This window comes from Spinacia oleracea, chromosome 5, assembly GCF_020520425.1.
Source record: "Spinacia oleracea cultivar Varoflay chromosome 5, BTI_SOV_V1, whole genome shotgun sequence".
Classification (NCBI taxonomy): Eukaryota; Viridiplantae; Streptophyta; class Magnoliopsida; order Caryophyllales; family Amaranthaceae; genus Spinacia; species Spinacia oleracea.
In genome coordinates, this window is record NC_079491.1 from 5,516,867 (window position 1) to 5,585,033 (window position 68,167).

At 34.6% G+C, this 68,167-nt stretch overlaps 5 protein-coding genes and 1 pseudogene across 5 annotated transcripts; 4 read left to right on the forward strand and 2 right to left on the reverse strand.

The window, feature by feature from the left end:
• Positions 1-22,216: 22,216 nt before the first annotated feature.
• On the forward strand, positions 22,217-22,519 carry LOC110797294 (putative lipid-transfer protein DIR1). The gene has a single exon (XM_022002390.1). It carries the CDS (start codon positions 22,217-22,219, stop codon positions 22,517-22,519), a length of 303 nt encoding a protein of 100 aa, XP_021858082.1.
• A 3,150-nt stretch (positions 22,520-25,669) lies between these two features.
• LOC110797295 (putative lipid-transfer protein DIR1) lies at positions 25,670-25,969 on the forward strand. The gene has a single exon (XM_022002392.1). The coding sequence runs from the start codon at positions 25,670-25,672 to the stop codon at positions 25,967-25,969; it is 300 nt and encodes a 99-aa protein (XP_021858084.1).
• A 1,372-nt stretch (positions 25,970-27,341) lies between these two features.
• Positions 27,342-30,535, reverse strand: LOC110797311 (uncharacterized). Its single transcript, XM_022002417.2, has 5 exons — positions 30,185-30,535; positions 29,007-29,167; positions 28,875-28,905; positions 28,366-28,468; positions 27,342-27,830 (listed from the first exon to the last, which is right to left on the reverse strand). The coding sequence occupies exons 1-5, from the start codon at positions 30,494-30,496 to the stop codon at positions 27,724-27,726; spliced, it is 714 nt and encodes a 237-aa protein (XP_021858109.1). The 5' UTR covers positions 30,497-30,535; the 3' UTR covers positions 27,342-27,723.
• A 4,045-nt stretch (positions 30,536-34,580) lies between these two features.
• On the forward strand, positions 34,581-39,441 carry LOC110796838 (DEAD-box ATP-dependent RNA helicase 8-like; annotated as a pseudogene).
• Positions 39,442-46,154: 6,713 nt separating this feature from the next.
• LOC110797312 (uncharacterized) lies at positions 46,155-51,417 on the forward strand. The gene is made up of 8 exons (XM_022002418.2): positions 46,155-46,751; positions 47,581-47,740; positions 47,836-47,921; positions 48,941-49,050; positions 49,335-49,400; positions 49,964-50,073; positions 50,169-50,234; positions 50,641-51,417. Exons 1-8 carry the CDS (start codon positions 46,657-46,659, stop codon positions 51,043-51,045), a joined length of 1,098 nt encoding a protein of 365 aa, XP_021858110.2. The 5' UTR covers positions 46,155-46,656; the 3' UTR covers positions 51,046-51,417.
• A 6,714-nt stretch (positions 51,418-58,131) lies between these two features.
• On the reverse strand, positions 58,132-61,452 carry LOC110797298 (F-box protein SKIP23). The gene is made up of 3 exons (XM_022002396.2): positions 59,855-61,452; positions 59,067-59,400; positions 58,132-58,960 (listed from the first exon to the last, which is right to left on the reverse strand). The coding sequence occupies exons 1-3, from the start codon at positions 61,129-61,131 to the stop codon at positions 58,475-58,477; spliced, it is 2,097 nt and encodes a 698-aa protein (XP_021858088.2). The 5' UTR covers positions 61,132-61,452; the 3' UTR covers positions 58,132-58,474.
• Between the last annotated feature and the right edge of the window lie 6,715 nt (positions 61,453-68,167).

The following is a 68,167-nucleotide window of genomic DNA, read 5'->3' on the forward strand; positions in this document are numbered from 1 at the left end:
GGCTGCCGTGCGTGTGTGTGTGCAAGTGTTTGTGTTCGTGCACGTTTCCTAAAACATGCAGAGTTCGGTTAATGATTAAATTCCTAATTCTATTTGATAAATTAATTAAATTAGAGTTCTTGTAGGATTCTAGGTTTAATTAATTTGTATCTGAATAGGATTTCGATTCCCTTTCCATACCCCTATAAATATGAGGCTAGGGCTCACAATTTATAACAAGTTTCAAAGTATTCAAAGTGAGTTTTTGAGAGAAAATTCAGTCACACATTTGCCTATAAAGTGCCGAAAATAATAGTACCTTAAGGGCGATTCTAGTTGGTCAATCTTAAGGCGGATCCGGACGTGCTGTGGACTATCTACGGAGGGACGACACTTGGAGTCCTAAAGACTTGTTCTTGTTCGGTTCGGGCGCAGCTAGGGAAGGCACGCAACAAAGAGTATGCATCTAAACTATGCTAAATGATTATGTGTAAATAATATGTTTTCCTGGCTTTATGGTTTTTCCGCATGATTTATGAATTGTCATATGTATCATAACCTAACAGTGGTATCACGAGCCCCTTATTATTTTCATAATCTAAATTGCATAAACATGGTTAAATATTACAAATTTGCAAGAATTAAAAGGGGTGATTAATTTTCGTAATTGTTAATTAATTGCAAATTGCGTTTATTTAATTATACGTACGCAGTTTTTCGGCAGTTTCTTCGTTACTCATCCAAATCGAGTGATTTTTGTGTCAATTCCGCATGTAAAAGGCATTCTAAAATTTTGACAAAAATAGTATTTTTCTGCCGAACCCAGAATTCTCAAATTCGAAGCCTAACTATGACTTTTCGAAGGTTTTAGTTTTTCGAATGCAAAATTTCGTAAATTTAAGATGTTAAATTAAATATTTGCGATTCTTGTTGATAAATCTTGAATTTTTGATTGACCTACTGCATATGTTTAACAAGTTTGAATGCCTAGTCTTGTTAATTATGCAATCTAATTTGTAATTATGATTAATTTGTTGAAAATTAGAATAATTTAGAATTAATTTGATTTTCATAATTAATTGTAATTTAATTAGAAACCTATGATTAAAAACCACCATAAAAATTGTAAATTTATGATAAATTTTAAATTTTTATGACCTAGACTTGAATCCATAACAATCGGAAATCAATTGGATAATAAATTTTCGATTTTTTCGCCCTAAAATTATGAAATTAATATTATTTATTAATTTGTCATTAATTTTAAATATAAATTTTAAATTTTTATGCGATTCGTTCATAAAACTTGCACGCACGAAGCAATGGACGCTTCGTGTTACCCTTAAGGGGTGTTGTATAATGCGGGCATGCGACGACGAGCAAGGGAGCTCGTCGCCCGTGCGGCACGAATGCAATGAGCAAGGGCGTAGTGCACGAGCACAAGGCAGCAGCCCTGCCTTGTGTCGTGTGCCACGAGCAATGGACGAATGGGCATGGGCGAAGGGCGAGCCAAGGCAGTCGCGTGTGGGCAGCAAGCGAGCTGCGCCACAACGCGCGCTGCCTCGCACAAGAGCGCGCAGCCTCGCGCGCAAGCTCGCGTGCCACGAGCGCTGCGCCAAGCATTGCTCGCGCGCACAGCGAGCGATGTCGCCCGCCCAGCGAGCGATGTCGCGCGCCCAGCGAGCGATGTCGCGCGCCCAGCGAGCGATGGCTCGCGCCCCCAGCGAGCGATGTCGCGCGCCCAGCGAGCGATGTCGCGCGCGCACTGCGAGCGATAGCTCGCGTGCGATGAGCGCTGGCGCGCGCAGCGAGCACCAATGCGTGCGGAGGCTTGCGATGGGGATGCAGCAGCTATGCGACGAGCGCATGGGCTGCGCGCACATGGCCAGCAATGGCTGTGTGCATGCGTCCCATGGGCGTGCAACGCGTAGGGTGTTTGCGTTACGATTAAAGATCGTTTTGAATGTTTAATTTGAAAATTTCAAGTTCACGTAATTTTAATTAATTTTAAAATTAATAATTTAAATTATTTTCTTGGATTTTAATTTTGAATATTGTAATTATAATAAATTTTATTTATTCTAATTATTTTACTAAAATTAAAATCATGAATTAATTTAAATACGACTGAAATTAAATTAAATTTTTGGATTCAATTATAAATTTATATGAGCTTTAGATTTTAATTAAATTTGTATGTTTCCGGTTAGACTAGAAATACATTTTTATGTTTAAAATTAGTAAAGCATATAAATTTATTGGTTTAAGTGGGAGCGTTTTTTAGTCATAAACTCTTGATTAGGTCTACAAATCCTTAAGGTTAAAACAACTTGATTAGAATTAATAAGGACTGAATAATTGGTAGATTATTGGTGCCCTTGATTAATTGCTGCAAATGTTTACGTGATGCATAATGTGTTTTACTAACCAGCTATGTGGGCCATTCATGATAATGAATGGGTGAATGGTATATATTGTATATGTACTGTTTTGCAGGTTATGAAGTGACTAGTATGGCCCAAATAGGATAGAAAATATGGTCTGCGTACCATTAATTTGAATGTAATTGGTCTAAAGTACCAAAGTTATTTTTCAATTCAAATATGGTCTGCGAACCATCAAATAGTTGTAATTAGTTATAGCTTATCCTATTTGAAGAAAATGGTGCCTCCCACGGAGATTTTCAAGACGGACTTTGAAGTCAAAGCTTCAAGATGAAGTCGGGCCATACTAGATCACAAATATCTTATGCATGTTTTAAGTTATTTATTGCTTTTAAATATGTCTTAAAATGCATGAGATCAAAAGCTTGATTATGTTGCATGATTAAGGATTTTAGTTCACTTAAAATCTAACCAACATAGTAAGAGCCTTAAGTTCCAAACTTAAAAATTGAGTTAAAAGGTGCCATGCCAAAATATACACTTGCTTGGATATCCTTTACATCAATCTAGTAATAGTTTTCGCTCAGCGAGGTGTTACTTATTGGTCCTAAAGGGGCAAGGTACACAAATAATTGTGAGTACATGTTAGTTTTGGTAAAACTCAACGATATAAGTAAGGAGTCCTTTTATGTCGTGGCAAAATCGATAGGTTTACCTAATAAGTTCTTAGACGTACCTATCAACCAAGAATAGTTTCTAGACTATTAGCAAAAGGCTTTTGCTTACCTAAGATGTTTTAGGATTAAGTCGACAAACTGTGCTTAGTTCTTCAATGATTTTAGGATCTTGGAATCATTTTATTCACACCTGCCGGAACACATAATTTGAATAAAATGCTTAATAAACATTGAATTATGCATGTATGCTAGAATTTAAGTTTATTAAGAGAAACTGTGAATGGTTATTTATTTGTTTATTCTTTTCAATTGTAGTTTTAATATGGCAAACAACAATCAAAACATCATCATGGGTTCTGAGCTTATGGTCAAGCTGAACCTGACAAATTTTCTTGAATGGGAAGCTAAGCTAGTTGAAATAGTCAAACTCAATGGACTTGAGTATGTACTGTCACATCCCATGCCAAGCTACTATGCCAGAGACATGACCCCTGAGAGATTTTACGCCTGGGATGCGGATCTCAAAAAGGTTATGAGTCTCATGCTGAACAATATCCCTGATGATTGGGCTAAAAGGTTTGTAGCCTATGAACCTTTTACGCTCATCAAGAATCTGAGGGATATCTGTCGTGGAAGTACGGAGGACAGGGACCTGAACGTCCATGAGTTGATTGAATCAATGTCTGGTCTAAAGGTTAGTTCTCCCAACAGGTGTTATAGGATGGAGGTCCAAGAAACACATGTTCAGCTCCTTCGCACTAAACAGAGGGCAGGCGTCCCACTGAGGTTCCATGTGGATCTTATGTGTTCATATTTTGATCGCCTAAGTCTACTAGGAACACCAATAAGCGAAAGGATGGCAGTCTCTGTCCTGCTCAATTCACTACACAGTGGGTTTGGTCGCTTCAAGCAACTATACCTAAGTGAACCAAGAGAAGAAACAGTTGCAGAATTTATTCACCTTGTCAGAAAGGCTGAAATAGTACTGGACTGTGAAGCCAAAGATTTACTCAAGGCTAGAAAGAGACCGTTCAAGAAAGGTGGAAAGTCCAAGGGCAATGCTAAATCAAAGCAGGACAAGTCCACATCAAGCTGTCTTTATTGTGATGGAATAGGCCATTACAAAAGAGAATGTCCAAAGCTAAAGGAAGATCAGAAGAACGGAACAGTCGTTCCATCTTCAGGTATTTTCGTTATAGACTGTATACTTGCTAATTCAACTTCTTGGGTATTAGATACAGGTTGTGGCTCACACTTATGTTCCAATCCACAGGGACTAAGAAGAAGTAGAAAGTTAAGCAAGGGTGAAGTCGACCTACGAGTGGGAAATGGAGCACGGATTGCTGCATTAGCCGTAGGAACTTACTATTTGTCGTTGCCCTCCGGGCTAGTTTTGGAACTGGAAGAATGTTTCCATGTTCCAAGTCTTACTAAAAACATCATTTCAGTTTCTTGCTTAGATGCTAAGGGATTTTCCTTTTTAATAAAAGACAATAGTTGTTCGTTTTATTTTAAAGAGATGTTTTATGGATCTTCTAGATTAGTCAATGGACTTTATTTATTAGATCACGACAAACAAGTATATAACATAAATACCAAAAAGGCCAAAAAGGATGATTCATATCTCACCTATCTGTGGCATTGTCGATTAGGCCATATAAACTTGAAACGCTTAGAAAGACTTCAAAGGGAAGGAATTCTAGAACCATTTGACTTAGAGGATTATGGTAAATGCGAATCATGTTTACTTGGCAAAATGACAAAGCAACCTTTCTCTAAAGTTGGAGAAAGAGCAAATGAACTATTGGGTTTAATCCATACAGATGTATGTGGACCAATGAGTACAAATGCTAGAGGTGGTTTCAGCTACTTTATCACTTTCACTGATGACTTCAGTAGGTATGGTTATGTCTACCTAATGAAGCATAAGTCTGAATCCTTTGACAAATTCAAGGAATTTCAGAGTGAAGTAGAGAATCAATTAGGCAAGAAGATTAAGGCACTGCGGTCTGATAGAGGCGGTGAATATCTGAGCTATGAATTTGATGACCATCTGAAAGAATGTGGAATTCTATCAGAATTGACTCCTCCTGGAACACCACAATGGAACGGTGTGTCGGAACGGAGGAACAGAACCTTGCTAGACATGGTCAGGTCAATGATGGGTCAGGCCGAACTTCCATTAGAATTTTGGGGACATGCACTAAATACAGCTGCACTCACTATAAATAGAGCTCCGTCTAAAGCTGTCGAAAAGACTCCATACGAATTATGGTTTGGAAAGCCTCCAAATGTGTCTTTTCTTAAGATTTGGGGATGTGAAGTATACGTCAAACGATTAATTTCAGACAAACTTCATCCAAAATCTGACAAATGTATCCTTGTGGGCTATCCAAAGGAAACAAAGGGGTATTACTTCTACAATACATCTGAGAACAAAGTGTTTGTTGCTCGAGATGGTGTCTTTTTGGAGAAGGATCACATTTCCAAAATGACAAGTGGGAGAAAAGTAGACCTCGAAGAAATTCGAGTCGAACAACAAACTCTAGAGAATGCTCAAGATGACATTCAGGATGAAACTCAGAGATCTTTAGAAGAATCTGGTGAGAATCATGGTCAATCTAGAAATGTTACCCCGCGTAGATCGCAAAGATATAGATCTCAACCGGAAAGGTACTTAGGTATTTTGACGAACGAGAGCTATGACGTTCTATTACTTGAAAGTGATGAACCTGCGACTTACAAACAAGCTATGACGAGCCCTAGCTCCAAGCAGTGGCAAGAAGCCATGCAATCTGAATTAGACTCCATGTCTGAAAACCAAGTATGGGATTTGGTCGATTTGCCAGATGGCTACCAAGCCATTGGAAGCAAATGGGTTTTCAAACTGAAAAAGGACAAGGATGGGAAACTTGAAGTTTTCAAAGCTAGATTGGTCGCAAAAGGTTACAGGCAAGTCCACGGTGTGGATTACGATGAAACCTTTTCACCAGTTGCAATGCTAAAGTCTATTCGAATAATGTTAGCAATCGCTGCATATTACGATTACGAAATATGGCAGATGGATGTCAAAACTGCTTTCTTAAACGGCGTTTTAACAGAAACTGTGTTTATGACACAGCCTGAAGGTTTTGAGGATCCAAAGAATGCTAAAAAGGTATGCAAGCTAAAGAAGTCAATCTACGGATTGAAGCAGGCATCCAGGAGCTGGAATATACGTTTTGATGAAGCAGTCAGTGACTTTGGTTTCATCAAGAACGCGGACGAATCTTGTGTATACAAGAAGGTCAGGGGAGCAAAATTGCTTTCCTAGTATTATATGTCGACGACATATTGCTTATCGGAAATGACATTCCTATGTTGAACTCTGTCAAGATTTGGCTTGGGAAATGTTTTTCGATGAAGGATCTAGGAGAAGCACAGTACATATTGGGCATCAAGATTTACAGAGATAGATCTAAAAGGATGATTGGACTTAGTCAAAGCACTTATATCAATAAGGTGCTTGATAGGTTCAAGATGGCGGACTCCAAGCGAGGCTACCTACCCATGTCTCATGGAATGACTCTAAGCAAGACTCAGTGCCCAAAAACACTTGATGAGCGTAGACGAATGAATGGGATTCCATATGCATCATTGATTGGTTCAATAATGTATGCTATGATATGTACACGCCCGGATGTTGCGTACGCACTCAGTGCTACGAGCAGATACCAGTCAGACCCAGGAGAGGCGCATTGGACTGCTGCCAAGAACATTCTGAAGTACCTGAAAAGGCACAAAGATGACTTCCTGGTCTATGGTGGAGATGATGAATTAATTGTTAAAGGCTATACGGACGCAAGTTTCCAAACCGACAAAGATGATTTTAGATCACAGTCTGGGTTTGTCTTCTGCCTCAACGGAGGAGCAGTAAGCTGGAAAAGTGCTAAGCAAAGCACCATTGCGGATTCTACAACTGAAGCGGAGTACATTGCTGCACATGAAGCAGCAAAGGAAGCTATATGGCTAAGGAAGTTCATAGGAGAACTTGGTGTAGTCCCCTCCATTAAAGGACCAATAGCCCTGTATTGTGATAATAACGGAGCTATTGCACAGGCAAAAGAGCCTAGACACCACCAGAGAGTCAAGCATGTACTTCGTAGATTTCACCTTCTACGAGAGTTCGTTGAAAGAAAAGAAGTCGAGATAAGCAAAATTGGAACTGATGACAACATATCAGATCCATTAACTAAACCTCTGCCGCAGGCGAAGCACAACTCGCACACTGCAGCTATGGGAATCAAGCATATTGGAGAATGGCTTTGATGTCTCTGTTTAATGTTTTAAAGTTTTAGAGTTTAAATCTTTGTAAAACATTATTGGTTAATCATTCACAATAAATGAAAAGAATTCATTTTTCCATTTAATTTGTGGTTTATTAAATGATGAGTCCCTTCAATTTGACAATATATATTCAAGATAGACTGTCAGGACCAGTCCTGTGACTAAGAAATGTCTATCAAGTGAACTTGAATGTCAAAGGTTGAAAATGGTCCCTAATCGGAGTTTTCTATAAAATTGGACGCATAGAAAACGTTAGACGATTAGAATGCAAGATGACTAGTAGTTCTGTTTCTTGAACTATGTGGACATGGCAATGTCATAATCATTTGCATAGATACTTACTTTGGGAAGACTAGTATCGGACGAGACCTATGAAACTTTACTGTAAGAGATGAAAGTCTGTCATAAGTAAATTTCATTAAATTATTAGACACTAAATCCTCAATACCTGAGTGATTTGAGATTACTTGTTTGAGAACTGGTTGCTTTGACGTTGACCAACCGTCGCACCGTAAAAGGAGGCTATAAAGGCAACGCTCAGGTAATCACCTATCAAACGAAGTCTAATCTCAAGATCGCAAGATTGGGATTGTCCTCCCATAAATCGGGATGAGATGCTTAAAAGTTGTACAAGGCCACTCGGAGAGCTAGAAACTGTGAAATGCATGGCCGTGCTCGGATGAATCATAGGCTATGATTATCTGTTTATTTGATCAGTTGAACTCTGAAACCGAGGAACACCTCTGGACATAATAAGGATGACAACTCTTACCTTATGTTCAAGAGCAAGCATCGAGCGACAAAGGAATTAGGAAATGCACACTTGTCCCTAAGGACAAGTGGGAGACTGAAGGAAATAATGCCCTTGGTCCAAGTATGCATTCTATGTTAAGTCTAATAAATGCGGTTCAGTATTAATTAACAAGTTAATAATCCAGTGAGATCAAGTGAGCTGAATGCCTAGCTAGAGGCCGCTTCAGTTCAAGTGGTATTAATGATATTAATCCACAGCTTACTCTTGACTGAACCCGTAGGGTCACACAAATAGTACGTAAACGGATCAAGTATTTAATGGCATTAAATACTCCATCTATGAATATTCGGAACCGACGGATCTTGGTTTCAGTGGGAGCTAAGATCGTCACAGGCAAGAAATGAATACTCCGGAAACGATGATATTGCCGGAAACGGAAATATGGATCGTATCGGAAATATAAATATTATCCAAGTCGTAGATGTTGCCGGAAACGGAAACATGGTACGTATCGGAAAATATTATCGGAAATGGAAATATTGCCAGAATCGGAAATATTGCCGGAAACGGAAATATTGTCAGAATCGGAAATATTACCGGAATCGGAAAATAATTCCGGAAACGGAAATATTAAATATTTGTTCGAAACGGAAATTAATTCCGGAATCGGAAATATTAAATATTGTTCGTATCGGAAATGAATTCCGGAATCGGAAAATTTAATCGGAAGCGCATCGTACGAATAAGCATCGGACGAGGCCTGCCGGACGAGGCCCAGCACGAAGCCAGGCCATCGCCCAGCAAGCCAAGCGCGCCGCACAAACAGCCACGCCAGGCCCAGCGCAAGGCCAGGCCCAGCAGGCTGCGCAGCGCGCACAGCGCGCACAGCACGCGCAGCGCGCAGCGCGCGCGGGCGCTGCGTGGGCTGCTGCTCGCGCGCACGCATGGGGGCCCATCGTGGCTGCCGTGCGTGTGTGTGTGCAAGTGTTTGTGTTCGTGCACGTTTCCTAAAACATGCAGAGTTCGGTTAATGATTAAATTCCTAATTCTATTTGATAAATTAATTAAATTAGAGTTCTTGTAGGATTCTAGGTTTAATTAATTTGTATCTGAATAGGATTTCGATTCCCTTTCCATACCCCTATAAATATGAGGCTAGGGCTCACAATTTATAACAAGTTTCAAAGTATTCAAAGTGAGTTTTTGAGAGAAAATTCAGTCACACATTTGCCTATAAAGTGCCGAAAATAATAGTACCTTAAGGGCGATTCTAGTTGGTCAATCTTAAGGCGGATCCGGACGTGCTGTGGACTATCTACGGAGGGACGACACTTGGAGTCCTAAAGACTTGTTCTTGTTCGGTTCGGGCGCAGCTAGGGAAGGCACGCAACAAAGAGTATGCATCTAAACTATGCTAAATGATTATGTGTAAATAATATGTTTTCCTGGCTTTATGGTTTTTCCGCATGATTTATGAATTGTCATATGTATCATAACCTAACAGCTTATACCATTAATAATTGAATTTGAAGAACAATACATCTGAAAATTGAAGAACAAAACCCATAATATTGAGGAAGAGAATATTAAATTTTGAGAGTTTAATTCCTAAAATCGAAAATCTAAACTACAAATTCGAATTCCAGTGTCTATAATCTCTCTCTAATCTACCTAAATTCTGTTGTTTTTCGCCCCTTGCTGTTGCCGCTGCTATTCTATGCTCACGAAGAACTCAGCTCCAAAATCTAAAATAGGAAAACCAACGAAAATCAAAATCTGAAAAACACAAACAAATGTTGCTCCAAAATCTCCTCTAATTTCATATGCTCCCTCGAACCAAAGAGAAGAACATAAATGTTGAAGAACGAATTCGAGAACGAAAATCTGCAAAAAAAAAAAAAAAAAAACGAAAATCTAGTTCTGTATTCTCTCTTAATTGTTGCGCTACCCTCTATGCTCTCTACACTATCAATTTTTGTTCTCCGTCCTTCGAATCCAACCCCCGAATTCCAAAAAAATTCAGCCCAGAAAATAGGGGCAACATGAAATCTGAATTCAGCATCTTCAATTTCAACAGAAATATGAATTCATGTCCTGCTGTCTTCATCATCACCTTACCCTAACTGAATTCATGTTCATGGGCACATGCCTAACCCACATATCCACAATTTCATCTTCAATTTCATCTTTGTTCATAATATTCATCATCACCATACCTAACAGAAACCTCCCTTGTTCATCAAACTTCAATTCACGATTTCAATTCACTAGAAAATTTGGGTTCGATTATTTGGGATTTGAGTTAGCAATTGATTTTTGATGAAGATGGTTTGAGAAGGAAAAATTGTGGTTGGGTTCACCATTTTGATACCCAGAAAAAAGAGATGTGAGATTGAGAGGAGAGAGGAGGGTGAGAGGGGATTTAGAGTTAATTAGGGTTCATTAAGTGTTAATTAGGATTGGCATTAATTCACCTCAAATTACTCAGAAATACAAGCTCGGTAGTTCTGCGAATCTACCATTTTCGCCATTTCCGCCGACGAAGGTTGAAGGTTGGCGGCGAAAGGAGAGGACTAAGCGCGACAGCAGCAAAGGAAGGAGAAGACGGTGGCGAGAGAAGAGAAACGATGAAGAAGAAGAAGAAGAAGAGGGGCGAGTAATTAAGAAGAACAGAGGAGATGAGATGAGAGAGAAGACATTAGATTTTTTTTTAAAGTTAAAATGTAGAATATTGGGTGAATAAGGGCATAAACGTAAATTAACGCTAACGGAGTACTAACGGCCGTTAAATCCAAGGGTATTTGGTGCACTTTAAGTTTAAATAGGGGTATTCTATGAATTTTGAAACGCGCAGGGGTATTTGGTGCATTATTGCAAACCTCAGGGGCATTTCATGAAAAAACCGAATATTTTATTATACGTTAATAAACGTGCAAAAATTCAGACGTAAAAAAACAAAAAGAACTAAAGGAGTATTTAAGTTTAAATTATGTTTTCAGATTGGTTTTCATTATTTGAAAGTTCTAACAAAACCGAAATTAGTTACAAATGGATTGTAAATACCAGTAATTCAATAAATGGATGTCATACTTTTGAGAGCAAAGAAAGTTGACTCAACGACTATCTGAGAATTTCACATTCATTCATTCATACACGAAACACGACTAATTACTAAAAGCTGCCATCAACATTTACTACTCCTCCTCAATATTGGTCCTAACTGTCATTCTGGATCTCTGCCTCTTATTTACTGCTCTCTTTTTACCCCCCTATTTCTGCCCATTATTTATATCTAAACTTAATGCTCTCCTAAATTTCCTCTCTGCTTGGAGAAAAAGTTTTAGGCCAATTTAAAGGGGTATTCTCTTCACCGGAAAAAAAATGAAATAAAATAAAATAAAATATTTTGTACTTCGATATGATAAATTTAGATAAGTTTTGATACTTGTCAATTGAGTTAATAAATTTCAATCAAATCCAATTAATTTACATTTTAAAGTTTTTTCTCTTGCAATCAAATTTGATCAAGTCCATTCAGTTTCAACCAATTCGATCAAGTTTAATCAAGTTCAGTATATAGGTCCAGTTCCAATATAAGTTCATGCCTCGTCCGTTAAAGAGAACGCGCCCTTTGAGAAAATTGAACTAATGAAGTCTTGACCCAGTGATAAAAGTTTAAGAGCAGAATAACATATGTAGGTTAGGTCATAGATTCAGATCCATTTTATCCCACTTGCAACTTATAATGCCCGTGAACACAAACAAAAAGGACACACTTAAGAAGATTTTAAAAGAGAGTCTTTTTTTGTAGAACAATATTTCATTCGATTTTTAAATTGCATTACTTGAACTTTTGCACTATTCACACACTCGTCTTTTACCCATTTAATGATGTTTAGACATTCAAGTGGTATATTGTTAGGTTTGTCTCGTTATATTACTAGACTTGGTATTGGTCGGATCAGGCTTTGACAAAAAATGACCCGCTTTGACCAAAGCATCGGTTCGCCTTTTGGGCCCTTTTTATGTCTACCCAAATCTATTACTATATACTAAATGAGACACCAGGAATGACACGTGTCATTTCCTGGTGAAAAATTTTCCCGCCAAAAACTCTTTCCTAAAAAAACATATTTATTTTATTCTTTTTTTATTTTCTCTCCTTTTGTATAAATGTTTGTATATGGAAAAAAATATAGGATTATGGAATATGCCATTATTAAAAGTTTGATAAAATTTTAGTCAAATTGTCATGTCAATAATAGAAAATATTCTTACTCGATATTTTGGTCAAATTAGCATATTAAATATATCAAATATTTTAGTCAGATCATCATATTAAACATATAAAATATATAATACATAATATGTTAAAATATGATAAAATGAGTACATTCGAGATTATTAATTACGCAATAGATTTAAGGGATAAATAGTTCAATTAAATTTTTTATAAAAAAGATGGTCAATAATAATTTTTAAATATCCGTGCGTGCACGGGATCTAATCTAGTTTATAACTAAACTTCAGTTTTAAGTGGTCCAGATCCCAAAGAACTTGCCCAGATGCGGGTTTTTTGGGTCAGGGCGCGGAGTTGGACTAACTTTGATCAAGTCATATATGCCTATATGCCATCAAGCATCTCTTATGCCTTCGTATGGTATGGATAAGACCCTTTTATTGTCTCTCCCTGGATAATGTGGCCTTCAAAAATGTCCTAGTTAATTAAAAGGTTGATTTTTTTGAATTTGAATTTGTTATGCCTCTTCTTTGCTTTTCTTTTGCGTCGTTTTCCTTCCAGCAAGTTTGAAACTAGAATTTGATTTCCATCACTCCAAATAAGCTTTCCCAACTTAATTATTTAGTTGGGCTTTTGGGTAAGCCTTATAACACTTCTCCACTTCCATATTTTTCATTCTTATCGTTTTATTACTCTTGTTTTATGACTAATACTATGTAATTAATTATTTATTGTTTTCAGAAATAAAATAATATTTTTAAATGTTGAAATAAAAAAGCTACTAGCTTGATTTAAAATGGAATTTAATAATATTTCATGCAAATCGATTTAAGAAAATTATAAAACATTATTTAGAAAACATTGGTTTTGAAGTATTTATTGTTTTAATACTAATTCGATAATTTAATCTTTAAAAGAAATCGGACCCGGAGCTCAGAAGGAACGAACTAAGGAAAAATCTTAGCAAATTGCGGAATTGAGGTAACAGCTATTGCTAGTACCCGCAATCCCTTCTAAATGAGTTTATGTACAATGATATTATGATTGATGTTTTATGAGGTGTTTGATGATTTGCGGGATTAAAATTATGATTTGATTGAAATGTTTTATGATCGATAATTCATTTTCATGAAAAGTATTGATTTATGAAATATTATTCTTGAAAGAATGATTTTATGAAATGATGAGATTTTATTACTTTTACTAAAGTACCCTGAATGGTTGAGATTTTTTCGTGATTATTATTCTATTAAAAGAGATGTAAACATGATAAATGAAAGTGTAAGAATTGGTCAAGTTTCCCTGATATGGAGCCTAGGCTCACCCCTGATATGAAAAGATGGCTTCCCCTGATATGGAGCCCAGGCTCCCCCTGATATGAAGCACTGACTTCCCCTGATATGGAGCCCAGGCTCCCCCTGTTATGAAGCATTGACTTCCCCTGATATGGAGCCCAAACTCTCCCTATTATGAAGCACTGAATTCCCCTGTTCGTAGGAGACGTCCTACTACGTTTTCCTGTAAAGTCCTGACGACCAGAATAATATTGTTAAAAGGATAAAAAGGTTATGAAATAATGTTTCTAAAGTGTTGTTTTATTAAACGTCTTACTATAATCTATTTTCCCTGTTTTATCAACTAAAATGAGTGAAATGATGTTACGATACTAGAGTAGTTCGTTGCTGAGTTTTCGACTCACCTTTTTGTTTGCGTTTTAGGTACGGCTGGGGACGATGGAAACGAGTAGTGACGAAAATTTCATTTTAGCAATTTTCACCTAGTTAATGCTTAAGTTATAATAGTGCAAGTAAATACTTTTTGGGTAATTATGTAAGGTACTTTGCTAAGAAAATAAAAGAAAATTATACTTATGTGGAGATTTAAGGATTGATATACGATGTTCTCCTTGTGATTCCCAAGAGGGAGTTACGGCAGTAATGTCCCCACCGAATTAGGTAAAATCCGCTATTTAATTACTTGCAGAGGTCGGGGCGTTACAGTTATGGAGTTGGAATCAAGAATGATATCAAGGTAGTATGAGTTTGGAACTTGATTTTTAATACCATGTGTTTGGTTCGATTTGTGGATGCGTTTTTTTCTTTTGTTTGATACCTAGAGTAAATGTATGGGCCATACCCACCCCCGACCCCCCCTAGGTTTATAAACTCCATACCTTGGGGGTTTGAGGTATGGGTTTAAAACTTTAAAAATTTCATCTAAATAAATGATACCAATTAAGGTATTAATGTATGGGTTTAAAACTTTAAAAATTTCATCTAAATAAATGATACCAATTAAGGTATTAATGTATTATTAGTGAATGTCAACTCGCTTAGTTGGATGAAGTAGTAAGAATGTATAATACGTATGAAAAAAGTTGATACATTAAAAATCAATTAAATAATCAATTTAGCTAACAAATCATCCAATTGTTGAAAAACAGCATAAAATCATAGATACATAATAAATTTATTTTATGCCATATATAACAAGATTTATTTCTTTAGCTAAATTTTATGAAATCATATCTAAAATGACATGGATATTATCCAATGATGAGTATACCAACTCCAATCAAACAACAAATCTAAAATTACCAAAAGGAGCAAAAACTATAGAATATAAATAGACCTTAAACATAACCCATTTGCCAAACACAAACACAAGTTCTTCTACAAAACCTAACACACACACACACACACAAAAACAAGTAATTAGCATAATAATGGGGAAGAATATTGTAAACTTAATGGTTGTAATTAGCATAATAATGGTAGTTAGTGGGCTAATGCAAGAAGCCCATGGTCAACCCGGTACGGTGTGTGGCATAACCATAACTTCATTGCTACCTTGCCTGACATCAGTGAGGCAACCCAACCCGACCCCGCCGAGCCCGGACTGTTGTGGTGTCCTTAAACCAATCTCACAAGATACTGAGAAATGTCTTTGTTCTTATGCTGATTCCCCTCTTTTGCGTAAGTATGGCATTGATAAGGACCTTTTCTTGGCGCTTCCTGCAAAATGTGGCCTCCCAGATTGTCCTAAGTAATACTTAAGTTCTTTTGTAATTGTATAATTTTGACTTTGGAGTAATAAATAAATTTTTTGTTTCATGAGTTTTAGTTTGAGTTATCATTGTTTCATTGAATTTTTGTTATTTAAATGCATATTTACACTACAAGAAAGTGTACCATTCACGATGAAAAATCTCGTCGCTAAACGTCAATAGTGGTGGTATTTACTGTCTCAGATCCGTCATAAAAGGGGGTCGTCGTTGATGGAAAATCCCGTCTTTAGCCAATCGTAAAACACATTTGCGACGTTTGTTCCCGTCTTTATTTGGTTGTTAGCCCCGTCGCAAAAGGCTTTTGCGACGGAATTTTAGACCCGTCGTTATTGGGTTGTCAATGTCATTAATGGTACAAATTTCTTATAGTGTTAGGTGTTGTTTGGTCGACATCATCTGAATACAAGGGTTTCGAGATTAGAAAAAAAATACCATGATGTTGATTAATGATTATTGACTAGGACTGTCAAAAACTTACCCGGTCCGATCGACATCTGACAAAAATCGAAGTGGAGCTGCAAAAAAAATTTGCACAGTCAAATCATATGGGCACAATGAATTCGCATAAAACATTACCAGATTATAAACCAAACTGATTAGACCTGATTATAACAGAGCTCTTTTAGCCATATGGCCAATTCTAAAGAGGGCCAAGCCCAAAGATTAGAGCAAAATAGTAAATTAGTGAACTACTTAAAATACTAATTTAACTTTGCCTTTATAAAATGGGCTAGATCCAGTTAACTCATAATTTGGGCTGGTTTAAGCGAGTGGTGGATAATCCGGCCCAATGACCGTATGTAATGTGAAGTATTGGCCTTAACATAGACTTGCCAAACCATGTGTTCATACACACTTTTTCTACACCCTCTAAAATGCAACTGATAATAAAACCATAATTTACGTAAAAGTTTCATGATTTATTTCTTTGTGAAAACTAACTACTACCCTAAAACAAAACCTTTTACGCAACAAATTCAAAATCAGCCAACTAAAGGCAACACATGTAACGTGTGAGGATCTATATATAAATAGACTATTAATACAACCCAAGAAATATATCATCTTCGTTACAAAACACACTACGATCCCTTCATATTACGAATTTACGAGTACTTTAAAAGAAGAAGAAGAAATGGAGATTATAGGAAAGAAGATGGTGAGATTAATGGTTGTGATTAGCATAATAATGGTAATTGGAGTGTCAATAAAAGGGATTAACGGGCAGATGGATATATGTGGAAAACCGGCAATTAGTTTTATGCCATGTTTGCCGGCGTTGAAGGGACCAAATCCACAATTACCAAATAAACCATGTTGTGACATTATTAAGAGTTGTGATGAGAATTGTCTTTGTACTTTTGGTCGTAGTTCCCCTCTTTTGCCTAGTTATGGCATTGATAAGGCTCTTTTCTTAGCTATCTTTGGCAAATGTGGCCTCCCGAGTTGTCCTTAAGGGTTAAGATCTTGTATCGATAAATGTCGAGAATAACGTGGTTATCTTAATTGTTTGTCTAAAATGTGGTGATATCAATAATAATATACAGTCTCGTTTTATGTTTAGTCCTTGAACTTTTATTTTTAATCATGTTTTTGCTAACATTATCTTTCTCAATCAAATCAAGATTATGGCTACTTTGAATTTCATAGTTACTTAAAATTCAATCATATGATATACAAGTACTTAGTAATATCATATTGAAAGCTATATATGTATGGAAGAAATAGTAAGAATCATTTTCTACAAGAAAAAGAACATCCATGATAAATTTTCACGGGCTTATACAAGCCCGCACAGTCTTACATATTGGCCCAACACAGTTAATGTTCATGAGACTTATGGTAATCATTGCTCCCTCCATTTCACAAAACGTTTTCTGTTTTTTGTTGGGCGTTTCTAAAAATGTTTCATATTTCTATTTTTAGCCATACATTTTTCTGAAATTTGTGCCAAAAGAACAATAAAAATAAATATTTTTTCCAGCCCAACTATCACCACATCCACTTTATTTTGGTACTTTTTCATTAAACAATCATTTAATTTTTTACATTCCCTATAAAAATACATAACGGTAAAGATGAATGTGGGCCGGGTGGGGTTTCGGGCTGAGACCACATGTTGTGGGCCTAAATGGACCCGACCCACGCCAAGCCCACTCTGCATTATTTCGGCCGAAAAGTTCAAAACAAGGCGCAGGCGCAAGGACCGTCGTGCCTAAGCCTAATTTTATTAAATTTAGCATGTTTTTTGTGTCAAATTGATTATTTTGCCGGCTAACCGCTATCCGCTTTTAATTGACTGTTATCAATTGCTCAACAAACAATAGCTAAAAGCTAACCGCTCCAAACCGCTCCAAATAGTTTTGCTGAATAAGTCCTTTGAGAAATTTACTGTCAAAGTCAAGTCTCAAGCCAAAGCCTTAAAAGTTTGAACGTTACGTCGTTACCCCATAGAAAACGGAATGAAGATTATGTAAGGAAAGAAATCAATAACTTTTCACAATTGCATTTCTGTGTGATTTGTTTCCTTTTAGAAATTCTGTCTGAACTTAAAAAAATGAAAGGAACCAAATACAAATTGAATGTGTGATTACAAATTTCAATGGGCAAATAATATAAAATTACCAAATTAGGACTGATTTACGTGTATATAATGCTAGAATGGAACGAACCTAAGGATTTACACATTCCTCATCAAACGTAAAACAAAAAATATCAATTTTTTTAAGTATCGAATTATTTTCAAATCAATACACTTGTGTCAAATAATGGAGGTAATTATGAGAAAGAAGGTAGTAATTATGTTATTAATGATCGTAATTAGCATGGTAATGATGGATGGAGTGTTAACACAAGGCGGTGGCGGTGTACCGAGGGAACTATGTGGTATACCCTTGGGTGAATTGCTCGTGTATTGCATACCAGCATTGCTTAACCCTGACCATCCAAGACCTCCTAGCCAACAGTGTTGCAACGATCTTAAAAAGGGTGATTCTAAGTGTTTATGTGACGCAGCTTCTATTGTGCCAGGTTTTGGTATTGATGTAACTCTTTATTTATCTGTTTTGACTAAATGTGGTCTCCCTAGTTGTACCCCTGTTTGAGATCTTTGTATTTCGGATTATTATACTAATAAATTTTGAAAAACTTTTTTTTTGTGCGCGTCTGATTTAAGTTCATTGCTCTTGTTTGCAATCTCGACTAGTACTAAGAGAGAATCAACATCCATTGCTGTTAGAGAGAGAAAGCTGAAAAGTCACCTTACTCTTGTACGGATTTTAGTATGCATAAATAAAACCAATAGTCCGTACTATGAGATCGAAAAATCGAATGGGAAGCCCTATCCTATTTAGATTGGGCATGGCTCCGACTATTCCAGGAGTAATACATTACATTTTTTGCATACATTGCACGTATAAAAGTTTAGATGTTTAATACTTTGTGCACAATTGGGCGTAAGACGTTGAAGGGTATGAATATCGGCATTTTGTTAGTCAAAATTCTAAACACAAGTATTAAAAGGCCAAAACCTTTGAATTATGAGGTGACATAACATTCGTAAGTCGTAACAATTATGCTTGATTCTCTATTAAGATTAAGTTTTCCCTAGCATTCTTTTCGAATCAAGGCTAGCTAGCTAGGTTTTTGGGTGGTGTGGCACAGTTGGCTAACGCGTAGATCTCATACCTAAGCTTTGTTCATCGAATCAAGGCTAGACTTGCGGTTTTTTATGTGTGAGTTATGAATTTAATTTATGATCAAACAAATTAAATGATTTCCAACATCTACAAGACTACAACCCTTTCATACAATCATATATTACCTATATAGATCTGAATATACTGAATAATGTAGTTATCTTAGTTGATAAAATATCAAATACAATACGGCAGGGTTCATCATCAGGGACCATATGGGCCAACTCTTAAAGGCCTCGACTTCAAATCTCGGCAACTCACAAGTCTACATGGCGGAAGGCCCTCGCTCTCCACAAAGGTATTCAAGAAGCAATTCATCTTCAAATCAAGAACTTACTTATAGAAGGGGACAACCTTTTGGTCATAAATACAGTTAAGGGAATATGGGCAACACCATGGAAACTTGACAACATTATTAAAGATATCAAAGACTTGCTCTCTCATCACTTTGACACCTGTGTCATCTCCCACATCTACAGAGAAGCTAATCAGGCGGCAGACTGGATAGCTAATGTCAGTCATTTGATTCAAAACACTATGTATATTGATCCGGAGACTAACCCCTCTTTATCTTCTATTGTCTCAAACGATTACTTAGGAGTTACCCACGTGCGGCGGGCCTCCTAATGTACTTCTTCTTACTTCTCAAAAAAATAAAAAATAAAAAAATAGAAATATGTCAAAACCTAACTATAAAATAAGTATGATAGAAGATTAATTAGAAAACTAGGATAATTGCGTTATTCTTAATAGAACAAGTATGTAAGTAGAAACCTCCAAAATTGATTCACGAGGTGAAGCTTAAAAGGTGAAGACACCCTGTTTCATTGTACTTTCACTAATCGAAAGACCTAAAACTTGGAAACAGTTCTTTAACCTCAAACAATGATCATGTGCCACACGAATTTCTTACTATAGCAAGTGGGCTTACTACATCCACTATCCACTATAAGCCAACCCCCCGTGAAATTTTCACCCTATTACTATGTGCTATCGGATTGGTTGATCAAATCCACTTCTATTAGAACCTCGACAATGACATATGGTAACAAAGGGAGTAGCTTGTTCAATCAGGTCTCATTTGTGTGTCTGGCTCTGATACCGTATTAAATACGAGTCTGGATTGTATCCGTTATCAAAAGAGAGAGTCAAATTTGTAAGACCATGTTCTACTTTAAAATCGTATGATATGACAATAAGGGAATAATCTATTAGCCTTATTAAGAGAACACATCTTTTTATTTTTATTTTCTTTTTATTAACGTGGGACACTCGCAAGTGATGTTTCATAGGTCACATACCCTCACATATGAAATCCCTTTTTTCAACGTGATACTCTTCAACCTGCTCATGGCTAGATCGATCGGTTTCGGGTCTTACCAATGAGACTTATTACAAGTAAGGAAAAATGGTAAGCGCATCATGACATCTTCACCACTACAACAAAGTCCATAATGGATTTTAATCTCACGCTTCAAAGTCGTGAAGAATGAGATCAAACCTTTTCTTTGTTTGTACAATTGTACTGTATTAGCCTATTTGGTACTCCGTATAATAACTTTTTGATAACATGTAATCGTACTTTGATTCATACTTCCTCCGTCCCTTAATACTCGACCTGTTTTGACTTTTTGCACTATTTACATAATTCACTTTGACCCTATTTTATTTCTAGTATATGAAAACAAATGTTAGTATATATTGTTTTCTTTTTTTTGATGGGAATATTAGTATATATTGTTGGCTTCATCTTAACATATATTTTCTAAATATTAATATTTTTATAAGTTTTTATAATATTTAAATAAAGATATTGGTGGTCAAAGTTGTACATTGACAAGCGTGTCCGGTCAAAACAGGTCGAGTATTAAAGGACGGAGGGAGTATTAATTAGAGTTTTAATAACCTTATAGATGATTAGATTCCTTATACCCACAGTACAATTATTACATTAGTTCTCCTCCACATATATAATTTTACCACTTGCTGCCATCTTTAGGGTTGAATTGTTGATAATAAGTGAAAAGAAAACTTCATATGGACGACATTCACTTTAAGAGTAGACATTCTAGACATAATTACACTCAAAACTAATTAAAATGTTGGTATAACTAAACTAGGGATATGCCATTGTTAAAATTAGTGATCATCGATAGAACTATAGCTAGGAAGATCCCCTTTTTTGGAATTTGGAATGAATGAACTGAACCGGACTGAACTATAATGTTGAAGTGACTGAGCTTAAAAATCCAAAAATATTTAGTTTGCTGTAAATCCAAACAACGTGATTAAGGGGGATAAAATTATCCTAAAGATGATAGATTTGATAACTATCTTATTTCATTTCGAGCTCGGCGAGGCGGCATGCTAGGATGTATTTGCCGATACATTCACACAGGTACGCGCGTCTCGAATAACAGGGTTATGTATATACCACTTTTATTAATCATGTATCATTTTTCTTATTTATGTACCATTTTTATTTTTTGTATATACCAGTTTTCTTACTTATGTACCATGTTTATTTTTTTGAGACTATTTTTGATACCATTGAAAGTTCAATATATTTACAAAAATTGCCATGTAATGTATTTACCAATACATCACAACATGCTGTTTTTATTTCCGCATTTCTAAAGATACTTAGATACATTCTTAAATTTAAACAATTTCCCAAAAATAAACATCTCACAAAAATAACTTTGAATATTCTAAGCTAAGATACATTCTTAAATTTAAACAATTTCCTAAAAATAAACATCTCACAAAAATAACTTGAATATTCTAAGCTCTTTTTATTAAAAAAAAAAAGGTATTTGTATTATGTGTCATACATCCCGATCCTGGCAATAATCAGTCACGGACTCACGGAGAGCCAACTATTGGCTTACCAAATAATTCCACCTTTCGTTATTCTTAGCTACTTTCCACTCCTATATATACCTTCCAACAAACCAAACTTATTCAAACCAAAACCAAATTCCAAATTCCAAATTCCAAATTCCAAATTCCAAATTCCAAATTCCAAACAAGAAACTTAAATCAATAACAACAAACTTATACACACACAATATTAGTTTATTTCAAGATCATGGCAATGAGAAAGGTTGCAGTATTTCTTATAATGATGGTTACAATTTGTGTTACTTGCAATGCTGACTGCAAGTTAAATGTGTCTGACCTGATGACCTGCAAGGCCGCGGTGTCTCTCAGCAATCCAACCAGCCCATCTGCAGCGTGCTGCGCCATTATCAAGGGTCTTAATGCTGATGATATTCAGTGTTTATGTACTTATAAGACTAACCAGGGTGGTATGTTGCGCGCTTTTGGGGTTGATCCTAACCGTTGCACTGAACTTCCTGCTAGCTGTGGTCTTTCTCCAGTCAAGTGTTGAGGGTTACTTTTATTTTAATTGTTGTTGTGTGGGTTAATTAATGTTGTAAACAAGTTAAGCTTTCTTCTTTGATTTGATTTGATTTGGTATGGTTGTTGTTGTTGTTGTTGTTTAGGTTTGTGTTTGTTTCTATGATCTGTGGTGGTGTGTGCCACAGGTTGTTGTTAATTGATGGAGATGTAACTCCCTTTTGTGTTCATTTTATTTGGAGAAAAAGAATCTAATGTCATTTGCAAATGTTTTTCTTTTCAATTTTCTATATTGCAAATTTCAGTAGTAATAATCGTGTAAGTTTCACTATCCAAATTTCAGTACACAAACATTCAGCAGCAAAATGAGTGGCGGATCTTGGCTAACAAATTATGAGGGGCCAAAGGTTGAAACTTCAACATATTACTAAATATAAATGCATCAATCAATATACCACCAACATTTTAAATGTATATTAGCTTGTATAATTAATAATTTCAAAAACTTAACAGGACCTGACCCCGAATGGCCCCGATAGAAGGTCCTCCCCTAATAGCAATAGACCCATCGTTGCTTCAAGTAAGTAAATAAAAAAAATACTTTGTATTTCATAGTATGTGCATCCTCAATATGCAACACAAATTTACAAGTTAATAACTCGGGTTCTTTATTGATCAAGGAAAAGAAACTATAATTTGGAACACAAAAATGTTGTGCAAAACAGGTGAAATCTAACCTAGTTACACAAACATGTCTTCATGAAAACATTAAATCGCGTAAAATTCAGATCATTTGTTCCTGTTAACATCTGGTGTAAAGTGTTACAGAGAAAGCTGCAAGAAAAACTAAAATATTGCTGAGTTTACTTAATTAGGTACATCGCTTTGTTGCATCTTTAACATCCTTTTAATCATCCTTCTCCCCTGAAAAACATCTATCTGCATCAAAGGGTTGATTCCTGAAGACTGCTCTCTGCTTATCAGCAGAGTTTCTTGTGTTCATCAGTGCAAAAGCTGTATTTAGGCACGCAGAACGTGTCACATAGAGTAAATCTTAAGCAGTTTCAAGAAATTACGTGTCCAAATTTATATCAGCTTCTCACTTCATTTAACATTAACATTTTACTTATGTAAGGGTCATTTACAATAAGTCAATAACCACAGACAGACAATATCTGATCGACAATCCCAAACTTATTCACAATCATCTGTAATAACACTAGCAAAACCAACAAGAACAAGTACTCAACATTCAACAATGAAAGTAGACTACCATAAAAATAAGACAAAAACAAAAAAACAATGAAGGCAGATCTTTAAAATATAGATTAAATTACCAAATTACCCTAAGCAGCTTCATATTGTAAATAGTCTGCTAATTAGGCTAGCTATCTGTGTTTAAGTTTGTGAAATAAGTTCTGACTAATAATTGAAGTACCAAGAATAAAAAGTTAAAAACGCGTTCAACTGCTACTTATTTAGTCATTTCCCCTTATATTCTGTATCTTGTATTTCATTGACGCGAGGAAAGGTGCAGTTAAGAAAGCTGAGAAGTGAATCCCAACATATACATATAAGGAACTATAAAAATGTTACAGCATCAATTGTAGAACCTAAAGATGAAACTTATCCTCGTTTCTCAGTCATATTCCAACTGAAACTTGTCTGTTCCACAACGTACCTTGTTCCTGCATTCAAATTTGGTAACTGCATATTAAGTACATTAATAAAGGTAAATTGGAAAATCATTGCATTGTGTGCAGTTCAACCAGACAGTCAAGAATGATTATTGTTTTCTAATATTGTGTATAATATGATCATAAAATGGCAGTATGACACCCATGAAATACTTAAAAACCATCTTAATTGCCAAAGCAAATGATAAGTCTGTGGACAGACTGAGTGACTGACCATACGTCCACATACAACTATACAAAGAAAATTATTCACCACTACAGAACTGCTATTTGAAAGAAATCAATGTTAACCAGTTCATAATTCAGTACTAACAGTACCTGCAGCCTGCAGTTGCCCTGGATGTGATCTGATCTGATCTGATCTGATCCAGAGAGTCGTAGTTTGCATGATAGGCAGCAAGCTTCTTAGAGTACCCTTCATCCCAAATTCCAATATAGCCTTTCCCACTTCTTCCTGAGCTCATTGCATAGTTGCATACACTAAAGCTCCCTTTAGTTGGGTGTAAAATGATTTTCATAGAAAACAATTTACAATGGTAAACACATGCAATTCCAAAATTAGTTTTACGTTGTTTGGTTTCATGTAAGAAAAATGATGAAACGAAAGGAAAATGAAGGGAAAGTAAGCAGGTAGTGAGAGGAATGTACAAGAGGGATAAGGAAGAGGATAAAGGTCGAAAGTTGCGACAACATATAGGCGTCCTGTAGATTATGCGTAATCATTATATTTTTACTATTAAAATATGTAAATAAGGTAGTCGATACAAAGAAGTAAATTAATATTTATTAAATTTATAATAAATTAGAATATTAAGATTTTCGTACCTTTTTGTAACATGTATAATAAGTTATACGAAATATAAATTAAATATTTTAGTTTTCAATTTCGTTCATGTGACATAACTACATAAGCATGTCATGTCATTATTGTGACACGGCTCAAATGTCGCAAGTTGCGACCTTTATCATTTTCAAAACAGTTTTCCCTTCATTTTGAAGGGAAAATAGTTTTCCATCATCGAAGAGTTCGCAATTTTACACATAGGGAAAATATTTTTAAACTCCTTTGCAAACCAAACAATGTAAGAAAATAGAAAATAGAGGGAAATTATTTTTCCATGAAAATGTTTTACGCCTTACCAAATGGAGCCGAAAGAACAGTAATCAATCTGACAATCTCGTCCTATTTTTAGAATTACATTCTTAAATTTAAACAATTTCCTAAAAATAAACATCATACATCCTGATCCTGCCAATTCTTACCCACAGAGTCAAAACTCAAAAGAAGGCCAACTATTGGCATACCATATTATTCTCCTTTTCTCTATTTTTAGCCACTTTACACTCCTATATATATTTGCAAACAAACCAAGTTTAAATCAGATCAAACCAAATTCAAATAAGAATCTCTATCTCTAATAAATAAATAAAAGCAAACACACACACACACAATATTACAAACAATATTAATTTAATTTAAGATAATGGCAATGAGAAAGGTTGCAGTATTTCTTGTAATGATGGTTGCAGTTTGGGGTGCTGCTTCTGGCTGCAAAGTACATTTGATGGACCTGATGTCCTGCAGGTCCGCGGCGTCTGTCAGTGAACCGACTAGCCCATCTGCAGCGTGTTGCACCAAGATTAAGAGTCTAAGTGATGATGATATTAAATGTTTGTGTAAATACAAGTATAGCAAGAGTGGTATGTTGACCCTTTTGAGGGTTGATGCTGATCGCGCCATCCAACTTCCTGCTATCTGTGGCCTTACTCCTGTCAAATGCTAAGGATTCCAGATAATTAATGTTTGTAAACAAATTAAGCTTTCTTCTTTGATTTGGTATGGTTGTTGTTTATGTTTATGTTTATGTGATCTGTGGTGGTGTGTGCCCAGATTGTTATTATTATTATTATTATTATTATTATTATTATTATAGATGTAACTCCCTTTTGTGTCATTTTATGTTTGGAAAAATCTAATGTGATTGCAAAAGTTTGTATTTCATTAATATTACATGGAGCTTCTATGTTGTAAATGTCCGTCTTCTTTTATATGGAGCTTTTAATTACGAGTAATCAACGTGTGTTTCTGATTGCGGTGGGAAATCCTCGTAGTAGAATCAAAACGTGTGTTTCCGATTCCTCACAAAACTCAGTTTGTTCATCGGCCATCTTGCTGAGCTTGCTCCTTTATCCAAAATTTCGTAACGTTAGACATCTCATTGTATCAAATAAGTACACGAATCTTTATTAAAAAAAAAAAAAAATTTAATACGAAGCACAAATTCACAAGTTACTCGGGTTCTTCACCTGACTCAAAAACTCCATACTCAAATCGATCAAGGACAACAAACTGTGACAATTTGGAACATAAAACGTTGTTCAGGCTTGACCTGAGATTGTATTTCCTAAATCCGACTATAACCTGCACAGTGAAATGGGTTAACTAGCCTCGGGAGTGATCTGAGTATCACCTCTCTGATGCCTAAATCAATAATATTGATTGCCTTGCAATTAATTGTATCTTAGAAGTTAGAATGATTGGTGGATTACGTACCTTTGGCAATTAACAAAGATCCATACATATAGGCGGGTGACCCATACGGACAATCTGGGTTGTGACCGACCGACTGGACCTAATTAGGCTTAAATGTCGACTGTGATCAGATGTCTCTAGATGACCTTTTTTTTTACCATTCTGACAATGTAGGGTGCCCTACCGGCTTAGGGCATCCCATACACCAGGTGAATCTAAATCAAGCATAGGTAGTTGGATACACAAACATGTCTGCATGAGTGCATGAAACAGTAAAATCGCGGTAAAATTCAGATCATTGTGTTCCAGACTTCCAGTTGAGATCCGGTAGAAAGTGTCACATAAAATTGCAAGAAAAACAAATATATTGCAAAGTTTATTTAGGTACTTCGCTTTATTGCATCTTTATACACAACCCTGCCAAAGATTCAAAGTGGGCTATGGTTGCTAAATACTAATATACGATGATTGATGAGAAAATAATTGAGAATGGCTCAAGAAGTGTTAATGGAATCCCGGCAGAGTAATATTTCCAAACGATTTAATAGGAGGGAAAAACTTTGACAATACTCCTACGACTTATTGCTAACATTTCACCAAAAAAAGATGTTTATCACAAAATATCAGAAACCATAAAAGCAAATCCCTTCACGAAATTATATACTGGTACTTCTTAGTAGATAATACATCAAAAGCAAAAAGTCAGTTGTCTAATGTAGATCGCACATATACAATGAACCAATGTTCATTTCCAGCAAATCAAACGAAACACCACTGACAGTGCCTAAGAAACTGGACTTCCATAAACAAGCACGGACTCTCAGAGGTTTGGCCGAATCAAGATCATCAACTCCGAATTTTTATCTCAGGGCCTTTGTTAAAATTCGTAAACAACCCCCCCTCGTGGTCCTCCCAAGTTGGCTGTGTAAAGACATTTTGCCCGAACTTCCTCAAGTTAATAATTATGGTCAATAAACTGAACATAATCCATTTCATAACATCTTTTTAATCATCCTCCTCCCCTGAAAAATATCTATCTGCATCAAAGGGTTGATTCCTGAAGGCTGGTCTTTCGCTATCAGCAGAGTTTCTTGTGTTCATCGGTGCAAAAGCTGTAGTGAGGCATTCAGAACATGTCACATAGAGTAATCTTAAGCAGTTTCAAGAAATTTCATGTACAAATTTATATCAGATTCCCACTTCATTTAACATTAACATTATGTAGGGGTCATTTACAATAACCACAGAGATAATATCTGACTATCCCCCAAGTCCCCTGACATTCATCTGTAATAGCACTAGCAAAACCGACAAAAAAACAAAAAAAAACGAAGGCAGACCTTAATAATAGATAAAATTACCCTATGCAGCTTCATATTTTAAATAAAATGATAATAACGCTAGCTAGCTGTGTTTATGTTTGTGAAATAAGTCCATACTAATAATTGAAGAACCAAGCATAAAAGGTGTTCAACTACTACTTAATTTAGTTATTTCCCTTTTATCCTGTATTTTCTGTTTTTTTGGCACGAGGAGAGGGGGTAGAAGCAGTACAGAGAAGAAAGCTGAGAAGTGAATCCCAACATATGCATATAAGAAATTACAGAAGCTACAGCATCAACTCTGGAACCTTAACATGAAACTTACCTTTGTCTCTCATCCTCGTCTCTCTGTCATATTCAAATTTATCCCGAATTTGGTTGACTTTTTGCCAAGTTTCAATTTGTCTGTTCCCTGCCGAACCTTGTTCCTGCATTAAATTTTGGTAACTACGTGGTTAGTATATAGGAGTGCAGGCAAATTGGAAAATCATTGTATTATGTGCAGTTCAACCAGATAGTCAAGAATGATTACTGTTTTCTAATGTTGTGTATGATCATAGAATGGCACCCGTAAAATAATTTTTAAGTATCTTAATGGGCAAAGCAAATACTAAGTCTGTGGACTGACCATAAGTTCACATACAACTGTACAAGTGATACAACCACTAACTTGGATTGGGTGAACCTTATACGATCGCATTCAAGAAACAAATGAGAATTGTTGCACAGTTGCACCAAACACCCTTGAATGACTTTCAACTTTTACAAATTATTCATCACTACATAACTGGTACTTGAAAAGAAATCAATATTAACGAGTTCATAATTCAGTACCTGCAGTTGCCCTGGATGCGATCCGCCTCTCCTACAAACAATAGACAAACAAATTTAGACAAACATGTAAACCAACACGCTAAATCCACGGCCAAAGCCAGTGTTAAAACAAGAACCGTATAGTAAGCAAACCTGTACGGTGAAAAGTCTTCATCATCATCTTCCGGAGAGTCATAGTTTGCATGATCAGCAGCAAGCTTTTTAGAGTATCCTTCATCCCAATATAGCCGTTCCCAGTTCTCCCTGAGCTCATTGTATAGTTGCATATATTTCTTGCAGAATGATTCTTGCTCCTTTGGAAAAAGAAAAAAAAAGATGAAAATTTTAGTCCTAAACAAAGTCTAATCATGAAGCAGACATTCTACTTATTAAACTCAAAGGAAGTAGAAACTCAATCATCAATATTCACGGCCAGTGTCATCAAAAGCCTAAACAACAGTACTATGCCCATGATGGACCAATATCAAAAAGAGCTAAAACTTTCAGGCCATTCAATCTTTGGCTTTGACAGTGAAACCCTCACAGAAACATCCTGTTGAAGTTCTCCATGACATGCGATAGCAATACAAGGGATCCAAGAAGATATAACAAAGCCACTATAAAGTAAATGGTAGTTGAGCCTACAAAGCTAATAAGTTGTGTAACAAAATAGCCTCAAGAAATGTTAAACATCGCATGATCCCTCTACCCAAGCATCTCTCGCGTTGGCAGGGTGATTGCAACTTGCAAGATTTGCAACCACAGTAGCACCAGAACAACAACCCAATACACCTTTCTTTTACCATACTTCAGCCAATAATAGTAAGCCCATTTCAAGCATCAACTAAACCCTCATTAAGATGAAAACTTGTGATTGTAAAATCCTATAAAACCAAAGCATGCCAAAAGCAGGTATACCAATAAAGCTCTACAACTAGCTGCACTGAAGCTAAAGAAAACCTTGTCAAACTTATAAAAGGCTAGCTGATCAGGCACACAAAAAAGAAAGGACGTATTTTGATAGGAAGAGACTTCAACATGTTCCAGAATCACAACACAGAAGATACCTAATTGATGCAAAACCTGATAATCACTCAGCAGAAGTTCCCTATAACCATTTCTCACAGGAATTTCAACAAACAGGTGGTGTGCTTGCCGCAATACAATTCAGACACCTTACCATTTACAACAATACATAAAATCGAAACCTACAAACATAAATAACCACGCTTTATAAACCCTAACTAAACCAATCCTCTTCTTCAGTAAAGAGAGAAAAAAAAGTTGAAATTAGTATGCGAAACAATTAAAGAGAGGAAAGAGAGACGAACAGAGTCTTTAACAACAAGACGAGTACGGCGCATGAACTGTTCGCGAAGCTGTTTGCGACGGCGATTGGGGAGGTTATTTCTGGGAATCACGAAGCGTTCTCTCAAAGGGACGTTTTCTCCGATCTCGTGCATTTCTCCGTCGATAACCCACCACTCCGACTTTTCCTCGATTTTTTTCGACGGAGGCGCCGTAAATCTTGGGCGACGGCGGCCCCGATATTGGCCAGCGTCGGTGCCGGCGAATCGGTGTTGAAGTTGCAGGAGACATGGGCATGGGTTTTGGGGTTGGAGTCGCCTTGCTAGTGAAAACATTTTTTTTGAGTGGGCAAACTGGCAAAGACCCAATGTCAAGGGTCAAGGTCGCGTAGTTAAAGTTAGCCAATGGCCCGATGGTAGATCACAAATTGGATGGTCCGTATACCCAAGTGAATGCACGAAATCTTACACTAGCATATGAGAAACAAAATGAGTTGAGGGCCTAAGGTGAAAAAAAGACTCGATAAGTAAACATAAGTGAATGATTTTAACTATTACGAGTGACTAATTTTTGATATAGGGAAAAAAGCAAATTGAAATTACTGGACATTAGAGCACATATATTCCGAATAACTAATCATAGTCACATAGGTAGTTAGTCAGATGATTTGGCTTTTGGCTGGAGATTTGAACTCCATGAGCGTTCTTTTATATATTCATTCAATTGAAATTGCTATATGGGTTGCTTGTACAATCATCCTAATTTTAAATTACATTGAACATAAAAGTAGATAAATATTATATTTGAAAACGTCAAAAAAAATAAAAAGATAAATATTATATTCAAAACTCGTAAGTAATATCTAACATGATGGTCTATCAAAACTTGATATGGAAATTCTTACTTTTGACGTTCTATACAATCTATATTTAATCCTTTAAATTCTTAACTAAAATAACTAATTATTTTATCTATAGCATTGAGCATAAATTACTTTTCTTGTGTTTGTTAAAGAAATTTACTCTTATTTGAAAGTCCTTTTAAAGTTGTATTCCAATTGGAGATTAATATTTCATACTTCGTTTTAGTACCTACGACAATACATGGATTAGTAGCGAAGTCAGATGATGCAGTGACCCGTGGGAGTAGTAGAATACTGAATACAATTGTACCCCAAATTGATTTATTTTAAAACGTTCTTTCAACGCTAGATCATATTACATAAAAATACAGTTTACCTTAGTTGGTGAAAGTGTGACTCTGTGAAACAAGTTATTTTCACCTTATTCTTATTGCTTAGTAGACCAAATCAAATCAGACCAGACCAAATCAGACAAAAAATAAATAGCAAAAAACACTCAAATACATATTGTCACTAAACCATATCATATCATATTAGGCTAGAAACTAGAAAAATTAGACCATATCAGATAAGAAAACCGGTTAGAATTTAGAAAGATGTGGGGCGGTCCAAGAATAATAAAGTCTGAATTACCGTAGAATATAAACTTACCGACTTTCTCGTGTCACCCTCAATCTTGAGGTTTTCTGAGACTCTACCAGCTAGAGTCTTTGAAAACTATACCAAGGGTATAAAGGTAAATTCACGTGCTTATTTGTGGTGACCCACTAATTAAACATTTCCCTTTAATTTTCTACTTCTCTCTACAATTCTGGTTTCAATTTTCAAATTTCAAAATATATTTTATTTATTCTTTTTCTTATTTGTAAAAGTAGATAGTATTTAATTTGTTAAAATTTTCTCTCTCTTCTAAAATCACTTCAAACTTTCTGAGATTTTCGAATCTCTCTGCTTTAACTCTTCGCATTTCAATTTTCCATTTTCTAGGGTTCTTTCTCTCCTCTTATTTCCCTCATATTTACTGATTTCATATTTTAATTCTAATTCCTAAATTACATTGATCTCGTTCTTTAGAAATTAAGGTTTTTAATTATTTTGAAATTGAATTGTTCTTCAGGTATGGAAGATGTTCAAAGCACGACAGCACAAGACTATGGCGGCAATCAAGAAGTTTCGGAAATCGGTATTTGATTTCTTCTGTATTTTATTTCCGATTTATGCGTTGTTGTGATAATATTTCACATGTTCCTATTTATTGTAAAGTTAAGATTGTTTGATTGTAAGAAATCGAGAGTTTGGATTTTGTGTTGTAAGTTAATTTGTTTGATTTATTAAGTATGCTCTAAATTAGGTTATATTAATTCGGATACCTTTGAAAATTTCATCTGATTGTTTGTGAATTGTGATGCCTTATTCCGAGGTTGACTATCCCTGGGATCCCATGTTAGTATGTCTGCTAGGTACTTATGTTTGATTTTTGTTCATCGTGCTTTGTTGTGGTTTGGAGTGGGTTGTGTTATGGTTTATCTAGTTGCTTTGCTACTGAATTTTGTTCTGTAAGTTTGAATTTCTAATGTTGTAGCTTATGGTTTACCTTGTGTATTAAAGTGTGAATATTTTTATGTTTTCTTTGTAGAACTGCTGACTTCAGTATGGGTTAGAAAGAGGGCTAATACTTATAGGCTACGTTTTGTCATCTACTTAATGGCTTGATTTTAGAAAAAACATTAGGTCTTGGTTGATACTTAATAATTTAATGCTAGCCAAGTAAAATGATGATTCAACCATACTGTTTCAGCTTATAACCTCACTATAAAATCAGATATGCTGGATTTTTTTCCTTACAGAAAAACACTCAGTCTTTTAGTACTTGAGGTAGATTTTAGCTATTTCTTTGTATTGCTATCATTATTCAAGTAGAAATGGTTGCATTTGTCTATGTAACTTTTACAAAATCATTCTTACAAGACTTAAGAGCGGGAGGAGGATCGGTGGTTCTTGATAATGATTTCATGGGTTCTAAATTTGTCCACCAGGTTTGTGCATCTGTTGGCAGACTACACTTGTCTCTAAAACCCACTTCTCTCCAATTTTCAATTGAGTACGTGTTTCATCCTTGAAATTTAGAAGTACATTCAAAGACTTGAATTATGAAGGCTTGCGTCTGTTGAAATCTGGAAAAGAAATCGTCAAAAGATGAAGACGCTTATGCAGAAGTACACTGTAAGTTATTGTATTTACTTATATTCACCTATTTCTTGAACTATTCAAATCTTGGAAGTTATCTTGTTTAAAGTTTTGTTAGTTGTTCCTGTTACCCGGCTATGACATTATGACAAGTGATAACTTTTTTTTAACTGCGAGAGAAAGTTCTATGGTTTTTAGGAGTTACACTCATCCGTTGAACGTATGTTAATGATATGCTACACTCATCTGCTACACTTCTTATCTGGCTAAAGAGTTGTTGGCTATTTCCAACCCATGCAAAGTTACCGTCCAATTTTTTTGTTATGATATGCTTTACATTTCTAACCATTCAAGTAATAATTTTCAACTGAATATACTTTGGGGTGGCCTAGTTCATGTCACTACTAATTATATTTGTTATCCTTAAAATAAATTATAGTCACTTTCCCTTTTATCAATTTTAAAGTAGGATTTTTTAATTTTTGTTACCCTTGTTTACCAACTTTTTGGTTTTTGTGTGATCCATTGAACACTTCATGAAGGTAAAGTTTGTTACAATCAGACCATTAATTCTCGTTGTCAACAAAAAAAAATAAAAATCAGACCATTATTTATCTTGATTTGGGGCATTTGGGTTTCTCCCGTAAGGCTGCAACACAAATTCATTGTTTCTATTTTCCGGCTGAGTAGTTTTTATGTCATTCATTGCAGAAATTAACGGTCAAATAATGTAATCAGTAAACACTGATTCTGTTGAATCTCATAATGTTTCCTGGATTTCTTAAAGTCCATCAAGGTGTTAACATTTCTAAATTTTTTGGAGAAAATGAAGAATTTGAACACAAAGTTGAAAGCAATCAAAATTCTGGCGCAGGTGTATTGTGCACACTGCTTGATTATCATTTATGTACAACTAGTCTATGTATTTGTAAATTTGAACAAGCGTCTCATTCTAGGTCATGTATGAGGTAGATAAAAGGTTGAAAATTTTCTCGCATGTGATTTACACTCCTTGTCTTACAATACATGGAGATTTCCAAATGCTTTAGATATGGAGATATTTTCTTTATATGGAGTTGGAATTCCTACTGAGAGAGCCTATATTTATAAGCTGAGTGCAACAACAGATTGTTACATTCCTTTTCAGATTGATACAATGGCAGACAGTTCAGATGAGTGCTCTTGTCTCAAAGGAGGGGTTTACAATGTTAATGGAGATGAAACAGTTCCTGTTTTGAGTGCTGGTTACATGTGTGCTAAAGCATGGAAAGGGAAAACCCGGTTTAACCCTTCTGGAATGCAAACTTTTATAAGGGAGTATGATCATGCTCCTCTTGCTAATCTATTAGAGGGTAGAGGCACCCAAGAATCACTTGCCATACGTAAGGCAACTGTTACAGAAAAAAAATACTCAGTGGAAAGTGATGTAGTTAGGACTTAGGACCTTGAAAATGTTGTCTCAAGAGCACCTGTGGAAAGATTCTCACTGTTCGGCGTGGCTGGTTTGTGGTGTATGGCCTGTGCCAGATGGTGCTGGGGATTGGTACCTCAAAATTACAAATCAAAGCAGCAACAACATCAGAGAGTTTCAGGCTAAGCTCCTACCTGTTAAAGAAAGTGGATACTCCCTTGAGGCTACTGATTATGGAGGCTGAAAATATAGATTTCATATAGTGATATACAGAGTATATATGTAACATTTGTTTATAAGATCAATCATATTTTATTCGATTAATATCATAGTTTTTTTTCTTCTTATAAGTACTTAATTTAGATTAGCCCTAACCATCTAGAAAATCATATTTGCTTCATTATGACTTTTGTAAGTCATATGACTACCTTTTATGTTTGCTTACGCAAGATAATTTCCTACCATAAGTCACAAGTTATTTGGTACTCAATGTCAATTTTACAATACCATTTATAAAATAGTACATAAATTTGGTACTGGGCTACAAATTTCCAATACCGTTTTTACAAGACATTTGCATATCCTAAGTGTTATTTGGTACTCAACGGCAATACCATCTTCATAAGATAGTACATAAATTTGGTATTGGGATCCAAAATTTCAATACCATTGTTACAAGATAGTAAATGAATTGGTACTCAAATCCAAAATTCCTCCTCCTCTTTTGGCTCAATTCACTACTACAAAAGTTGGAATAAGTAACGTTAAATAGAGTACGGTTAAGTGTGATAAGCGTTTCATATGATATTAGAGTACGGTTTTCTCTAATAACAGTTCTATGGGAGAAAGAATATAGAACGGTTATGTCACTTAACCGTTTCATATTTTTTACCATAATAAAAAATAATTATATTTAATATATACATGTATAGTAGAATTATGAATAAAAAACATATAAAGCGGTGTTTTAAATTAATCAAACAATAAAATAAAAAACCTCCCCCAAACCAAAACCTCCCGCAAACCTAAACAACTCTATCTTCTGCAAAACCTTAACCATAATCGTTCAAAACCCCCAAATTCAATCTCCCGCAAAACCTAGACCATAATCGCGCGACCACCAGATCACCGCTGCTCCACCAGATCACTGCCGCACTACTGTATCACTGCTTCTTTGCAACCTCTGGTGAACATCGACTCTCCACACTCCGAATTTCGAGGTTGGTATTCTTAATTTTGTTCTACATGTTTACCCTTCAACTAATAATGTTCTTAATTATGAAATTTTAATGTCGAATTCTTGTTGATACTTGTGTGGAAGAGACTTTCATAATTGAAGGTTTAGGTCAAATCATAGAGGAGGGTATAATAATTAAATCGAATTACATTTAATGTAGTAGGATTATTGTCGAAAGAATCTGGTGAATTTAGTCCAATTAAACTGATTTTTTAGATAATATCATTTAAGTCTTATTAAATTGAAATTTGCAGTTAAAGAAAGAATGGGGATAATGAAAAATTGAACTCTTCAAGGATCTGGATTATCCTTGAATTTTCTGCTTTTAGTACTGATTTGTTGTCTATGGAGTTCTATATGTAGATTCAATGTGTAGTTGTTAGAATTAGTGCATGCTGCTTCACCCTTGCAGAAAATCGATAGCGTCATCAGGAGATTAAAGACTGGTGTATCTGTTTGGTGTATATTTACTTAATGTTGTGAGAATATAATATATGGTGTATGTTGTCCAAATGTTAGTCTTCGCTCGGCTGCTTGATTTACCCATGGATTTGTGGGACAAGTCAAGAGATTAAAGACTGGTGTATCTGTTTCGTGTTTATTTACTTAATGTTGCGAGAATAATCAAAAGTCCAATTAGAATGAAAACAAAATCATGAATTTCAATTTTTATTGAAGCTTTCTTGATCATGACTGAAGTTTGTAGTTTTATTTTCAGAAATTCTCATTAACATGCTATTTTCGAATGATTTTAAGCTGATCTACTCTTCATCCTGTATTAGGATGTCACTGCTACAAAAGGAAATGAATTTGAGGATTATTTCTTGTAACGTGAACTACTTATGGGAATATATGAGAAGGGATTCGAACGTCCTTCTCCAATCCAGGAGGAAAGTATACCAATTGCTTTAACAGGAAGTGATATTCTTGCAAGAGCTGAAAATGGAACTAGTAAAACATAGCTGCATTTTGCATCCCTGTGCTGGAAAAAATTGACCAAGACAACAATGTAACTCAAGGTGATGATCTGATATGTTAGTTATTCAAGCAATTTAAGCACCACTGCCTCAGCTGCACAATCTATTTATAATAGCTTGTCTAGTAGCTTAATAGGTGTCCTGGTTGTTCACTACAGCTGTTACACTTGTTCCTACTAGAGAGTTAGCCCTTCAAACATCACAAGTATGTAAAGAACTTGGCAAGCATTTAAAGGTCCAGGTCATGGTAACGACAGGAGGGACTAGATTGAAGGATGATATAATGCGTTTGTACCAACCAGTACATTTGCTAGTCGAAACACCAGGAAGAATACTAGATCTTGCAAAAGGGGTATATGTGTTCTGAAGGACTGCTCCATGCTTGTTATGGACGAGGTACATGCAGCTTGATCTGAATTCTTCCACTTCTTCTATTCTACAAGTTCTTCCCTTTTGTGTGAATTTTTATCTAGTTTGACAAGCTAGGAGATATCTGGTTCCTTGAAAGAAAAATAAGAAACCATTTATCTTTATAATCAGGTTTCTTAAATCAAGAAACCTTGTACGAGAAATAGCTGGTTTCTTAGGAGAAAAATAAAAGAAAAACCATTATCATTATATATAAGAATAACTGTTCAATCAACGTTCAAACCACTGCTAAATCAATATGTACGGAGTATTCTTTATCTTTTTTCGGAAAATAAAAAAAATTATAGGATCAGTTGTCATTAGTATTTATGGTTAGTTGGTTTCACTTCCACCCTTCCATGAAATATTTTTTTTGATATGTTAAACATATTCAATTAACCCACTCCCTTCATCCATCTTGTTCCTTCACCCATCTTTTTCTTCCTCTCCTTCATATGCTTCATCTTCTCCAATTTCTACTATATAATCAATAGATTTATTTATCTGATTTACAATGATGAGTTAACTTGTGAGAATGGAAACATGGATGGCGGTGAGTGGGTATGTATCTGATGCTCAATACCTATTTTATCTTCAGGCTGACAAACTTTTGTCCCCTGAATTCCAACCTTCTTTGGAGCAGTCGATTAGTTTTCTTCCTGAAAACAGGCAGATATTGATGTTTTCAGCTACTTCTCCGGTAACTGTCAAAGATTTCAAAGATATATATTTGCAAAAGCCTTACGTCATCAACCTTATGGATGAACTTACTCTCGACGGTATTACCCAGTTTTATGCTTTAGTTGAAGAAAGACAAAAGCTCCATTGCCTGAGCACACTTTTCTCAAAGGTTTGCAGTCATCTTATGTGTTGTATGTTTTCACCTTTTTTGCATGTATCTGATGGCTTTCTGACCTTGTTATGGGGTTGGTTTTCCAGCTGCAAATAAAGCAATCCATTATTTTTGCAATTCTGTGAATCGAGTGGAATTGTTAGCCAAGAAAATTACAGAGCTTGGTTATTCTTCCTTTTACATCCATGCGAAGATGATCCAGGACCATCGAAACAGAGTATTTCATGATTTCCGCAATGGTGCCTGCAGGAATTTTGTTTGCACAGGTAATAATATCATGTGATCCTTCTTTTATACGCAAGCTTGACATTTGGTGTACTTGTTGGATGACCTTGGGAGTTCCTCGTTTTGCATATCCTCTGCTCCACTGGCCATGTGTTAGTGGTTTTGATGAGATTCTATATTAATGATATACTGCTCTGTGTTATTTGTACGTCATGCTATTATTATTATTGTGGTGATTTTTGCTTGTAGGCTGTATCTGTAGGAGTGTAGGCCTTGGGTATTCTCTTTTATTTGGTTATAGGACTAGGGTGATGATTTATTATTTGCTTCTAATTATAGTGTTTAATTCTTGTAATCGTAGTTAGTATGCTAATATGAACCTTTAACAGAGATTTTAAAGGCCCCACTAAATATTTCTACATGGATTACTTAGAAGGAATTTCATAATCTACCTTTATGCACTAGAAAGACCATCAATTTCCAAGATATTCTTTCAAATAACTAGACTAAAAACTTGTACTGAGTGCTAAATGAGATTGTGCTTTTTGAACATGAAGAAATTAAATTGTTCAAATTTGCAGGGTATTCTGGGATCTCGAATGTGCTATGTTGGGATGTCATGGTGTGTTGAGCAGAACGGCCCGGTGTTCACCACAGCATTTAGCCCTTCCATACCGATTTTTGTTACTATAATGGATTTTGCCTGCAAAGTTCTATATAAGTATACTTGTAATGTATTGTCCTAAATAGAAGTGTCGCGCAGAAATGTTGAACTAAGCCAACATTCTGTATCTATCAAAACTAAAGAATTTTATTGTTGTTGTATGTGACAAATTAGCTTGCTTTTACAGACTCCTTTTCTTAATGTTTTCGTGTGGCTTATTTGACTGCAGGTTGCTGCAAATTATGTTGTAATGGTTGACAAATTTGGGTGCAGAAGCTCTGGTTATGCTGCTGCTACAGAATCCCCTACAGAAGCTCCAGCGGTGCTGCTGCAGAGGCTGCAGAGGCTCTTTGATTTTGTTTTTATTGACAATGGAATCGTTTTTTTTTGTCGTACCTTGTATGGATCATTTTGTCGATGAATAATGTGATTTTTTTTATTGAATGAACAATAGTATTTTGCTATTGAATAAAAGTATTTTTGGAAAGATTGTTTGGATATCATTTTAATTTTATCTATTTAGATTTGGTTTATATACATGAGCTAGGATGGTAATATCATATTTTAGGGACATGTGTGTTGCTATTTTATAATAATAAAAAAAAGGGGGAGAATATAGAACGGTTGTGTAAGGAAACCGCTTTTTATCTTAATATTAAACACGAAGTATATAGTACGCCTATGTACGGAAGATGTTTTGTATTTCAATATTTAACAGGAAGAATAGAGGACGGTTATGTACGGAAGACGCGCTTTATTATAGAGTATAGGAGACGGTTAAGTACATTAACCGTTCTATATTCCTTCTTTATTTTCTGATTTTAGGAAGGGAATAGAGGACGCTTGCCTCTTATCACTGTACTTTATAACTAGGTATATAAAACGCTTCTTTTATACGTTTTATAAACTTTATAGTGCGCTGAGTTGGAGAACGCCTCTAAGGCGTCCTATAAAGTGTATTTCAACAGTACTCTATGCCCTTTTTTGTAGTAGTGATTGTCCCTTATAGTGATCAACAATCCATCTCTCTTGCTCCTCCCATTTTGGCTCAATCGTTACTTACAATGATACACTTCTCGTGAATGCTTTTTTTTCTCGGGTTTCACTGTGGCTCGGGTTTGGTCGGGTTAGGCCGTTAGGGGCCGGCTCCCATTTTTGCAATGGAAATGTTCCCCGGAGTTCAATTTTGGTATTGAATTTTGTAATGAGGAGGCTTTGAAACATATTTGAACTTGAAATTGGGGTCCGAAATCAGGATTTGGACTCGAGCATTGAAATATCATAACTTTGAATTAGGAACTGAAATTGGAATTTTGGATTTGGAATGTTTTCAAATTGGAATTGTATTTGACTTAGAATTTGTGCTCGGATTTGAACAAAAGTTCGAAATTAAATCGAATTCCCAATACCAGTTTACAAGACAGTAAATGAATTTGGTACTCAAATTTAAGTTTTCAATGCCATTTTACAAGATAGTTAATGAATTTGGTACTCAAATTTAAATTTTCAATGCCATTTTACAAGATACAAGATAAAAAATTAATTTGGTACTCAAATTTAAATTTTCAATGCCATTTTACAAAATAGTAAATGCATTTGTACTCAAATTTAAATTTTCAATACCATATTACAAGATAGTAAATGAATTTGGTACTCAAATCCAAAATTTCAATACCATTTCCCCATTTTGGCTTAAAGTTCGATTTTGATATCAAATTTTGTAAATGTATGTGAACTTGAATTGGGGTACGAAATCAGGATTCGGACTCGAGGATTGGATTATCGTAACTTTTAAATTGGAAATTGCGGATATTGAACTTGTGGAGTTTTGAATTAGGAAGGGGAATTGGAACATTGTGTTTGAATTTGAATTTGAATTTGAAATTGTGTTTCACTTTGAATTTGATTTGAAATTGGAATATTGTGATTTGAAATTGAAATTGTGTTTCACTTTGAATTTGAAATTGAAATTGAAATTGTGTTTCACTTGGAACTAGGAAGCCTATGTTTTGAATTAATATCGTATAAGATCATATTCATTTGATTAATATCATAGTTTGCTTATTGACAGGCTTAAGTCGTATCACCTAATAAAAAATAAACCTAATTCCACTAACAAGGTAGCAAGGGAAGTCAGGATCGTATCCACATGGAAATAGGTGTTCTTATTTCTACTATTAAAACTAAGGTTTAGACTATTGGGAACAGGAAAAAGGGTTGATTTATATAACTAAAACTAAGACAATAATTAAATCGGGGAATACAATATTAAGGGAATCTAGGGCAACGATTCACCACAAATGCAGATCAGGATTGGACAACAATCAATCAAAAACCATAACTCGGAAAACATGCATCTCTCGAATCTTATGAATTCCTTAGGAAATTATATAATTGACTATCATAAGTCACAAACTATTTAGTACACAACTAAAAAAATTCCAACACCATTTTCCAAGATAGTAAATGAATTTGGTACTCAGTACTCACAACTATAAATGTGTGATACCATTTTACAAGATAGTTAACGAATTGGTACTCAACTCCACATTTGCAATACCATTTTGCACCATGAAGTGACACGTGTCAGTCCAGGTGTCTATTTTAGTAGAAGTTATAGACTTTTAATAGCATATGTTTATTTATTGATCAAAACTACAATTATGATTCATAATAACATAAATTAATTTATAATACTTTATTGATTACATCCATATAATTATCTTATAACATCGATCATATAGAGTTAAATGGTCAATTATCTTATAATATCTCGTTGGTTTATACTCCCCCGCTCCATAATGTTCCTAATTTTCCCATTATATATTGCTGTCTCCAATGCACTACTTTGACCATAGTAAAATTATAAGAAAATTATTATTTAGAAAATTTACATTGAAAGGAATCCAATGAGATCCCACAATTTAATATTCTTTTTGTCATCTGCACTACTAATAGTTTTCAAAGTTTTTAAACTTTGATCATATGAATAGTAACACGAGGAACATTATGGATGGAGTGAGTATAATTATGTTAGGAGTCATATAAAATTTGGTAAGTTCATATTGAATCATATACTTAGCTTATGTTTTGAATGAATAACTTATAAGATCATATTTATTGGACTAATATCATACTTTGCTTGCATATAAATAATATAATTAAGATTTTTTAGAACATCCTATTTGACTATTAAGTCACAAGTTGTTTGGTACTCAACTCCAAATGCACAATACCATTTAACAATATAGTAAATAAATTTGGTACTCTACTCCAAATTTACAAAACCGTTTTACAAGATAGTAAATAAACTTGGCATTGACTCTAAATTTCCAATACCATTTTACAAGATAGTAAAAGAATTGGTACTCAATTCCAAATTTATAATATCAAAAATAGGAAATGACACCAAATTTGTATATTGCAAAATAGCTATCATATGAGATCATATTTATTGGAGATTTGGAGTAACATCATAGTTTGTTTGCTTATAAATAAGTAGCTTAAATGTTTAGAACATCATATTTCATTCGTTAGAACATTCTATTTGCTTCCAATTATGACTTTTACGAGTCATACGATTATCTTTTATGTTTTTGACTTAAGATAATTGACTATTATAAGTCACAAGTTGTTACGAGTCATATAATTATTTTATAACATAGTTTATTGATTACGAGTCATAAAATTATTTTATAACATTATACATAGTTAAAAAGGTCAAGTATCTTATAATATCACATTGGTTTATATAATTATCTTACGAGTCATATAATATTTTATAAGATCATATTGTATCATATGCTTAGCTTATGTTTTGAATTAATATCTTATAAGATCATATTCATTAGACTAATATCATAGTTAGCTTGCATCTAATTAAGATTCTTAGAACATTCTATTTGCTTCATTGTGACTTTTACGAGTCATACGATTATCTTTTCTATTTTTGACATAAGATAATTGACTATATATTATAATTATAAGTCACAAGTTGGTAAATGAACAATACTATTTTACAAGATAGTAAATGAATTTGGTACTTAACTCCAAATTTACATCATCGTCTTACAAAATTGTAAATATATTTGGTACTGTACTCTAAATTTTCGATACCATTTAACAAGATAGTCAATAAATTTGGTACTAAACTTCAAATTTACAATACCATTTTACAAGATTGTAAATAAACTTGGTACAAAGCTTTAAATACCCATGCCATTGTACAAGATAGTAAATAAATTTGGTAATCAACTCCAAATTTCCAATATCATCACCCTTTTGGCTCAATCGTTCTTTAATTACAATGATCGACAATCCACCTCTCTTGCTCTTCCATCGTCTTTTTAAATTGACATACCTCTTACTTAACCATCTATACAAATCCATATGATTCTCAAACACTTCATTGGTCGAAAAATAGGAAATAGCACCAAATTTGTATATTACAAAATAACTAAAATACGAGAATAAATATCTTATAAGATCATAATTATAGGATTAACATCATTGTTTATTTGCTTATAGATAAGTAGCTTAGATGTTTAGAACATCATATTTCATTCGTTATGAATTTTTAATACCATTTCCAATAGTAAATTAAATAAATCACAAGTTATTTGGTACTCGACGGTAAATTTTCAGTACCATTTCCAATACCATTTTACAAGATAGTAAATAAATTTGGTACTGACTCTAAATTTTCAATACCATTTTACAAGATAGTAAATTAACTAAATCAAGTTATTTGGTAAAAATTAATAATATCAATAATACTCCATAAAAGTTAAGAATATTAATGTAAAAGTTAAGAAAAATCTTATAATCAGTTTACATAACTTTTACTATATGAACGCTCACTTTTAATGTAAAAAACTAACTTTTACATTTTTAGTTTAGTAAAATTTTGGAAAAATCTTATATCAGTTTACCTAACTTTTACTACATGCATGCTAACTTTTAATGCAAAAAAAACTAACTTTTATTATTTTTTTTAACTCAAAAAGGCTAACTTTAACTTTTGAAGTTCCATAATAAGACCAATAGCCTATGTAGGATTTGAACCTACATCTCCGCGCAAGTTGCACGGTGCTCGGCCAGTTGAGCTAATAGGCTTACAAAAATAAAAACACACAATGTAGAATATACATAGCAATCAAAAGATTATGCAATTCAGATTGGGCTGCGAGTATCAACACCCTAAACTTCAATAGCAGCTACTAAAAAAACCATTTGAAGTGCCACTATCACTTGATTTGTTTAACTGTTGCTTCTCAAGTAGATCTCTAGGTAATTTCTGTGAAATGCTAAAGGAGCTACTCTTTCCACCGGCCACAAGCTGAGTCCACGGAGATTTTTGCAGCCAAGAACTGCCTTTAGTTTCTTTATCTGAACTTGCACTTGGTCCGGCTGGCTGAGCTCCCTGAAGCTCCTCTCTAATGTCCTTCGACTGGGATGATTGGTCCACCACGTTTTCAGGCATAGAGTTGCTGAGCCTTTCAAGTTCTTTGTTAACAGACAATGTTTCAAGTCCCTCTCTAATCTCCTTTGACTGGGATGATTGGACATCCAAGATTTCAGGCACAAAGTTGTTGACCATTTCAAGTTCTTCTTTGACAGACAATGTTCTTCACACCTGAAGGAACCTGAAACATTGCAGTAACAAAACATAACATTTAGGGTCCTCACTAGTTGGACACAAAATTATAAAAAAAGAATCATACAAGATAAGCAAAACAAGTAACACAAATCATTAAATAAAATGCATCATCTGTTTAAAACTTTCATTCATTTGAAAGAGTATTTTTCAAAAGAAAAAAAAAATATGAAGACCATAGCAATCTGAAAGTCTGTTATTAAAACATGCTACTCCATATCACATAGCAAGTCTGGATAGAAACGGTAACTGTACACCGGGAAAAGACTTGCTCCTAAGAGTTACTATTTGCGAAAAGTACAAAACAGAATGTCTAATTGCGGGAACATCATTTCCTTGCGCATAAATATTTCAGGATCACTATGATCGCTACATTGGATACCTAAGGGCAGTATAGGTCTATTGTGTTAATGTCAACAATTATCTGTACAATAATACCCAATTACCATTACAAAGAAGCTAAACAAAATCTCAACGTCTCATATGTATTAATGTTGTTCAGTTTCTAAAGTCCTCTTTATATGTTCAGAAATTTCTTCTGCTGTTTTTGTTCCACAAGCTTAATGTTTGTTTAGAGTTTAGACTACAATAAACGAGCTACCTAAAATGTCTTTCTTACCTCTTGTTTTGTTGGTTGTATTTCTTGTATATTCACATCAGTATGCTCAGGTGCAATGCAGTTGACATGTATACAGAAAGGTTTTGATGCTCTGAATAGGGTTGCAGCATAAAAAACAATTTTGATTTTTGATAGCCCTTACTCCTTAGGACTCGACCAACCTATATGGAAGATACTCCAATTAATGGTAAATTATGTCATGTAACTACAACAAATGCATCCTTACTACCAGAAAAAAATATCAACCGGTGGCAAGTTACTAAATCTAGTTTTTCTTTGAGGGGGGACGTTAATAAATCTAGGTAATAGATGAATATATTAATGAACATCTTTTACCTTTTCCACAAGCTTAATGTTTGTTTAGAGTTTAGACTACAATAAACCTCAAACAGTCCAGTAACAAATTAATAGGTCTTACTGGAGTCATCATCTGTACTGAAACAGATGATTGCTGGGGAGAACTCAACAAAGATTATCACAAAACATGAAATCGAAAAGCTAATTAAAGAGAGAAAGAGGGAAACCTTGCTGGAGCGCTTGAGATGAGCAGCATAAGCTTTGACGAAAATGAGGAGACAAAGAGTAAGCAAAGTGCTCATAAAACTATGTTTTCTCCGCCTAATCAACCTTCAACCAACCTTCAATGTCACATGATATCAATGTTAACAAGAAATGTTAAAAATCCCCAATTTCTTTAACCTCTTTCTCTCTCCTCTCAAACCCAATTACGGAAATTCAACCTCCAAATTCGATCGATTCTAGCAAATTGATGATCAAATTCTACTCAAATTTCACTTCACTTAGCTATACTTAAATTAAAATTGCCATATTAACATCATTCCATCATAAACCATGAAATCGAAAATCTGAAGAGAGAAAGAGGGAAACCTTGTCGGGAAATTCTGTCAATTTTTTCTTACCCTCCATTGTTGGTGTTGAATTAAAGAAGTTTCTTCTGGTTCTGAGAGAGAAAACGATGGAGGAGAGAGAAAACGATGGAGGGTTTTGATTTTTGTTGAAATTTTTGGGTTATGGCCAATGGGGCTCAAATTCACTGATTTAGTTATGGCGCTCAAATTTTGGGAGATTTATTTGATGGCGCAAAATGAAAATTTCATTCTCTCTCTAGCTTTCAGTTTGGCGCTCAGAGAATAAGGCTTTTCCTTTTTTTTTGGTCTGCTTTTACCCCAATTTTGAGAATATTATTATTAAATTCTGGTATAGTCTTTAAAGACTCTAGTAGATATAGTCCAAGACTTTCTCCTCAATCTTAGCCAAGACGCCCATTTCTTTCCCGCGCTTGTTCTTGTACAGTTACCGAAAAAGCAAGTGAGTGAAAAAACCTGAACCTGAAAAACCCAGTTATCAAAGCAGAGAAGAAGACAGAGAGACGACGATGTGCGGAAGGTGCCGCTGTAGTATCCGGCCAGACGACGTCCCTAGAGCTTGCCATCTTCGCAACACTTCCGTTCGTCAAGTTGATGCCGACCGGTATATATTCCTCTCTCTTCCTCACTTGACGTTTCTGGTATTTTAGGGTTTTAACAAGTTTCAAATTGGTTCTACCAATTCCAATTGAGAATTTGAGATTTTTTTTTACTTGTTAACCTAGCTTATATACTACCATAGTACCATGTCACTGTATTTAAGATGTTTAAAATTTGTAATTAATTGTTTCTGAGTTTTAAATTACTCATTAGTTTTTTTAAAATTAGTGCACCATTCCTGTAAAATACGCTACAATTGATCAATCGGTCACAAATTAGTGCATCACTCCTGTAAAATATGCTGCAATTGACCAATCGGGCATCGATTCGTACTATGAGAAAGAGGAGTACATGTATATGAGAAAGAGGAGTGTACTTGTTAAGCTAGCTGATATACTTCCATGTCACTGTATTTGGGATGTTTAAAAATTTTAATGAATTGTTTCTGAATTTCTCAATATTTGATAATTACTACTTCCTCTATTTAGAAATACTCGCAACGTTTGAATTTTACACTATTCACATATTCTACTTTGACTATTGTTGATAATTTATATGTCGAATAAAACAGTCATGTGGGTTCTTGTTAGATTCGTCTCATTGCGTATTTTCAAAATATCAACTCTTTATAATTTTTGCTTAACGACCGCATTGGCCTGCGTGAAAGTGACCAATGTTGCGACTATTTCCAAACGGAGGAAGTACTATTTTTTGCAACTTAGTGCACCACTCCTGTAAATTATGCTACAAATTGATCAATCGGTAATCGGTTTATACTATGACGAAGAGGAGTGTATTTATGTGAAGAAAGTTGAGTTATTTATTTGATTTAGGTATCGGCCTGGGTATAATGTCTCACCGGGATCGTACCTTCCGGTGCTTCGCCGTGAAAGTGGAGGAGATGAGGGTTACACTGCTGCTGTACATTGTATGAAATGGGGGCTAATTCCTAGCTTCACCAAGAAGGATGAGAAACCTGATCACTATAGGATGGTACTATTATTGCCCTTTCACTCATTCTTTGGATAAATTACTCATAGACTATGGTATGAGATTGATTTGTCTGTATGTGTTGTAAATATTCCCAGTTTAATGCGAGGTCTGAATCAATTGGGGAAAAAGCATCATTTCGTCGACTTATTCCTAAAAACCGGTGCCTTGTTACTGTGGAAGGGTATGATTGTTATTTCTGGATCAATATGTGAAAAAAAATTCATTCATGATATTTTCGTATTCGTTGCAATTTTGTTGATATTGTTGTTTGAACATGGAATAGATCAATAATGGAGTGTAGAATTTATCATTTTTAGATCAACACTTAGAAATGCACAGCTCTTGCCATTTTTTGTTTGTTCCTTGGTGTTATATACTTTTGTGGATGATTTTGTTCAACTGTTTCTGACTTTTGCATTGTGATCTTCTCTGCTGTCCACCATAATTGACCATGTTCGCATCAGAATCCTTTTGTATTTGGTTGTTTCTTGCATTTGAAAATTTGAATTACGTCCTTTTTGAATTCAGATACAATCATAATTAAAGCAACTCATGAAGCAATTTTTAGGAGACATGTGAAAGGCGGATAGCTTTACCACAATGTCTGCCATATATTTTTGTCACTGGTTTTGTTGACTTTGTTTTCTCAACCTCAAAGTCTACGGATAAGTTTGTGGATATTTTTCAGCTTATTTTTGGTGATTCTCAAAAAGGGACTAATACAAAAATGAAGCTCTAAGTGCTTGCTTGGCAGCTTTGCCCATATATTGTGGATCTCAAGGTTAAATTACTCTCCCACCAGTCCCGTCATCTGAGAATAGAAAGTGCTTTTAAGGATTGTTGGCTGTCGTCGTATTGTTGTAACATGTATTTCTTTTTACAGCACTTTGCTTTGTTGCATTTGTTACTGGCCCCTTTAAGTAAGGGTAGATGATTCTGTCCATAATCTTCTGTTATCTATGCTAATTTATTGGGGTTTCTCCAACTTGAGGACGAGAGAAATCATTAAAATGGTTAACCAATAATTTGAAGCTAGGGTGTTGACACTCTTTTGTAGTTTTCCTGCCTGATTTCGTTTAACCAAATGATCCCTAACTATTACTTGCTAGGTCTGTGTGTGAGTTTGTTATACATAGCATCGCTCAACAACTTGCCAGCTCTTTTGTGCATTTGTTTGATTTGTGTATTTTATTTGGTCAGGTTTTATGAATGGAAAAAAGGTCCTAAGAAGCAGCCGTACTACATTCATTTTGATGATGGCCGTCCTCTTGTGTTTGCAGCCCTCTATGATTCCTGGAAAAATTCTGAAGGTATATTCCTATTTTAGTTTCTTTACAAATTATTTTACTTTATACGGAGTTCTATGTGAGTTAAGATTACAGATTACTCTCATACCTTGAATTATTTATGTGAATTGCATTCGAGTTATCAGTCGCCATGGTGATCAATTTCTATGAGCTGTTACACTGGTCAAACAAGGAAATTGGGCTCATCTTATGCTTGTGCTATTTCTACATGTTCATCTTTGTATTACTAATCTGGATGTCCTGGTCTCCTACAATCTGTTACTTAATCTTATTACTGTGTCCTGCAGGAGAAATTCTCTATACGTTTACTATCGTAACGACAGATTCATCATCGGCTATAAAGTGGCTACATGGTAATCAATTGCCCTGTATTGTTTACTTGATATTGATAGTTGGATGGTGACCCATGTGACTTGAGAATTTGGGGTACATGATATGTTGGTCTGTTGGGAGGGAAAAAGAATTAAAGAAGCAAAGAGGAGCATTTCAAGATTGTGGAGCACATCATTGTTAAACTGATAATTTTGGCAGAAAAAAAGTTTGTTGTTATAGGTCTCTTTATAGTTGCTATTGCTTATTTGACCTGATACCAGAAGGCTGAAGGTTGTGATGGTCAGATTTGAGTGTTGTAAAATGTAACAAGATAAAGTTATCTTATGCATTCAGCTGTCTTTTTGTTTCTTTCTTCTTTTCTCAATGATAGCACCGTTAAATTTTGATGTAGTGAAATAGACTGTTTCCACTGTTACTTTTATAGCTGTAGAAACTCTCCAGTTCGCTGTTAATTCTACATTTTCTATTTGAGATGTAAAAATATCAATGGGATCTTATTGCCTCTTATGGTAGCTGTTGTGATAATTGGGTTGATAGTATTTTTTTTGTTTCTTAATTTGTTATGGTCATTTTTTATTTGCAGATAGGATGCCTGTTATTCTGGGAGATGAACTCTCAACTGATGTATGGTTGAATGGGTCTTCAGATACCAAGTTCAGCTCATTGCTTAAACCATATGAAAAAGAAGATTTGGTAAGAATGTTTAGAGGTTTTGTACTTTTCTATGCAGCCTATGTTTCTCCAGTGGGAGCCGGCATTTTTGTAAACCTTTAATTTGCTTTCTTCAGACCTGGTATCCGGTGACCACGGCAATGAACAAGGCATCGTTTGACGGTCCTGAATGCATCAAGGAGGTATGGTTACTTTCTGTTACTCTTATATGTGCATGTTTGGTATGAATCTAGGAAAGGAAATGGACTGGAAACATTTAAGGGGGAGAAATGGTAATATTAAGTGTTATCATTATTTGTTGTTTGGTATACCTGGAAAGCAATCCCTTGTATCAAATTAGGGATTAAGGAGGGTAACACTTTGTTACCACAAGGTTAGGAGAGGTAACAAATTCGTGGTAATGATTACCCTTTGGAAATGGAGTGTGTTACCCATCTCTCATACCAAACAATAAGTAATGGAATTAGTTAATTCATACCAAACATGCCCTATGAGTATAACATTGTCTTTTATTAAATTCCATAGGGAGAGGGGAGAGGAAAAATAAAGGCAAAATAAATATTTCTGGTAATATTATATATTCTGCAGATACCATTGAAAGCAGAGGAGCAGTCTAATCCTATCACAAATTTTTTCTCCAAGAAAGGAACAGATGGTAATAAGCAATCAAGTAAGACAATTAAGACTTCAACTAAGGATTCTACCAAGAATGATCCGCAAAGTGATGTTAAGGAGGAAGCTGAGGCGCAAGCAAATGTGGAACCCTCATGCAGTGGAAGGACAGTTACTGAAACAAGGTCTGATGTTTCCACTATCTCTCCCGGATCTGACTCTAAGGTTGACTTGAAACGGGATTATGAAAAGTTTCTGGATGATTCAAAGCCGAGGACTGCTGAACTTGGTAAGGTATCTCAGACTCCAGTAAAGAAGAGTAAAGTTAAGAGTGGAGCTGAAAAACAGGCCACACTTCGCTCATACTTTACTAAAAGCTAGTGGTTAAATAATTTTCTGCTTCTGTTAGAGTCATTAGACACTGTATTTTTGCTTGTTTGTTGTAACTTGTGGCATATTTATGTATATATCATACCGGTTGCTTTTAGGAGTTCAAGACCCTCGTGCATGTTGGTTTCGTTTTACATCTTTTCCCATCCCCATCTATCCCTTGTTGAAGTTTTGAAGTTTCAAGATGTAATCGTATCTTTGTAATCGGGGTGGTTTTTTGGGACCTTTGTTTGGTTGTTGATTTTTGATGGGTGAAAGGAAGGGTTTTGTTTGGTTTATGCTTAGCAAAGAAAATACCTGCATTTGATCCTGTATGTTTAAATTTGGCCGGAAAATGTAATAATGATTGAGACTTGAGAGAGAGAGGCAGCACGCAACACCTTTGTTAGCTTGTGAGGAGGTCGCCTTAGATAAACAACCTTGAATTGGTCGCATATGCAGAATGAGTCCACACCGCTAGCATAACGTGTTTTTGTTCTCTTTAAATGTTTTTTTTTTTTTTGGTTCTACTACGAGGAGTTCCCACCGCCTTCGGCGAGGTAATCTCCCGTGGGAGTTTGCATGGGTACCTCGATGGGCAGCATCCCTCCCAGTTGAGATTTTTTCCATTCCCAAGGCTCGAACCCGAGACCTTGGTTAAGGAGCAAGAGACCCTTAACCACTCATGCCAACCTCAATTGGTTGTTCTCTTTAAATGTTAACTTTACATCTTACTATTGCCTTTTCGGAGATGTTTGATAAAATTGCAACAATACGAATGACGTTTTATGTTCTAATTGGGGTTTTATCGGGCTTATGTTGTTAATCGCACACTTTCATTGTTTGAGTTCCTATCGTGGTATAGGATTTTGCTGCCATGATTTTTCGCTTATATGCGAAAGTCTTATTAAACCATGGTGCTTATTTGATGTTTCATTTGAAATTAGTATTTAAACTGAAAATTAGGTAAACTTCCGCAGTTTGAGCTCTTACCCTGATATAAACTTTTGTGCTTAGAGCTTCTGCCAATTGTCGAAGTTTAATGTGCAAACTTTTAACAAAACTTGGTGTTAGATTGTTGATTGAATTTGAAAAGCTTATTCTAGCAAAAATATAATTAGGCCAAGATACATCAAAGATTCAAAGATTATTGACCAATGTCTAAACTGGAAAAAAGTAAGCCTCTTATGAAAGAGTAAAACTTTGTTTTTCACCATATCTCTTCATCATCACCATATATCACAATCGCTCTGGTAAATCGCAGATATACTTAAATGACCCCAATACACTAAGAAAAAAAAATCACAATTATATTCCAATTTGATAGGAGGTATAGCAAAATAATCGAATTTTTCATTGACCTCCCTCATTCCAATCCAGTTAATTGTGTTTTGAACGCATGCAGTTTTCTCATGGTAATAATAAGGCCCTTTGCCAGCCTTCTTTCGAGAACCATTTTTTAGGTTAAAAACCTCTGTCTTTGTTGACTTTGTTTTCTTCAACCTCAAAGTTTCATAGATAAGTTTGTAGATATTTTTCTTCTCATAGTTTCAGAGTTTAGCATCGTGGATGCACTGGAAACCAACATTATTGTATAATGGTTATTAGTATAAGCCTCTTTTCCTTATATCACATAGACACGATATATAGTCTGTGATCTTTTAACAAAGCTTATTTTATGTGGTTCTAAAAAAAAAGGACTAATACAAGTGGAAAATGAAGAGCTCTAAGTGCATTTTTTTCAGCTTTGGTCATAGATTGTGGATCTCGAGTTAAATCACTCTCCCAACTTGTACCTATCATCTTATAATAATAATAATAATAATAATAATAAATATACTTTAAGGATTGTTCGCTATCGTTGTACTGTCGTAAAACGTATTTCTTTTTACAACATATTGGTTTGTTGCAATTGCTATTGGCTTTTATGTAAGGGTCGATGATTCTATCCAAAATCTAAGCTAATTTGTAACATGGTGTCTACAACTTGAGGACGAGAGAAATCAAAATGGTTAAGCAATAATTGGAAGTTTGGTGTTGAACGCTCTTTTTTAGATTTTTGTGCTTGATTTCGTTGAACCAAATGACCCCTAACTATTAGCTCTTTTGTGCATTTGTTTGATTTGTGTATTTTATTTTGCGAAGTAGAAATTTGGGTGCGAAAAGGCTCTACTTATAGTACTTATAGTTGTGATTATTTCTCTCGATTATTCTTGTTACTTGTTATTACTAGGTTTTTCTACATACCATCAACAACTATAATAGATATCTAGATTTTTCTCGATTAACATTTTAACACACAATAGGCATTTAGTGATTCTGAAGCAGATTGTCATCCTTTTGACTTATTTTGACTGAACTTATATTATCTGAATTTATCTATAAAAAAATTGTTTTGTCTGAAATAAAATTATTTGTGTGTGAAAATGTCTGGAAAAAAACTTATTTTTGCTGAACTTATATTATTTGAAATTATCTGAACTTAACTAAACTTATCTTGACTTATATATCAGAAATAAGTCAAAATAAGTCGAATAGAACATAGCCTAAATTTACAATTTTGGCAAAAAAATAAGTGTCGATATACACGTCTTTCTAAATGTAACAAGATGAAGTTATTTTATTCATCCAGCCACTTCCTTCTTTTCCCCTAGGCCGTCCGTTAAATAAAGATGGCAATGGCCCGCCCCGGCCCGAAAAAAGCCCGACCCGGCACGGGACACGAAGTCGTGGGGCCGTGTGCCGGGCATGGGCCTTAATATTTTGGAAAAAGTACGACAAGACACGGTACGACAAAACACGTTAAATTTAGTAAAATTAGTCTTAGGCACGACGTGTCGGCCCGACCCGGCACGAAAAGGCCATGGGCTTGGACCGGGACATGTGCCTTGTTTTAAACTTTTCGACCCGGCCTGACACGATGCAATGTGGGCTTGGCGTGGGCCCACCCCGGTTAGCCCACAGTCCATGGGCTCGTCCGGAAGCCCGGCGTAGCCCACGTCCATCTTTACGTTCGTAGCTGCCTATTATATATCCATGACAACGGCGAACTTAGATGTAGTGCAAATAGATAATGTTCCTGATTATTACTTTTTTAGCTGGAGAAATAGATAAAGTTTCTGGATGATTCAAAGCCGAGAACTTGCTGAACTTGGATGATTCAAATCAGGTCTGACCTATTTATAAACGGGTTTGAGATTTTCAACTCAACCCATCCCAACTATAAACGGGTGGACCTGAAGCTGACCCGTTTAATTATTTTTTTTTTCCACTTTTAATTGTAAATTGACTTGACTATAGAATTGCGAGGTGATTTTTTTGTGGCATATCTCATAGCAAAAAGTATTACTTCAACATGTATTTGACATGAATCAAAACTTCAAATAATTATTTAGTGTTGAAGAAAAAATGAGAAATAAAATATTTCAAATACATTTTACAACTTTATATTACATACTGCTTGAACTTAAACGGGTTAGACGGGTTGTTTTCAGTTCAACCTGACCCAACACATTTAATTAAGCGGGTTGAGTTGGGTTGACCCAATTAATTAAACGGGTTGAAAATCTTAACCCAACCCTTTATTATTGGGTTGGGTCAATTTTTACCAGCTCTAACAACTATCCGTATTTTTTATATATGCCTCACATGAAGGTATTTCTTGTGAGAGTTTTTTGGGAGGGCATTGATTTTCCAAGTCGAAGTTAGATCATGAGATTGTAAAGGATAGGGACTTTGTAAAACTTGAAGAGTTTTTTTTCTTAATCAAAATTTCCATTTGAAGTAAAAGGAGAGAAAATGAAGTCAGGAACTTGGTCAAGCTAAAACACCAGTTGTCAGACCAAAACAATAAGCTAGCACCATTTCCTACCCCCACGGCCCCACTAGTTTTTTCCAAAGATCGGAGCCCTAAGAGAAACTCTAAAAGTTGTTGGATTTGGTATGACCACATTGTTTTCTTGGTTGAGCATCCTCCACCACAATTTAAGCATAAAGGCTCTACTTAAAGCTCGAGAACATCTAATCCCTAGACCCCTTCTTCTTTAGCCCTACCAATTTTCTCTCATCCTAACATGTGAAGCCTCTTACTCTCATTTTCTTTCCCCCAAAATAATTTGGCATTGTCACTATTGAGTTTTTTCATAATAGTTTCAGACATCATATTGCATTGCATATAATAATCGGGAATGGTACTAAGAATAGAAGAGATCAAACAAAGTTTTCCGGCTTTGGACAGATATTTTAATCCAATCTTATTAACTCGAAACTGGCCAATATTGTTTACTAGAGCTCTGCCCAATCAATCTCCATGATTGGCGAGCAAAACACATAAAGGAGTATTTTTGTAAATAAATTGTCAAAATATACAATCTACAATTTAAATAATAATCTCTCTTTATATTAAAATTATTTTCTTTTATATTTACTTTTCTAAAGTATAAAATAGATTGTATATTGCAACTTTTAGATTGTATACTTGTTCATTAAAATTACGAGAATACCACTTGGGATTGTTTTGAAATTTCTCTTGTTTACAATGATATAAAATCATAAAAATTAAAGGATCTTGCTCATCTCCTATTCTTTGGCTTTGCTTATCTCCTGTTCTTTGGTTAATTTTGTTCATCTCCTATTCTTCTTCTTTGTTTATACAGTCCGTGAAATGGCAGAGGTGAGTGGTGGACATCTTCTCAAGATTGATGCTTTGTGTTCTTAAACGAACGAACCACAAAAGTCCAACTTTGTTGACATAGTCACTGACCTAGGTCACTAACCTAGTGTGGAAAACTATCTCACTTACCTCTCTCCTAGTAAGGCATTTATCACACTTCTTTCAAAAACCACTTTTGAGGCGAAAAACCTCTTGTTTCACCGCAGTACGTGGTGGTACATCTTCATCTTCTACCCTTTGTCAAACCCGTACGTATTTGTATTGTTTAGAGACATTAGACTATGTACGCACTTGATGGATAGTTGAAGGCATCCCACCTATACTTATTGTTTCTTATTTATTATGGTGGTGACATTAGAGCATTTTTAAATGTAATAAGATAACATTATCTATTCATATAGTTGCATTATCTATTTTTTCCTAATCTGTTGTGTGATGTTACATGATGACTATTTTCCTTAATCTAACACGCTGCCTACTAGCGTCATATTTCTGTCAGACTAATTAGTCAACGCACTTCGATGTTTGGCTAGTGCTAAATGAGGGAAATATTAAGGCACAAGTGATTAAGGCTCTCTAAAAATGCTCAGTATTGCGTGAGAATGTTGTACAAGTTCTTGATGATCTGTACAAATGAATTTTAAGTCTATTTATAGGCTCTCAAAGTCCTAAAGACTTTTATATCTAGAAAATTCTATAACCTCCTCTAAAGGAGTGTTCTCTATTATTCTCGAACGTTCTCATCTCCATAAGAACCCTTAGATACATAGATGTTTTAGATAACTCTATACAAATCCGTACATGCATGTATGTTTTAGGCTCATCTATGCTTGAACTATGTAGAGAAATCCACCTTAAAATGCTAAATATCATTTTAGAACTTTCCAGAGGTATCTCGAGAAGTGTGTTGCACCATCAACTATTTCTGAGCATCAAAGCCCAATTTGTAGTTCATATATTTTCATTTCCACCAACACGTACCACTCTTTAGATGGTAATGGATAGTACGGAAATTTATGAGGAAGAAAGGCAACCTGGGGTAACTAGCACGTACTCCCTCTCCCAAATTAGTTTTGACACTCATCATGACACATAGTTTGAGGAGAGAAGTTACTGTTTTATTATCAAATACTACCTCCGTTCCTTAATGTTCTTTACGCTTACTATTTGCATGGACTCCAATGCAATATTTGACCATATATATATATATATATATATATATCCAATTTCGTATGTGAAAAAATTATAAAAAGGTGAATAGTTGAATATTCTAAAAATATATAACGAGACTAATCTAACAAGATCTTACGGAGTATATGAAAACGTTTTGATGTATATAGCAATCAGAATTTACGGTCAAAGTTTTTATACTTTAGACACATATTCAAAGGCACAAAGAACTTTCAGGAACAAAGTTAGTATTATTTTATAGAAAAGCAGATGAAAAAGTAAAGATTGAGACATTATTTTATTGAAAACTAGATGGTAGATTGTTTTTTTTTAATACAATGTGAGAGAACGTGAGACCCTAACTTTTTGGTAGTGGAATGGGAGATGTATTTAAATAATTGTAGGGTCTTTTCCTAAAAATAAAAGTGTAAAAACTAATCTGTAACAGAGGGAGTAGTACAATGGTAGGTGCACCCTCTCACATTCTTTCTTACACGTTCGTTTCACTTTTTCCCTTTACATGTTAAGAGAAACTGTGAGAAAAACCACCAATAGACATAAAAATACATTTGGATGCACGGTGTATATTTATGAGTATAATGGGAAATACATTGATCGTTCTTAGTTTTTTTTTTTGGTGCAAATGAGCCACATCGTTCTTAGTTCTTACCCATACAAATAATTCCTATTAATGTCATTTGTTACCAGCTAGGCAGCTACCAAAAACGTTGATACATCTTTGTTATGTAAGGCAACATGTGAGGTCATTGACATTTAAGTACCTATTATAACCTTATTAATGTATTAAATATGTTTAAATTAAAAAAAAAAAAAATATGGGCACAAATTAACAAAATTTTCTACCCAAGTTTATGATTAGTCAAATTCAACCATAAAATGGCGTATAATTCAAATTAAAATCATATTACACACAAAAATATTAAAACAACGTGTTTATTATGTTTTAATTTTCTCATAATCGCATTTATTACTATAAATACAACGATTTTCAATCGGTCGGGTCCAAACGGGTTCGGTTGGGTTTTGACCCATTATTTTTCAGGTTGCTCGGGTTCGGATAAAATCGGGTTACGAGTCACAAAATCTTGTTCAGGACCCAGTATTTTCGGGTCCGATTCGGGTCGGTTTTCGGGTCGGGTCGCTTTTTGACAGGTCTACGTACACATATGAATAACACAACATTCTTAGACCAAAATTCACAGTTACTAGCTTAGTGAGCTTACCACTATCAGAAATGAATAAGAAAAGATCATCCATTGATCACAGTTAAGAACATTATAAAACGATGTTAATTACTTTCTAATAAAAGCAATACTACAGCAATGTTGCAATTACATCAAGGTTAATACTTCACTACTAGTCACTTTCATACACCAAAATTCCTGCATCATATAGGGGTTGTCGCGACCCTGCAATTGAAAACAGATATAAAATTACACTACTAATCAGGGTTAATACTTCACTACTAATTACATGATCTGATAATCACTTTCACACACCAAAATTCCTGCAATTAAAAACAGAAAACTACAGGATAATTCCAAAACATTCTCTTGAAATCTGCACATCATATATCCTTCAACCAAGCACATTCTTTAGGTTTATAGGAACAAGAGGAGCTTCAGCCACAGTCTTCTCAACCAAGAACTTAGTTTGTTCAGCCAATCTGTAATCAAGATCATGCAACTGTGAAACAAGAACAGATTTCGACATCTCAAGTCCTTTTATATAATGTATCTGCTGCTGTCCATAATGTATTGCCATAGCCTTTTGTGTGAAGGGAAATAGCCAATCCAATCTAAAACGCGCACCCTGTAAAAAACACATGGTTGAATCTAAGTATTGAGCTTGAGCAACGTTCATGGACATTCCTGATTCGCTTTGAAGAAGAAGGATAACATTTGCTAGTGAGTCTAAGGCCTGTGATATCATGCCATTATTCTGCAGTACATGTCCTTGTATTATGTTCCCATGTTTGTGCCATATTTTCTTCAGTATTGGGACCGAATGAGGGCTCACATTAAATCCCAGGAATTTCGCCTGTGAAACACCATTTTGAACAACCTGCAAAAATGATGAACAGAAACTTAAAGAAGATGACTTCACTAACAGTCTGAATACCAATTTTTGTTTCTTTTTTTTTGGCTTATGAAAGAACCAACTTATTTACCTTAGGAAATGTGGTGCCGACTTGAACATAAGGGATACCGTCTACTTGTATTAAGGTGGGGAGGTTTTCTACATACCATATGGGTTGTTGATTGATTTCACCCGGATAACCACTTTGTACCTCTTCTTCTTCCTCCACCTCCTCCTCCTCCTCCTCCTCCTCCTCCTCTTCCTCTTCCTCTTCCTCTTCCTCTTCCTCCTCTTCCTCTTGATTGATTTCACCATGATAACAACTTTGTACCTCTTCTTCTCCCTCCTCTCCCTCTTCTTCTCCCTCTTCTTCTTCGTCTTCTTCTTCATCCATCTCCTCTTCCTCTTCCTCCTCCTCGGAAGAGCTTTCAAACATACAACACAATTTCCAAGTAAGAAAGACTTGAACCTTAAACATTAGATATTTAAAATCATTTCAATTTATTAGTACTATTAATTATGAGTAATTCCAAAACAATAACTGTGATTGATGAATAATATAGAACACATGGCATATATGTAAACAAATACACTTTCAAAATAATACATTTAAACTCAATTTTTATTTATTGAAGCTCAAATTGTTTCATTTAATTCATTATTCACAAATCACAGTTATTGATAAATACATCTCCATATTGTTACTACTACAACTTGCAAAAAAAAAAAACATTTTCTTGTTAATTTAAGAAGTGCTACACTCATAACAATTCCCATATGTTCTTAAAACCGGTTAAAATTTGATACTCTTGATAAATAAACAGTTAAGGAAGACTGCCTGAAAATGTGAAATCAAAATTAGAACCTAGCACATCATACCTTGTGGCAAATCCAGTATCCGGCTTTCGCGAAAGCCAAGCTGGTGGTGGCCAGAATACCTCAGAATAACTCGGAGAAGACGCTGCAGGCAAACCATAGCCACTAACTCCAGCACATCCATCATCAAAGTGGAAAATACCAACATCAAGTTCATCATCATAGTACTTCCCAAAAACCTTAATATCAAGACTAGGACCATCATATTGAGGGAAACTATTTTTGTAGAACACAATCGAATTTCCTCTCCAACCAGGAAAATCATTTCTATCCCCAAAGAAACAACCATCCAATGTTACAAAAAGTAAACGACCATCAAATACTTTATCAACATTTTTTACTCTTTCCCATTCCCCCACCTCTTCTTGCATCCTATAGACTTCAAAATCGATACTAACACCACAATCTTGGTTTCTGTAAACTACATAGAGTTCACCTAAAAGTACTACCAGAAGTTTCTTTTTATCAGTTGAAAAACCCTTTCCTAATGTGTTACTTATAATCTCCAACATCTTTGGAGAATGATAGTCTGTACAATACAATCTTCCTCGTCGATCAACAGCATAAACCCTACCATTAAACTCCAAGATATCATCAAACTTCCTACATTTGGGACTCAGATGCTTTTCTACCTCATTGTTAAGCCTAATTGCAGATAAGTTTCCATTATCATACAACACCATAGCAGTACAGTTATTGATAGTGGGGTTGTTTTTACACTTAGGATCTACAAATAAAACCACTTTATTTGTACAATATGTAAAATGTTTCTTCTCAAACATGTCCCTAGGTCTATCTGCTAGCCTTAAAGTGCAGAATCTACCCATTTCAGTCACTTTTAAACCAGACAATTGCAAATGTTTAGGGAAATTATCCGGTAATTTTTCGATGTTGATTCGAGAAAGGGGTTTTCGAAGGTAGAATTTACCTGGGTTTAACTCCTCAACAGTGATTAACCAAGGTGGGAGCTCTGGATTTTGAGATGATTTGAGGAGATAAACAGAGCTTGGTACTATCATCAAGGAGTTTCCTGTAATTTCAATATACCCTATGGATGATCTGTTCTTGCCTAGGAGAGGAGGGGTTGGGGTTGAGATTTTGTGAGGTAAGAGAGAGGATAAGAGGTTTTTACGACGGAGGAGGGTGATCGGAGCTGACCGCCGCCATGTCTTGCAGACTGCCCGGAATTTGCGGAATTCAGATTGCGTTTCCAGGCGTCCGGCGATGTCTGAAAGCAGCTCCGGCGGCATGTCCGACCAAGAAGTTTTCCGACGGTTCATTTTCTGAAAACTGTTTCTTGGAAATTTGGAATGAGCAGTAAAATTAAAGTTTTTCTGAACTTTAAGATAGAGAAAAATATGACTTTATAGTTAAAATAATTTGGCGCCAACATATTTCGCGGTAAAAGAGAACTAACATTTTTACCGCGCAAAAGTTTAGAGCTTTGTAAGAAATTTGGCGCCAAAAGGTGAAAAGACATCCAATATAAGTCCGTATAAGTTTTCTTCTTTGTTTTAATTGGCAGAAAGTTTTTTTTAATTTTTTTGGTAAGTCTTGTCTGTCAGAATCGAGAGCTAGCCTTACTATTTACAGCAATTCCCTACCTCGGTTTCCTAAAAGTGATTTTATGATTACTCGCTCCGTCGATAAAATATTGCATTATAATTAAAATTTATTTTATTAAAAATTTGGTATAAAATATACACATGATTTGGTAAATTAGGCTTAAGAGTTAAGAAGATTGAGATAGAGAGAATAACTAGCAAAATCTACCATTTAAGATATGAAACAAACTTGAAGGAACATTCCGAAATAGATTATGGGGTAACTTTTTTGGAGCGGAATGAGTATTGTTGTTGCGGGAAAATTTGTCAATCACTCTCTCCGTCCTAAAAGATCGTCCTATTTGACTTTCAGGGCCAGCTAAAGGTTGGACATCCCTATAGCACCGGGCCACACAATTTTGGAGGCCAAAAAAAAAATTATATTGAATTGGTTACACCCCGGCCCTAAGAACAAATATTATTTATTTATCAGCTACTTTGTTATGCATTGTGTAATTTTTGTCTAGTTGGTAAGGACTATTAAGTGTGGTAGTAAAAACCAGGGCTCGATTCATTCTCCATCAATTTTCTCAAACCATCACACATAAAACGTTAAACCATATTATTAATTTGACTCTATATTTTGTATAATAAAATAATATTAATATAATAATTATGTGTTTTACATTAAATAATTGCCGGTACAAATTTATAGGGGACCAATATCTATATTTTAGCATAGGGCCTCAAAATTACCGGAGGCAGCATGCTTGACTTTTCATGGTCTCCAAAATACGATTCGTACGTAATATCTTTAATTCTACAAGCGTAAAAATTAGAAAATGTACATATTTCAAAATTATATATTGAAACGAATTTAGCAACACAACAAATGACTTTATTATTTCTTACAAGCTAATGAAAATCATGGTCAAAGTTTTCAAAGTTTGACCCAAACATTACAATGGAACAATCTTTTAGGCACGAACAAAGTATTATCTAACTTATTAATTAATTTGTCAATTACTAGTTTTCTAACAAGTGAAGTCAATTGCTACCTAATCCATTTTCTTGCCAACTAGTCGATTAATGACATCATAGTTACCCCTAAACATACTTAAATCACCAATTGTGTTTTCAATTTTCGAATTATAATTCACCAATAAACTTGGATAATGCATGGATACAATGCATATTAAGTTTATAAAAATGTCACATGAAGTTTAATTAATTTGATTCAACATAGCCCAAACAAGAATAAACCTCGAGAATAACAATACCTATTCAGGTTCATGCTAGAAACATATTTGTTCACGTAAGATGTCTTTGATACATGTTATGCGTGAATAATATGATTTTAAGTCACAGTTCACTTTTAAAATCGAAAGGCTATTATATATGATTCAAAAAATGGTTACTAAGTCTAAGAATTTTAGTATTTAATTTATTATAGTCACTATATGAGCAATAAATATGTCTCTATTTGTGTAAAAGGGTGTTAGGAAACTATTGTTTTTGGTCCACATTAATATTATAAGAGCTGTCAAAATTTGACCCGACCCGAAAAACCGACCTGAACCGACCTGTATTTTTAAGGACCCGGACCCGACTCGAGACCCGATATTTTGTTAAAATAAGAAACCTGTAACCCGACCGTATCCAACCCGTTAAAACCGACGACCGATTTCAACCCGCTAATGCATGACCCGGACCCGAACCTGACACCCGACCGAAATATAACCGTTAACAAAATTGAGTGAGCTTCCCGACCGAATAATGACCCGAACCCGATTCAACACCCGACCCGATGTCCAACCGAAACCGATTATAACCCGGTGAAACCTGTTATTGACTCAATCGTGACAAACCGTTACCTGAATTTACGCGACATGTTGACAACCCGATTTGTCATTGACTAATTAAACAATAACTTAAATCAAGTTAATATTATTTTTTATAATTACCTAATCTAGAACAATTGAAAAACGTTAAACCAAATTTAACCAAATTTATAATAGTTAATTATAAGGTTAAAACTTGACTAGACCTGATAGCTATCTCACCCGGTCTTAACCCGTGCACGATAGTGAACCCGACCTGACTTTTAACCGACCCGGTAATTATCCGATCCAAACTTGACCCGACTCGTTAAGACTCGAACCCGTAATTATACCCGACTAGAAAAAGACCTGACCCAAACCCGAACCGAACCCGATTTATACCGAAATGAAAAAATAACCCGACATGACCCGACAAATTTTCAACCTGACCGAACCCGACCTGAACCCGACCTGCACCCGATGATAAAATGACCGGACACGACCCGACCAGATCATGACCCGAGACCCGAGATGACCAGACCCGGACCCGACTCGAGTAACCGTTTTGACAGCTCTCGTCCACGCAAGAGAAATCCACTATTTTAATTCATTTTTCGGCTAATTTGTCGATTGATGACATTATATCCCTAAATATACTTAGATTATTTTAATAAATTAATAAAATTAATTCACCCAAAAATTAAAATATAAACCAAATAAAAATTAAAAGTTTAATTTCGGTAATTAATTTCTCTGGTTAATTTATTTGGTGATTAAATTATTATGTTTTGGTAATTAAATTATTTTTACTTTTTTTTAAATGATTTAAATATAATTAGGATTAATTGTGATGTCATCATTAATCAATTGGCGGAAAAATTGGTTAAGGTAGGTCTTACAAAAAAAATCACATTGGTGTCATATTAGTTAATCACTGGAACTAATTAGTTAAATATTGAAACCAAATAGTTAAGCAATAAAACTAATTGGTTAAACACTAGAACTAGTTAGTTAAGCAGTGGAACCAATCAGTTAACCAATCAAAGTGATCTTTCCGATAAGACGGTCTTACACAAAAATTACCGCAAAGCATATCTTATTAAAATTTAGGTAATAATCGACATTCGACATCCTTTCTAATAAGTTAAATAGTGATTGACAAATTTTTATACCATATGTAGTTAACGCATGGCCTCTAAATTGCCGGATATCGACGCCCTACCTACTCGTATCATTCGTGCAAGTACAAGGACTACTCTTTACAAGATGTCCCCGAAGAAATCTAAAGCGTACATTTGAACCAGAACTTCCATAGACCTTCCATCGAAAAAGCCTCTTATAACGTTTTTTACAAACGAGGGCGGCGTGCTTCATATCAGATATGTTTTTACAAAAACATACACCCCACTAAACAACAAAATAGGATAAGACAAACATTAAAACAAGTGCCATTTTTCAAAAAACAGATGTCATTTTGAAAAAATGGATGCCATTTTATAAAAAATCATGTCATTTTTCAAAAACGGATGTCATTATCCAAAAAATTTAATTTTTTCCTTTACCGTTTGTCTTTTATTTTGTCGTTTAGTGAGTGATATATTTTTTTAAAAACATATCTGATATGGATTTATACTTCCTCGTTTTAATTCCAATGTATTTTGGTAAGGGTGTATTGGCGTGCGAGTTATATAATACTCCGTAGGTGACACTAACAATTACTTCAAATGTTCAATTATCATCCTTTAAAGAATTTACCAACTAAAGTAGATTATATCCACTTTGATTAGTAATAAGATGGAATCGAGAGATCGTTAAGATTATAATATATCAAAAGATCTTGCGCGCACAAGATGTACAATAAATTTATTGTACATCAAGATAACTTTTATCCATTTTTCTGTAACTTTGACATAGTTTTGATTAACTTTTGTATTAGTAAAAAAGAAGTTGATAGATAAACATTTTACAGAGTAAAATGATTAATTTTATACATTACTAGTGATTTTGAAGAAATAAGTTTTACTAAAATGAAAAGATTTATCACTAAAAAATACGAAGTAGATAGCTTTTACATATATAAGCTTAGCTTTTAAGCATTTTGAGTTAACTTTTACTCCGGTGTACAATATTTATTGTACACCCTTTGTAAATAAGAATTTGTGATAACATATTATCTTCTTCGTAGTATTATATAAAACAAAAACAACTTATCGTATATTACTACTCCTTATATACTACTTCTTCGGAGTATGAGCAGAGCTTAGCATACGTTTAAACATTGGCGTATGTAATGACTTGATATATTTATCTGAATATGTGTTATATCATTTTTATCTTTAATTACATAATATTAAAAATTATAACATTTTAATATTGTTAAATTATTTATTTAGACGAATCAAACAAGATCTTACAAGAATATGTATTTTCTTATATATTTAAAAAGATTTAGAAGATTCTCATTTAGGTTTTTTTAACACTATTCACAGTTGAATTCAACTGTGAATAGTGTCAACAACCTAAATGAGAACATCATTGTGGAACGGATGGAATATCAACTACTACCTAAAAAATTAATATGTCAATTAAATTGTCTAAAACTATGTGTCAGTCAATCCGGAACGAGTATTGAGGGACGGAGGGAGTACTTGTACTCCCTTCGTTCTTGAATGTTAGTCACTTCTCCTAATTGAGTTGTTCTTTTTTTATTAGTCTTTCTTGGATTCTTTTCTTATTTGTCCAATATGTATTCCTTTTATACTTTCATAAATATGTGAAAAATCTGGAGTACTTGCTAACTCTCAAGTAACGTTTATCCCTATTAAATCCTACAATTATTTCCATCTCTTATCCACATGAGTTATAATCTATTGAAATTCATGTGATAATTGTACTTTTGTTTAATTGTGTTAGATACCAAAATAAACTAACATTCAAGAACGGAGGAAGTAGTTATTTGTTGTAAGAAATTTTTATTAGTTAAGTTATTTATTATGGTGACAATTAGAAGTAGAAAAACAAAAGTAACATAATTTAGAGTGAAAATCATACAAGTAGAGATATAATAAATTAAACTAGTTGAAAAAACGTTCATACATAAACGTGTAGCATTTAAAAAGGGTAACATGCAAGTGTAACACTAAAAACATAGAGTATATCTAAATAATTTTATAAAATTCACTATTTGATTTTGTATACCGTAAATGATTTTATGTAACTTTTTTTTGAAAATCACTATTCTTTAAAAGATTTCAAACAAAATAAGTTTAGATAAGTTAAGATAATTTGATATACATTCATTTAAGTTAAGACAAAAGGTCTTGCACGCATAACTTTTGTACGCAATTTTTTTATAACTTTTAATATACTTTGATTAACATTTATATCATGAAAAAGTATTGATGGATAAATTTGTTAAAGGTTTAATGGTTACCTTTATACACTATTAGTGATTTTGAAAATAAAAAAAAAATTATTAAAATGAAAAAAATTTATCACTAAAAAATAGATAAGGTTTACATTATATCGTATTAAATTTAAGCATTTTGAGTTAACTTTTACTCCACTCGTAAATATTAATTTGTACACTACTTATAAATAAGATTTTGTACACAACTTATAAATAAAAATATGTGATGTTGAAGGAGAAATGATAAATAAAAAAGTGTGAACCTAAATTGATGGCCTCATTACAAATATCAGTCCATTATTAACACAAAAAGTAGTCGTTTGCAAAAGAAATAACCCAAGGTTAAATAATGTAATAAAAACATAAAACATATGGATAACTATAAGTAAGAAAACGTATAAAATTTATTAAGTGCACACCACTATTAAATAAGAATATTTTGTAAAGTGAAGATAAATTAAGAAAAAATAAGTTCAGAAAATATATTTTTTTCATACATTTTCATACACAAATAAGCTTTTTTTTTTTCAAGACAAACTAATTTTTTGTCCTGAATAAATAAGTAAAGATAGGTTAAGATAAGTTCAAATGATAAAAAATCAGACAAAATAATTCTAATAAAATGGAGTCCGGTTTAATTTTTATAGAAAAAAATGAACTTCCCCATATTACTTCCGTAACAAACTTGCGAATTTGTAACACAAAAAAAAATCAAAAAATTAAAACCGAATAACAAACTTGCGAATTTGTAGCACCAAAATTTTTCAAACAATTAAAACTCAAATTGAATTCGTGAAATCCCAAATAATAAAAGTGTCTTTCTTCATTTTCATCGTCAAATCAACCGTAATAGATGATAGACTACGAGCAATGCGATTAGAAGCTATAATCGACATTGTTTATTCATCATGTTCCAGTGAAGACATTGTAAATTCAATTTTGATGTCACCTCTCGCAAATTAATTACCCGAAAACAAAAATTAATCATACCGTCGGCGTCGGCGTCGGCGTAACTCTACCAACTCATTTCGATTATTACACCGATTCTATTGCCGCTTACTCCACTAAGTTGCGCCCTTTCACACATAGACATCATTTTTTTTCCTTTTTGAAGTGAGCGGAATTTATTTTAGGGTTTTGATGAAAATAGGATGTGAAAAAGAGTTTAAATTATGGATAAATAAGTATGATTGAGGTTTTATGTTTATTAAATGAATATTTGTTCCAAAATTATCATTTTTCATGTGATCGGTTCAATTTATACTTTGTAAATAATTTCATTTATTTTGTTACCTTTTCGTAAATAATTTTAAGTAATGGTTACTGACTTATTGCCTCTATTTTTTATAGTGTTACATTTGAACTGGCACATAATTTTTTAAGAATGTTAAGCTGAATTTGTTAAAATAATACCCAAGTGAGATTGTGAGATATGGATTAATTATTTATTATAATGCATTGATAATAGTTAAATTATGTATTGTTAGGAAAATATGGTGTGAGCATACATGGATAACCATTAGAAATAGGCAAAAAAAAAAAA

Coding starts and splice junctions, on each gene's coding strand:
- LOC110797294 (XM_022002390.1), top strand. CDS start 22,217: ATGGCAATGAGAAAGGTTGCAGTATTTCTTATAATGATGGTTACAATT.
- LOC110797311 (XM_022002417.2), bottom strand. CDS start 30,496: ATGTTTTCACTAGCAAGGCGACTCCAACCCCAAAACCCATGCCCATGT. Junction 28,469..28,874: donor CGCATCCAGGGCAACTGCAG/GTACTGAATTAT, acceptor AATTTAATGCAG/GAACAAGGTTCGGCAGGGAA. Junction 27,831..28,365: donor GACGAGGATGAGAGACAAAG/GTAAGTTTCATG, acceptor GCCTCACTACAG/CTTTTGCACCGATGAACACA.
- LOC110797312 (XM_022002418.2), top strand. CDS start 46,657: ATGTGCGGAAGGTGCCGCTGTAGTATCCGGCCAGACGACGTCCCTAGA. Junction 47,741..47,835: donor AACCTGATCACTATAGGATG/GTACTATTATTG, acceptor AAATATTCCCAG/TTTAATGCGAGGTCTGAATC. Junction 47,922..48,940: donor TGCCTTGTTACTGTGGAAGG/GTATGATTGTTA, acceptor TTATTTGGTCAG/GTTTTATGAATGGAAAAAAG.
- LOC110797295 (XM_022002392.1), top strand. CDS start 25,670: ATGGCAATGAGAAAGGTTGCAGTATTTCTTGTAATGATGGTTGCAGTT.
- LOC110797298 (XM_022002396.2), bottom strand. CDS start 61,131: ATGAACCGTCGGAAAACTTCTTGGTCGGACATGCCGCCGGAGCTGCTT. Junction 59,401..59,854: donor GATACTGGATTTGCCACAAG/GTATGATGTGCT, acceptor TATGTTTGAAAG/CTCTTCCGAGGAGGAGGAAG. Junction 58,961..59,066: donor TCGGCACCACATTTCCTAAG/GTAAATAAGTTG, acceptor TCATTTTTGCAG/GTTGTTCAAAATGGTGTTTC.